The following is a 72,089-nucleotide window of genomic DNA, read 5'->3' as shown; positions in this document are numbered from 1 at the left end:
CCAAAATTGCGCCAATTTCAGCATGTGCTTGATTTCTACCCTTCCTCCTAGTGTTCCTCATTCTGCTCATCCTTCTCGCTGTGCCCCTCCTCTCTTAAGTGACTGAGCATTTTCAATCCTTGCTGGCCCCAATGCCTCAAAATGACCTCCCACCACATTTCTCTGTGGTGCTAGCTCTCTCCCTTCAAACCCCACACGTCCCACATTTGGCTTACCCCAGAGGTAGACCAGGTGGTACCCACTGGATGTTGCTGGACTCCGACTCCCATCATCCTCAGCCAGCATGACAGATTTAGAGTTTAGAGGTCCTAAGGAAGTCAGATTATCCTCCACCAGGGTCAGGGCCTTCTCAGTGGTGGCTCCGGCCTGGTGGGATGCTGCGTCCCATGAGACTAGGGCCCTGCAGGATTTAACCTCCTTCTGCAGGGCCTGTAAGACAGAACTATTCTGCTTGGCTTTCAATTTGAACTTAGCCTGATCTTTTATCCCCCTTCCTTCCCTCCCCTTTTTGTGAAGATTGCCCGCTCTGGGATCCCACAGCTAATTCCCTCCTGGTCTCCTTGCTGGCCCAAATAGGACTAATTTAACCAGCTAGCCCTGGTGATCATCTAATGTTTATTGGATGGATTTCCCACCTAAATTGATTTTTGAATTCTGAATTTATCGTTATTCACATTTTATATTGTATTGTATGCTGTTTTTTGTTGCATCAAATAAGTGTTTTAAATTTGTTGTTAGCCACCCTGAGTCTGGTTTTCTGAACCAGGAAGGGTGGGGTATAAATAAAAAATTATTATTATTTATTAGATTATCAGCATTGATGGGAGATGGAGCCCAGCAGCATCAACTTCCATAAATTCTACACACGTATATCTGCATTGACCCACTTGCACATACTGTATTGGCCCGAATACAAGCCGCACCCGCAAATAAGCCGCACCTTTAAAATTCAAGGGGGGAGGGAGAGAAAAAAAGACAATACCCGAATATAAGCTGCTCCCTTAAAATTGAGTTACAGGCTAAAAATCTCTGCGGTTGGTAGAATTGTAAGTCTGAGCCCGCAAAATCATACCATACAATTGCTAAAATTGCAAATCCCTTTAATTGCTGCAGTTGCGCAGGCACTGATTTTTGCAAATCGGCAATAAAACCTTTTTGTTGTTCAGTTTTACTGTACGTCTGTTTCAGCAGCAATATCGTAAAAGCCAGTTTTTGTAAGGTTGTGAATTTAAGCCGCACTTTAACTTTTCACGGTCAGAATTTGGGGAAAACTGTGGCTTATATTCGGGCCAATATGGTAGCATTACTGTTCACTACCCCCCCCTTTCTTTTTCCCCTGGGTGCTAGAATTCATATTGTATGTTCCTTGAAGAATTGACCTTTTTATTTAAAATTGGTTTGCTTACGTGGGCAAGTTCAGGGAAGAAACGGTCCTCCATTTCATTTCATTCATTCATTCATTATATTTGAGGCAAAATATACGGCTGGCATGGCTATTTATTTTATGACAAAAAAGAACAACATAAAAAAATTACAAATCACATAGTAAGAAAGGCTCTATTGGATGTCTGGGAAAGAACAAAAGGAAAAATTATTGAGAAAACTCCCCAATGGGTTTCACCAGTAGAGGCAACCACAACATTAAAGAGTAATGCAAAAGAGACTTGGCCAACATATAGGGAAATATTAGAAGATGCAGACAGAAATATTAAATTAAAAACTTACGAACAATTACAAACATTTGGAATAAATTGATTACAATATTATCAATTAAAAGCAACATATGAAAAAGACATAAAAAGGGGGAATTTTAAAACTTCAAAATTAGAAAAGGAAATATTGCAAAGCGATCAAAAAATACTTGCAAAAATGTATAGATTATTAATGAAAAGCACCTTAGACCAAGAGATGAAAGGGAAAAACATGTTAAAGTGGGAGCACGATTTGGGATATAAGATAGATCTGGAAAGATGGAAAACTTTTTGGGAGAAAAACATAAATTTTACTGTGTGTGATTTATTAAGGGAGAATTTCAGAAAAATTCACCATAGATGGTACCTAACCCCTGACAGATTGTCAAAAATAAATAAAAGGAACAACGACAAATGTTGGAAATGTAACAGAACAAAAGGCACGTTATATCACATGTGGTGGACTTGCCCAAAGATTAAAACCTTTTGGGACATGATCCACCATGAGAAATAAAAACATTGATAAGGACATCACACACAAAAAAGGCAGAGGCATATCTATTAGGAATTTTAGATAATTATATCCCAAAAGATAAAACTAACTTATTTCTATACGCGACAACAGTGGCAAGAATTTTGATTGCTAGCTACTGGAAAGAAGACAGCATCCCAACAAAAAGAGAATGGTTGGGGGAACTTTTCGAGTACCTGGAACTAGCAAAACTGACGGCTATAATAAGGAGAAAATCCAAAACTATGGTTATGAAGCAATGGGAGTTCTTAAATGATTATTTACAAGACCAGGGCTCGACCACAAAAATCTGGTTGTGTTTAGAATAATCTTGTGTGTAATATAAAAAATACAAAGTGGGACATCAAGGAAATCCAAAGGGGAAATATGAGGAACAGAGGATCTGACGAACGGATTATTAAAAACACGTGAGGCAAACGGTGGAAGTCTTTAAAAAAAAACCAACACTTTTTAAGGTAGATAAGGACAAGATAAAATTATACAAATGAATATAAATATAGATGGGAAACGGCTATGTATAGTGAATACTTATCTACTTTAAAAATTTCACCTATGATCTTTTTCTTTTACTTCTTTATTTATTCTTTGTTCTTTTTTTCTGATACCTTATCTTTCATTTCACTCCTTTATTGTGAATAGCATTTTATAGAGGTATAAATAACTGTAAATATGAAAAGAGGTAGAGTATTCTCTAATTTGTTTCCTTGGTTATATGTATTTTCTCTTTCTTCTGTATTTTCTTTTCTTGTAAATATGTACCGTATTTTTCGCCCTATAGGACGCACCGTCCCATAAGACGCACCTAGTTTTTTGGGGGGGAAATAAAGGGGAAAAAATTATTTCCCCCCCCCAGGCGCGGGGCTGGGGCAGCCTGAGCTTCCCCCGACCCCAGCCCCCAAACAGGCAGCTCTCTGCAAGCCGTGGGAGCCCAGCGGTGGCTCCCACTGCTTGCCGAGAGGTCCGCGAAGCCTGGACGCGCTGAAATCAGCGCGCGCAGGCTTCCGGATGCCGGCAACTCTCCCCAAGCAGCGGGAGCGTTCCCGCTGCTTGAGGAGAGATCCGCGAAGCCTGCACGTGCTGATCTCAGCGCGCGCAGGCTTCAGCATGGAGGCAACTCTCCCCAAGCAGCGGGAGCGTTCCCGCTGCTTGAGGAGAGATCCGCGAAGCCTGCACGCGCTGATCTCAGCGCGCGCAGGCTTCGGGATGCCGGCATCTCTCCCCAAGCAGCGGGAGCGTTCCCGCTGCTTCAGGAGAGATCCGCGAAGCCTGGAGAGCGAGAGGGGTCGGTGCGCACCTACCGCTCTCGCTCTCCAGGCTTCAGCAAAAGCCTGCATTCGCCCCATAGGACGCACCCACGTTTCCCCTTCATTTTTGGAGGGGAAAAAGTGCGTCCTATAGGGCGAAAAATACGGTATGTTTTCTAATTTGTACTTAATAATTTTTTTAAAAATAAATTATATATTTGAGGCCCGCCTTTCTCTCCAAGGCACTCGAGGTGGTGTGCATACTTCTCCTGTCTCCATTTTATCCTCACAACAATCCTGAAAGGTTCGCTAGGCTGGGAGATAGTGACAGGCCCAAAGTCATCCAGTGAGCCTTCAAGACTGAATGCGGATTTGAACCCTGGTCTCCCAGGTCCTAGTCTAGCGCTCTAACCACTACACACTACATTTCTGAATTCAAGATGTATATACTGCACTGAAGCTGCAAATCCTATCCTCATTAACCTGGGAGTAAGTCTCTTTGAACACTGTTTGGCTTACTTATGAGTAAGCCTAGGAATGCATAATAATAATAATAATAATAATAATAATAATAATAATAATAATAATAGTACTGTAGTAGGAGTAGTAGTAATGGCTTTAGTATCATACAGCAGGTGGCGCTGTTGTCTAGAAGCATTTTGTAGTTTTCACATGGTACGGCAGCTTTAGAGAATACAGTGGTGCCCCGCAAGACGAACGCCTCGCGAGACGAAAAACTCGCAAGACGAAAGGTTTTTTCGTTTTCGAGTTGCTTCGCAAGACAAATTTCCCTATGGGCTTGCTTCGTAAAACGAAGCTTGCCCCTGCACCCCGGACCTCTTTTGAAGCAAGGGGTGGCGGGGAGAAGATCGCTTCTCCCCGTTGCCAGCCCCGCACTCTCCGGGGACAGAGGGGAAGGCGTGCGCGCGCCTTCCCCTCTGTCCCCGGACCCCTTTTGAACCAAGGGGCGGCAACGGGGAGAAGCGATTCTCCCCACTGCCCCTTCCCTTGCTTTAAAACAGGTCCGGGGACAGAGGGGAAGGCCCGCGGCGCTTCCCCTCTGTCCCCGGACGGTCTCCATAGGAACGCATTGATTGATTTTCAATGCATTCCTATGGGAAACCGTGCTTCGCAAGACGAAAAACTCGCAAGAAGAAAAAACTTGTGGAACGAATTAATTTCGTCTTGCGAGGCACCACTGTAAAATCAAACTCCAGGACAGAGTTCTGTAGCATATTTAAAAGCACCATTTAGTGCTGTATAAATATTATTTGGTCACCTTACTGGTTATGTTTTAGCTGCTGGTTTTTGTTGTTCTAGAGATTTTGTCTGACTCTTTTTTTGTTTTTGTTTTAAAACGCCTTGAATGTTAGCTGTTGTGTGAAAACGTGAGCTGAAGGTTTGTGGGATAATATATTTAACAATCAATAAATAAATTTATATGTTGTTCCACTGCTGGTATAGCAATTGTGAAGCGACGAGGTTCGGGCTCCTATGCTTCAATGGCATGCCACCTAGGAGTAAGTTCCACCGCCGTCAATGAGATTTTTTTCTGCATAGGTATTTTTATATGAACTCTTTGTGCCACAGCATATTTCGTTTGTGCAGGGGGAGGTAAAATACTTAAGTACTTAATTCGTTCTGGAGGTCTGTTCTTAACCTGAAACTGTTCTTAACCTGAAGCACCACTTTAGCTAATGGGGCCTCCCGCTGCTGCCGCACCGCTGGAGCACGATTTCTGTTCTTATCCTGAAGCAAAGTTCTTAACCTGAAGCACTATTTCTGGGTTAGCGGAGTGTGTAACCTGAAGCGTCTGTAACCAGAGGCACCACTGTAGTTGTATGTCAGCTTGTAGGAAACAGAAACTTCTTCCTGCGTTGATTTCTTGGTATTTTATACGTTCTGACAGACAGCTTGCTGCGGTTGCCTTCAAAACCCATAACACCAGGGCCGGCTCACCCATGGGACAGGGCGAAGCAGCTGCCTCGGGCAGAGGAAATCCCTGAAGTGTTGCCCCCACAGGTGCCCATCTAGTCCGGCATCCTGTTCTTACAATGGCCGGCCAGATCATAATAACTACTGTATTTTTCCGTGTATAAGACAATGGTTTATTATTATTAAAAAATGTTAAAAACTGGGTCGTCTTATACACGGATAGTGCAGAGGGGGGACAGGCGATTGGTGGCAGCCATGAGCAGAAGATCGTCAGCAGTGATTGGGTGTGCGGTTGGTGGCTGCGGCAAAGCCTGCTGACGATTGGCTGCTGCTGCGGCAATTGGGCGGGCGATTGGCGGCTGCTGGCAGTGAGCGAGCAGACGATTGTTGGCTTCGGTGAGACGTGCGATTGGCAGCGGTCCCCCCCCCAAAAAGCTGAACAACTCTGGGCAATCTCCCCCCATTTTCTTAATTTGGGGTCCCCCAAAATAGGGGTCATCTTATACATGTGGAGGGACGCGGGTGGCGCTGCGGGTTAAACCGCAGAGCCTAGGACTTGCCGATCAGAAGGTCAGCGGTTCGAATCCCCGTGACGGGGTGAGCTCCCGTTGCTCGGTCCCTGCTCCTGCCAACCTAGCAGTTCGAAAGCATGTCAAAGTGCAAGTAGATAAATAGGTACGGCTCCAGCGGGAAGGTAAACGGCGTTTCCATGCGCTGTTCTGGTTTGCCAGAAGCAGCTTAGTGATGCTGGCCACATGACCCGGAAGTTGTACGCTGGCTCCCTCGGCCAATAAAGCGAGATGAGCGCCGCAACCCCGGAGTCGGTCACGACTGGACCTAATGGTCAGGGGTACCTTTACCTTTACTATACACGTGGACGTGTTATACACGGAAAAATACGCTAGGTCTAATTGTGTGACTCAACACATACACTGCAAAACTTTGTGGACTTTGCTGTTTCCTGCCTCCTCATGTGGGACACAGAAAATCTGAAGGCAGGCATATTGCCACCCTGAATCCTGTCTCCCTTCCTCCTTCATGTGCCACTCCTGTGCCCTCCAAACTCACCTTGCAGCATCAACGAAGGAAATATCTCCACACCCTCTTTGAATGGCTGGTTTCATTCGTAGGCTGGGCTGAAACTAGGCGCAAGTAGAGGACGTGGCACGTGGAAAAGATTAGAGCCGAAGTGAGCTGCTCTCTTTAACTGCTGATCTAATTTTCATCTTGGAGGAAGCCATTTATTTTTTAGTCACATGCATTTATGTGCCCAGGCCTAGCGATGATGGCATCATTAAAAAATGTGAAACATTAACATAGGAGTTTACAATTCACTTCTAGACCAGCTACAGTCATAACAGACCAGATTCCAATATAAATCTTTATGTGTTATTCTTTTTTCAAAAGGTCTAACAGGTTCTTTGTAAGAGTCGGATGATTGCTCACACTTTCTACACAAGGAACTTCTTTTTTGGGCAGGGCCTGGGTTAAAAGGCTTACTTTGCCATATTGGGTCACCTTGGGTGATCTCTCAGCCTAAGCTTCCTCATAGGGTAGTTGTGGGGGGGGGATGGGAATTGGGGGAGACAGGAATGGACATAATCTTGAGCTCTTTAGAGCAAAGGTAGGATAGAGATGTAATCAACAAAATTAAAAATAAATACATGCCTGTATGGTGTTGTAGAGCCAATTCAGAATGAGGGCAGGAAGTGATCCTGCCATTCTGAATGGCCGAATACTCTGCTAAGCTCAAGGTTATTTTACTGCAGTGCGTTATAAAAATGGCTGATGGTTTGGAAACTTCAGCTAGTGCAGAATTCACCTGAGCAAGATGGTTTGAGCATATTACACTGATCCTGGTCCAACTGCATTGGCTGCCAATTAGTTTCCAGGCCCAAAACCAGGCTGGTTTTGACCTATAAAGCCTTAAACGGCTCAGGACAGCAATACACCAAGGACCACCTCTTTCCAAATGAACCTACCTGGACCCTGAGGTCATCTTCTGAGGCCTTCCTTCATGTGCCGCCGCCTCCTCAAAAGGTCTGGAGGGTGGCAACATGAGAACGGGGCCTTCTCTGCAGTGGCTCCCCGTCTGTGGAATGCTCTCCCCAAGGAAGTTCACCTGGTGCCTTCATTATACGCCTTTAGGCGCCAGGCAAAAATGTTCCTTTTAAATCAAGCCTTTGGTTTATCTGTTTGACATCCTATGCCCTTTTAAAATGTGGGTCTTTTCGGGGGGGGGCGTGTTATTGGGTTGTTGTTTTTATTCTGATTATATATGTTGTGAACTTTTCTGTGAACCACCCTGAGACCTCTGGGTATAGGGTGGGATATAAATAATAATAATAATAATAATAATAATAATAATAATAATAATAAGCTGTTAAAAATGATATCTGGAGGGAGCCACCCTGAAGTTCAGTTAGAGACTGTAATTTTATTTTGACAAAATATATGTGCACTGATTCAAAAATAACAGGTGGCTTCCCCCCCCCCCTGCACAGCAAGACAAAGAAAAAGGGTCCTATCTTTTTTTCAGATACTGTGGCAAAAAGTGGCAGCCACCAATGCCAGCCGTGTTTTCACAACAAGAATCCAGATGTGTTTTCAGTTTTCATGCCCTCATGGTAGAGGTCTGCCAAAACGAGTACTTCTTGTCTGTCCCCACGTCAGCAGAAAATTCCTGGATGCTGTCCCAGGAAGCCCTTGGAACGGGATTTGGCAAAGCAGCTTGCGGGCAACCCTCAGCTTGCAACGATTTTCCTTAAAAAACATCTATAGGCATTTAAAGGCTCCCCCAAATGCCGGATAAGGTCATGCGCACATGTAACAAATAGCTAGATGTAAATAGCCGACATACCAAGCAGGAAAGAAAATGGAAAAACATGACCCAGGGGTTTGATGCTTGGCAGAGCAGTGGAAATTTGCCTGTCCATTCATCACAATAGCATCCGAGAAAGGAAGCAGGGAGGCGAGGCGAGAAGCAAGGACACACACAAGCCACAATGAGAGGGATAATTCACTGCTGAGACTGGATTAGGTGAGCACAATTTAACATTTCTCAGCCAACCGGAGGAAGGACTTTGCAATGTCATTCTCTGGCCATTGTCACTCACACCTTGGTGACGTCCAGATTTGGTTGCAGTAACTTTCTATATGTGGAGGAGCTATCTCTGAACCGCATACCAAAACTACAACTGCTTCAGATGCCTTTTGTCAGAGTTTGAATGGAACGCAGTGTCCTGAACACATAACTTTTGTGTGTTCCCAGTTGGGCTCTGGAGCCGATTCAGAACGCTGGTTGTCAGAAGTCTAAACTGTCTAGGTACCAGGGACTTCATGCCATTCTATCAATATTTTGGACTTGCCGTAAGAAGGTTTATCCACCTGGGCCCATATTATCCAGTCAGAAGCTTGCCAGGGTCTTCTGGCAGAGGTCTTTATTTATTTCTCCTTGATCTAGCACAGTGTTTCCCAACCGGTGTTCCGCGGCACACTAGTGTGCCGCGAGACGTTGCCTGGTGTGCCGCGGGAAAAATTAAAAAATTCGAAAGATAGCTTCATATCCGGAGAGGCGGCCTTCAGGCGAGTTTTAATTTTAATTTTCCTTCTCCCACTTAATGCCTCACGCTCGCCCGAGCAGCTTGCAGTCCTCGTTAACCACGGCGACCCGAGGGAGGGGAGGGAACAGGGAAGTTGAGGGCGGCGGCGAGCCGCGATGACGTCAGTGGGCCGCGCCGCCGCGCCCTGGCACGGTGTGAGAGCCCCGGCTAGTGGCACGAGCTTCGGAATAAGTGGGATCCGCGTGCGCGAGACCGAGATCGTGGGTAAGGAGCTCAGCCCTGGGCAGGAGGAAGCGGGGCCGCGCGTGCGGGCCACATCCCCACAAAGAGCGAGCCTCCCCCGGCCCACCACTCCGGGCAGGTCCACTCGCATGAGGGGGCGGCGATGGCGACGGCCGGCAGCTTGCCTGCAATGCCATCCCTCGAGCAGGCGAGGAGCCCGGAGGCTACCAGATGCGAGTCCTCTTTCCCACCCTGCTCGGGAGTCCAGAGCACTTGGTCGCATTCAGGATCTAGAGTGGGGAAGCGGGGCTTGTGTCTGGGCTGGACACATTGGGCTGCCTGTGCCGCTCGACCTGCGGGGAGAAATCAGGGTGGGAGTCACGACCGTGAGGCAGGGCTGCCAAGTGTGGCAGAAGAGGACACGGCCGTCGCACCTGTCCTTAGGTAGGAGCTTCTTCCGTGTCGACCTGCTGCCCTAAAGTCTTGGCTTTTTTCTTGGCTTTTTGGCGGTTGGCACAGAAGGAAGGCAAGGGGGAGGGGGAAAAATTGAAACTTACACTTTCGTGCGTCCCTCCCGGCGTGATGCTGCGCGCTGACGTCACGGGGCTGTAATGGTGGTGTGCCTCGAGATTTTTTTCATGAAACAAGTGTGCCTTTGCCCAAAAAAGGTTGGGAAACACTGACTAGCAGAAATTGCATCCTGCTTAATCATAAAAACCTCTAAGCAGTTTACATAAAGGTAAAGGGACCCCTGACCATTAGGTCCAGTCGCGGACGACTCTGGGGTTGCGGCGCTCATCTCGCTCTATAGGCTGAGGGAGCCGGCATTTGTCCGCAGACAGCTTCCGGGTCATGTGGCCAGCATGACTAAGCCGCTTCTGGTGAACCAGAGCAGTGCACGGAAATGCCCTTTACCTTCCCGCCGGAGCGGTACCTATTTATCTACTTGCAGTTTTTGCGGTGCTTTGGAACTGCTAGGTTGAAAGGAGCAGGGACCGAGTAAAAGGAGCTCACCCCGTCGCGGGGATTCGAACCGCCGACCTTCTGATCGGCAAGCCCTAGGCTCTGTGGTTTAACCCACAGCGCCACCCGCGTCCCTAGTTTACATAAAGCATGCATGAAAAGCATGGGCAAAAATCAGAAGTTGCAAACAAGGTGACTTAAACATTCCAAAATATAAATAAAACCAGCAGTTAAAAATATACATTAGAAAATAAAATTCCATATTAAAATTGGTCAACTTTATCTATGTGGGCTTGCCTAAAAAAAAGTAGGTCCTGAAAACAGTGTAGTGAAGGTGCTTGCCTAACATCAATGGGCAGGGAGTTCCAAAGGGGATGTCCTGCCGTGCTGATCTTTCCCATCTCCTGCTGCCTGATCCTTTTTAAGTGGAAATGTCAGAGATTGAATTTAAGACTTTCTGCAAGCAGATAATGTCCTCTCTCACTATGCCATGTTCCATTCCTATCTAGTCCGCCTTCTTTTACTGTTTCTGTCCTTTCATTATACATGTCTTGAAGGGAATCAGGACTGAAAGTGGCCCAAATTGAGATAAAATGTCTGTATCTTACCAGAGATGACAGCAAGCTTATCAGCAGCAGCGTATTTCTGTTATTACCAACCCTCCTTAGTCGAATGCTCACTTTGGTTATTTTACATACATTTAAGCTTTAATAGTTTCTGATTTTCATTTCCTTCTGACTTCTCTGCTTGCTGTGCTGAAGGAAAGGTGTTAAAACATTGCTAACTCTCTCTCCTGCATCCGAGGATGTTGCAAGAGGTGACGCATTCATTATCGTTGGTCCTGGGATAAACTGGGTCAAGGTGTCTGTTAATCCAGTTTGCTGCTAAAACTGCAGTGCTTCCATGCTGAGAAGATAGCAACGTTCAATATTGTATCTGGGAACATTGTGTTGTTGTATTCCTCTTGTTTTTTTGTGGGGTTTTTTTGCAGAACACACAAGATCTCTGATCCCTTTGGGTCTTCTTCTAAGTTCCACCGTCACAAGATATAGGGACAAAGGACACAACTAGGGCTTATGCTGACACATTTGTAACGAGGACTTAAAGTTTTGTGTGTGTGTGTGTGTGTGTGTGTGTGTGTGTGTGTGTTAAGCAGTCCAAGTCAATACAGTGGTACCTTGGGTTACATACGCTTCAGGTTACAGACTCCGCTAACCCAGAAATAGTACCTCAGGTTAAGAACTTTGCTTCAGGATGAGAACAGAAATTGTGCTCTGGCAGTGTGGCGGCAGCGGGAGGCCCAATTAGCTAAAGTGGTGCTTTAGGTTAAGAACAGTTTCAGGTTAAGAATGGACCTCCGGAACGAATTAAGTACTTAACCTGAGGTACCACTGTAGATGTTGCAATGTGGCGTCATTTTATGTTGGAAGTGGGGAAGCTTTGGCCCATGGGCTAAATTTGACTCACCGGGCCTCCTCATTTGGCCCACCAGCCCATTCCCCCCAAACAACGCTCACCTGTCTCACACCTGACATCTTCTTGCACCAGACGGGGCAGACAGATATGGCAGGACTGAACATGCCGCGCATCAGCTGTTGAATGGGGACCTCAATCTTGCTAGGTTTGGGCGCATAAGAGAATCCCCCTTTTGCAGGACTGAGTCAAGAGTTCAGTCTCAGAACCCTGTCCCCGAACCCTGAAGAAAGCAGAATCTATCCCCCTGGGCATCCCCTTGATGCCCGGGGAGCTCAGCCCTGCTAGGTGACTATCCCCCCACAGGCCAACTTTGACAGGTAGGCGGGACCTGGCATCTAAAAGAAAATGGTGGTGGTGGGACCCTGACAGTTGTTCAAGGATGCCATTTTGTAGGCTGGGCTCACATGAACACTTTTACCACAGCAGTCAACACAGCGTGAGATTCCCACACACGTCAATGCTGGATGAATTCTTATAGCACCCCTGTTCATTTCCAGATGGGGATGTGGACATACTGAGCCTGACGATTCTGCAAACAACATACAAAAAATGTGTGTGTGTGTGTGTGTGTGTGTGTGAGAGAGAGAGAGAGAGAGAGAGAGAGAGAGAGAGAGAGAGAGAGAGAAAGAGAGAGAGAATTATCTCATGTTGTTTTCAATTAAGGTTGTTCAAACTACACATGTGATGTTATTCATGGGGGTTTCCCTTGAGTTCAGTACAGTGGACGCTCGGGTTGCGAACGTGATCCGTGCGGGACGCATGTTCGCAACCCGCAGCGTTCGCAACCCACGTCTGCGAACATGTGGGTTGCAATTCGGCGCTTCTGTGCATGTGCAAAAGCGATTTAGCGCTCCTGCGCATGCGCAACCGCTGCAACCCATTCCTGTACTTCCAGGTTTCAGCGGTCCGCAACTCTAAAAAAAACACAACCTGAAGTGTCTGTAACCCAAGGTATGACTATTTTCAGTTCACAGATAGCTTGTATGGGTACAGGAAGGCCTAGCTAGATTGTGACCATGGCAGGGCCGGTCCTCCCATGGGGGCGGTGAGACAGTTGCCTCAGGCGGCAAGCTGCAGACAGCTGGGAGGGGCAGTAGCAGATCAGGGCCTCAAGGAGACACCACTTACCACCTCCTGCACTTGTCACTCACCTCCTCCTCTGCCTCCTCCGCCATTACCCCATCTGCTCCTCTCTGACTTCCATCTTATGCCGCCCCCACGCCTTCTGTGTACTTCCCCAGGCTGTCTCAAGTCACCTCAGGCGGCAGCGGTGGTGGAGGTGGCAGGCAAGGGGGATGCCATTGTCTGATTTGCCTCAGGCGGCAAAATGTCCTGGGCTGGCCCTGAACCATGGCGTGGAAAGGGGGCTTTTTAGAACTCATATCTCATTGCCAATATGGCGGGGTCAGGACACTGCAAGGAGGAAAGACTTAAAGCACTACCTCCCAAAATGTTTCAGAGGTCCAGACTATGGGGAGCCCGGAAAAATTAATAATTACAATTTGGACTACAATTTGGTTGTTTTTTTATTTTAGTTTATTGTTTTTAATTAGATTTTGATGCGGATATGTTGATTGGCTGTTTTTATTGGAAAATCAATAAAAATTATTTAAATAAAATAAAGCACTACCTCCCACCCGATCCAGTTTGATACTCTCCCCCACCTGCTGATTCATTGCGCAAGAAAAACCTTGCACACCACTGCAACCCACATGGATAATGTCCCGTGCAGTTTGGCCTTGTGATAACACCATTGCGTGAATCAATGCTGCGCTCTTGACAGCACTGGTCCCTGCTCCCACATTCTGCTCTGTGAGTGGCCTGAACTCCCAATTCCCAAACAGCTGAGTGGAAAAAAGTGACCGAGAGCATGTATGACTCATTGACAGCGGGACGGACACGCTTCTCAGGGACTCTTTCTGTTTTCAGGCATAGCTAAGGCTGCTGCCACTGCTTTCCAAGCAGGGACAGCCAGCTGCTATAGAGCTGAAACATGCATTTGTTTTTTAAATGCACCGGCCCATTAACTCGCCCTGCAAGCTACGCTGCTCTTGCTCTCCACCAACCTTTGCCAGGACCTTGCCCTTGCCTCGCGTCTGTGGCAAATACTGAATCATCCCTCCTGCCTGTTGAATTTTGTCCCACAGCTGTTAATATTTAACACAGGACCGTTGGCTTGAGGGAAATGAAGGTCTTTGGGGGGGGGAACAGCTGTTTTATACGCCCCGTGGTTTCAAAAACAACAAAGCTCGTAGCTTGGGGTGATCCAGTAGACGTTATTGTTTGTTATTGCTTTTGGGGTTTGGGTTCAATGAACCATGAGCAGAAGGAAAATGGTCCCTGGCAAATGCTGGCACAACAGCAACATAAAAATGTAAGATAAAATACAGTGGTACCTCAAGTTAGGTACTTAATTCGTTCCGGAGGTCCGTTCTTAACCTGAAACTGTTCTTAACCTGAAGCACCACTTTAGCTAATGGGGCCTCCTGCTGCCGCTGCGCCGCCAGAGCACAATTTCTGTTCTCATCCTGAAGCAAAGTTCTTAACCCAAGGTACTATTTCTGGGTTAGCGGAGTCTGTAACCTGAAGCGTATGTAACCTGAAGCATATGTAACCCGAGGTACCACTGTAGAGAGCTGGCTGAATCACACTGGCTCTTCTTGTTGTGGGGCAGCAATCCACCGGGGCCACCGCCGATGCCCGTGCTGATGCTGCTGGTGCAGGTGTTAAAAGTGCTGGAAATGCAACAGCTGCTAAGCCTGTCGAGGTTTTTAGTTTGCACACAGATCAACACCATGTAGCCTGATCTTATCCACTGGCACCCACCCACCTCTGGTTAAATGGAACAAGGTAACTTAGAAACTGATATTTTGAGGTATCACCTGTATGGAAGGTAGAGGAACGTCAATTGTAATGACAATAGTAATTGTAGTGTTATTACAACCTCAGCACATATATAACTTTTCAACAATTCCCAACTTTACTGGATTCAAATAACCTTATTCAAGGGCATAAATGTCATTTCTGTCCTTAATCGTTTAATCTTTTGTTTTGCCTGGCTGTAAATCTTGATTTTTTTATGTGAGTTCACTCTTTCCATTAAGCAGGGCAGCAAATCATTAGACTTTCGCCCCCACGGCAAAATTTGTAGCTCTGGCACTGAGTGCCTGAGTAGATTCTCCTCCTCTTCAAAGTCTTTAAAGCGGCCTCTTTTAAATCGAGCCCGTTTTATCATCGGGCATCAACTCCAGTTCTTTGCCAATCGGCTAATTAAGGATTTGTGCTTAATTTAGCAAGTAAAACTTAGCTGGCCCTAGCAAGATACTTCCAAGTGCTGCCATGCCCTTTGACCCGTCACCTGAGGTGCGCAGGCCCTCTGGCAGCAGCAAGAGCTGAGAATATTCTGGGCAGCAACTGCTCTTGTCACATCAGAAGAGTCAGTCCCTTTGTGGGCGCAGCTTCAGTCAGAGGCCCGTGGTATACGCTTCACCTGATTAAAAATCAAGGCCCAAAATCCCACAAGCAGCTCTCCTACACTAAAGAAAGTTACAGTAAACAGGCAACAATTTGCTGCTGTTTAAAAACCTGCCCAAATCAGTCTGTTTCACTCTGCCTCTTTCTGGAGCCAGCCCTGGGTGACATTTGCCGAATGGCTGGCTGTGGGGCTGCCGTTCAGCTTTTGCCTAAGTGGTGGCTATTTAAAAACATGACCGGCCCAGGATCTTCAGTTGACATCTCTAAAGGGGAGTTAAAGCTTAGGAGAGGCTCCAGTGATTTCTCTGGCAGTGGCGTAGCGTGGGGGGTGCAGGGGGGGCTGGCTGCACCGGGCGCAACATCTGGGGGTTAGGGTTAGGGGGCGCAAATCCACGGGTTAGGGGGCGCAAATCCACGGGCTAGGGGGCGCAAATTACTTGCCTTGCCCCGGGTGCTGACAACCCACGCTACACCACTGTTCTCTGGAATCTCAAGAGGAGGTTGATAGAGCTTCCTGGGCCAGAACAAGGCAATGGTGTGGCAAAGCAGAATTGGTAAAAGAGCCAGAAATGAAATAGGAGAGCTATAAGGGGGAAAGATAAACAGTGATTATATTCGGATCTTGGCCATTATGAACAGCAGTTCCACAGGATGAACTGCTGAACAAGCACATCCTGAAGCACACCTGTGGAGGTGAAATTTTGCTTTGGGATAATTACTGTATTTTTCCGTGCATAAGACGATTTTTTTAAAATTATAAATAAATGCTAAAAATTGGGGGTCATCTTATACACGGATAGTGCAGGGGGGGCGGACGGGTGATTGTGGCAGCCACAAGCAGGATATTGTCAGTGGCGATTGGGTGGGTGATTGGTGGCTGCGGCAAGGCCTGCTGCTGATTGGCTGCTGCTGCAGCAATTGGTCATGTGATTGGCGGCTGCTGGCGGCAAGCGTGCAGACGATTGGTTTCTTTTGTGAGGCGTGCGATTGGCAGCAGTGGTCAGGAGGGGGAGCGATTGTCGGCAATCCCCACCCCAAAAAAGCTCAAAAAGCTCAACAACTCTGGGCAATCTCCCCTCATTTCCTTAATTTGGGGTCCCAAAAAATTGGGGTCCTCTTATACGTGTTATACACAGAAAAATACGGTAATTTGGCACATCCTTATGTCATTGGGGGCTTGTTTTCATTCAAGGTACTGGGCTTACCAAATCATATCCCAAGAAAGGATTCCATGTAGGTTGTGCTAGGCAGTTGCAAGCCATGCAATTTATAATTTTGATTTATTATGATCATAACTGCATATATAAAACTGCTTTGAACTTTACGTTGTATAGATATCACATTACATGTTGACTTTTGGGTTCCGCGTTGCAAACTACCCTGCATTCTTTTGATTGGGGTGGTATATATATTTAGCAAATTAATAATGAACAGATAAAATGGGATTAAATGGTGTGGGATGCAGCTGTTGCGGTTTGGGTATAGAACACTCACACACCAAATGTGCAAAGTAATAATTGGCAATAATAAAGGTAAAGGTAAAGGTACCCCTGCCTGTACGGGCCAGTCTTGACAGACTCTAGGGTTGTGCGCTCATCTCACTCTATAGGCCGGGAGCCAGCGCTTTCCGCAGACACTTCCGGGTCACGTGGCCAGCGTGACAAGCTGCATCTGGCGAGCCAGCGCAGCACACGGAAACGCCGTTTACCTTCCCGCTGGTAAGCGGTCCCTATTTATCTACTTGCACCCGGGGGTGCTTTCGAACTGCTAGGTTGGCAGGCGCTGGGACCGAATGACGGGAGCACACCCCGCCGCGGGGATTCAAACCGCCGACCATGCGATCGGCAAGTCCCAGGTGCTAAGGTTTTACCCACAGCGCCACCCGCATCCCGGCAATAATAATTGAAGGTATTTTTGTTGTTTGTTTTTTTACTAAACAGTGTTTTGTTTCTCTAGGGTGGTCAGTATAAACTAGATGCTGAATCTGCAAATACACTATTGTTGCAAGATCAGTACTGGAGACCCCTCCGCTGCCCCCATTCCCACCGTTAAAGGAATCATGATCAAAGACCAAACATGTTGATGAAGCGATGTCATTGAACAGATTTGTAAGGCTCTCTGAAGGTGAAATGGTGCTCTGGTGCTTTTAAGAATTGCTAGCTGCCCTTTGCGATTTTGTGGAAAACAGACATTGATGTGAATTTTAATAGGGGCTTCACTTTGTATTGCAAATAAGTACTTTCAGTCATCTGAAGCACCTCTGTATTTTCATTGTTGATGTTTTTAGAATGCCTGAGTTATTTTTAAATCCAGAAGTCATATCTGCCCTCTGACCTAATTGAGGACAGATAGATAACCCATCTTGTCAAAATGCCAAACAGTGCCACAGTTATGAGGTTAGAACAAAAACTTCTGCCTTGCATTTAATAAAAAAATATTTAGGCAGCTTGCAATGCAATTTTCCAAAGTAAGGGCGAGGGACCTTTGGCTTTCCAGATGTTACTGAAACTACAACTCCCATCATCCTTCACCATTGGCCCTGCTGGCCGAGGCTGATGGGAGTTGTGGTTCAGCAAACAACTGGAGGGCAAAAGGATCCTCACCCCATCCTGAAGAATCGAAGATGACAGGATGGCAATTCATGAGCAGTAAAACTGCTATCCGTTGATGTAACATGTAATTTAACTTGTCTCTGTCAAAGTGGTGACAATCTGTGAGATGACTGTCGTGTGGAGAATCTGTATGAGTGCTTATATGGGTGGCTGTTCACCCAGAGAATATGCTGTTCGTGAACATGGGTGGAATGCATCAGCTTTCTTCCAAAACTTGCCTAGAGGGATTCATGCATGATAAAAACAGGAACAATGTCTAGGTAAAAGAAAGAATGGGACCAAATGGTGGAGCTTGGGTCAAGGCAGGGCCGGCCCACCCATGAGGCAAGGTGAGGCAACTGCCTCAGGCGGCAGGATACACAGGGGCAGCAGATTCTGAAATCACTCTTTATTTCCTCCTTGTTCCTGATGCAGATCTTCACTCATCCCTTCCCTGGCAACGTGTGTGTGTGCGTGTGTGTGTGTGCCTGTGTGCATTTTGGGGTTTCCCTCAGGCGCCTAAATATCTTGGGCTGGCCCTGGCCCAATTCAGAAAGAATAAAATGATAGTAGCATCAAGCGTTTGAACAAGGAGTATAATATAATAATAATAATAATAATAATAATAATAATAATAATAATAATAATAATAATAATATAATATAATATAATATAATATAATATAATATAATATAATATAATATAATATAATATAATATAATATAATATAAATAATAATAATAATAATAATTTATGCCCCGCCCATCTGGCTGGGCTTCCCCAGCCAATCTGGGCGGCTTCCAGAAAATATATTAAAATACCGTAATACATCAAACATTAAAAGCTTCCCTAAACAGGGCTGCCTTCAGATGTCTTCTAAAAGTCTGGTAGTTGTTGTTCTCTTTGACATCTGGTGGGAGGGCGTTCCACAGGGAAGGCGCCACTACCGAGAAGGCCCTCTGCCTGGTTCCCTGTAACTTGGCTTCTCGCAGTGAGGGAACCGCCAGAAGGCCCTCGGTGCTGGACCTCAGTGTCCGGGTAGAACGATGGGGCTGGAGACGCAACTTCAGATATACTGGACCGAGGCCGTTTAGGGCTTTAAAGGTCAGCACCAACACTTTGAATTGTGCTCGGAAAGGTACTGGGAGCCAATGTAGGTCTTTCAAGGTCAGTGTTATGTGGTCTCGGCGGCTGCTCCCAGTCACCAGTCTAGCTGCCACATTCTGGATTAGTTGTAGTTTTCAGGTCACCTTCAAAGGTAGCCCCACACAGAGCACATTGCAGTAGTCCAAGCAAGAGATAACCAGAGCATGCACCACTCTGGTGAGACACAGAATTGACCTGCGCCTCCATGGACAGCTGTGAGTCCAGAATGACTCCCAGGCTGCGTACCAGGTCCTTCAGGGGCACAGTTACCCCATTCAGGACCAGGGAGTCCCCCACACCCGCCCGCCCCCTGTCCCCCCAAAACAGTACTTCTGTCTTGTCAGGATTCAACCTCAATCTGTTAGCCGCCATCCATCCTCCAGCCGCCTCCAGACAGGAGAATCGTCTCTGTTATGTACATTGGACAGAGGCATAGATTCACACTGGAGACCACTTCAGATGGCCAGCGGCAGTAGGCAGGCAATGAGCTGGATTGGTAGTGGAGGAATTTTGGAGTGTGGTTTTGAATTAAGGGAACCGATGGGCCTCCAGGTGTTGCTGGACTAGTTGTCACCAGGACTGGCTCAGGATGTTTTGCTGCTTCAGGCAAAACAGAAAATGCCACCCCCCACTCTTCCTGCCTTCATCTGCTGCTGCCCACTGCTGTGGCCTCCTCTTCTGTGTCTACCTATGGCTTCAGCTGCCTTCTTTACCTGAAGCCACCAGGCACAGAGAAGGTGGCTGCAGTGGCGAAGGATGAGATGGTGAGATCTGCCACCTGAGGCAACTCCCTCACCTTGCCTCATGGGAGGGCTGGCCCTGGTTTCCACCATCCCTGATCATTGGCCTTGCCAGCTGGGTCTGGTGAAGGTTTGTTTATTTTCTTATATTTCTGTCCTGCCTTTCTTTCACCATGGAACCAAAGTTGGAGTCTAACAACATCTGTAAGGTAAAAGCTTCTCCTCCCACCCTGGATATTGTGTGTGTGTGTGTGTGTGTGTGTGTGCGTTGTGTGTCACCCTTTCCCCCATATAGGCTGGTCATGATAAAGAGCAGCAACATAAAGTTGGAAATGATATATTTTGGAGAAAGTTGCTTAAATTAGAAACGCCTACATGAATAAATTGGAAATCTCTCTCTTTTTAAGAAGTGCAGCCCTGTGTCTTCTAAAAGTGACATTTAAGCTGCAATGATAAATCAATGCCTTATTATTCACTATGTTATTCTTAGGCCTGAGCGCCCTAGTTGCTATGGAGTACTCAATGTAAGTGTCAATGAATCAATCTGGTCCCTGATGAATGGCCTGAGGCCTTTAGAACTGAGCTATTCAGATTATATTTCACTGTGCTGGGTTATACTCAAAGCCACACAGGGGGAGTCACAGAGCAGATTCAAGCCCCGTATTTAAAGCACATTCAACAAACATTTAAAGCATATAACTTGTCCCAGAGAATCCTGGGAACTGTAGTTTGTGAAGAATGCTGGGAATTGTAACTCAGTGAGGAGGAAACCAGGATTTCCCAGGATTCTTTGGGGGGAAGTCATGTGTTTTACATGTGCATCAAATGTGTTTTTAATGGATGTGTATGTGTTCCAAGGGATGTGTTCTAAACTCTGCTATTCTACCCCTGCTAAACACTATTTTAATTTTTCATCTGCAACACCTAGCATCTTTTCCCACTCACCTGCGGCAGGAGGAGAGCTCGCTCAGCCAGCAGATCCGCAAATGCTGAAAGCTTGCTGTGACTAAGGAAATATATTTAGCAACTTCTAAGGATGACTCAGCCTGTGGATGTGACACTTGGAACAGCCACCTGAGACTCCTGGTAAAGGTCAGCCTCTAGAAGGGCAGTGACCTATTTCACTCTCGCCGTATAGGGACAGGGAAGCTCCCAAGGTTTCACTTTAGAATAGGGGTGGGGAGGGGAACATGTGGCCCTCCAGATAGGATCATAGAATCATAGAACCATAGAGTTGGAAGAGACCACAAGGGCCATCGAGTCCAACCCCCTGCCAAGCAGGAAACACCATCAGAGCACTCCTGACATATGGTTGTCAAGCCTCTGCTTAAAGACCTCCAAAGTAGGAGACTCCACCACACTCCTTGGCAGCAAATTCCACTGTCGAACAGCTCTTACTGTCAGGAAGTTCTTCCTAATGTTTAGGTGGAATCTTCTTTCTTGTAGTTTGGATCCATTGCTCCGTGTCTGCTTCTCTGGAGCAGCAGAAAACAACCTTTCTCCCTCCTCTATGTGACATCCTTTTATATATTTGAACATGGCTATCATATCACCCCTTAACCTCCTCTTCTCCAGGCTAAACATGCCCAGCTCCCTTAGCCGTTCCTCATAAGGCATCGTTTCCAGGCCTTTGACCATTTTGGTTGCTCAAGAATAAGACTGGGCCCAAGACAGAACCCTGTGGCACCCCACTAGTCACTCTTCTCCAGGATGAAGAGGAACCATTGATGGGCACCCTTTGGGTTCGGTCAGTCAGCCAGTTACAAATCCACTGAGTGGTAGCATAGTCAAGACCGCATTTTACCAACTTCTTTACAAGATGTTGTGGGATAGCAACTCCCATCGGCCTCAGCCAGCCTCTCCTCCTTAAAAGACAATGGTGGTTGTGCGCTTGGTATAATTCTATCCTGCAGTTGTCCCTGACCCCGTTTTGAATCTTGAGACACTGGTTATAGGCCAATGCCCCCCAAGGCTGTTATCTTTCAGCTCTCCGCTGCAGGCAGCTTCAGGCTACTCTCTCGTCATTCGCTTTTCAAGATCGGCTGCTCTTCCACATGCAACAGGTTTCATCACGGCATGATCTCCTGATTCCCTGTGGTCTTAGCCAAGTAATGGAAGTGAACCAGAGTTCAGGACTGATGAGCAGATTATGAACTCACCTACACTGCAGCTCAAGGCTATCTGGAACCAATGTCCTTTGAGCCAGCATCCCTCTCCTCCAGCAGCCCTAATTTGAGCCCTGCAAGAGCTGACTACAGTGACTCAGTGGCAGGGTAACACATACAGTCCAAACATACAAGTGAGCCTTGTAAAAAAACAAAACTCAGCCTTGAAGCTCAGCTGTACCACAAAATGCCCAGGTTTACCACACACATATCAACATATCACTCATTATAGTGTACGTCTGTGTGGACTTTAACCATTAGATCAGGAGTTGCGGGACCTCAGGCCTAGGGGCCCAACACAGCCCTCCAGGTAGCTTCAGGAAGTATGGGCCCCAAAATTGTGGATCGCCTCCAAACCAGTGCTAAAACCTCCGTAGGGCTTTGTAGCACAAACCCCACATTTTTAGCGCCTTCAAACTGGGTAGCTGATATTCAAAACAGGTGGTTTAACACAGAAAAATTAAGCAACTGAGGCAAGCAAATATAGCATGTTTGATTGGAACAGTCGGCTTGGAAGGGATCCAAAATTTTGAGGTTCTCAGTTAATGAAGCTCCTCCAGGCTTCTCTTTTTGGGCCTTTGGAATTTCCCTCAGGTCACAAACCTCCCAAGCCACATTCTCCACCAGCCATGATTTGCACCCCCTTTGAGCATTTTTTGCCTGAACTCTGATAGTGCTTTTTAATAACCTGGATGGGAGATAGAGGGGTGTGTGAGAGAGTGTGGAGAAACTAGTCTACTGTACAAAGGTAAAATTTACATACATTGCTCCACCCACTTTTGCCCCTGACTCCACCCACCACTGGCATTTCAGAAGGGAATGGGGCCCTCTGGGTAAAGTAGGTTCCTCGCCCCATATTAAGTGCTTTGGGAGCTAATGTGGGGAGAGAAGATGGGTTTTAAACATAATAAAGACCCCCAAACCCCTTGTTGACACAGTGGAGACATTTCCTCCTAGATTTGAGCCTGCCTACCAGCTCATTCCCTTCCATCCACTCAGCCTCCTTCTCTCCCTTGGGTGGTTGACCAAAATGCAAATTCCACAGAAGACTTTTGCCTCATTTTGATCTTTTGGCAAACAGCAGAGAGGAAATCAGGACGCAATAAATAAGACGCCCTGAAATCCACTCAAACCGTCACTGAATGAGAGCGACAGACCGCCAGCAAAACTTAAGCAAACAAACCCATCTGCTTCCAAATCATTTCCGAAAATGCTGCCGTACCAGTTTGCAAAAGCACACCCTGCGTAAATCTTTGCTTAAATCAACACGTGAGTCATAATAAATCTGTTAGTCTTTTCGTATGATTTTGGTCACACCAAAACTATAATTAGTGAAGTGCAAAGGAAAACACAGTTGAAGCAATTCTTTGGTGCTGTCAAGCACATGGCAGGCATTTTTCAGACTAGTTCATATTGGAAGAGGCTTTTTTATTTTTTTAAAAAAGATAGCTGCCTTTAGAGATTAGTGTGTTGCTGTTTTTAATTTTTTAAAAATTATTATAATGCGTTTTATGTTTCTACTGGATTTGCATCCTGTTTTTTGAATGAAGCCCTGAAAACAGCTCACCCCACATTCCCAGGCATCTTATCATTTATTGCTTGGTCCCTTTTGCCCCTTTGTCCTTTATTCTTAATTCCAGTCCCCTTAGGGCTCAACCAATCTTTATCCCATCTCTCCCCCATCCCAAGTTCCTCTTCTGCTTTCAAGTGTTATCAGCTCCCTCTATCTTGGGATGATCAATTCTTTCCCTTGGCTGCTGCCCTCTCTTTCTTACCCAATATCTTTGATTCTTTCCCTCCACTACTTATAACCATCCACTGAAAAAACAAACAAACCCAGAACTGGGGCACTCAGATCATTGCACCCAAGCCTCCCACCTAATTCCTTCTGATTCTTAACCAAAAGCTTTCCTATAGCTTCATAAAAACCAGCGTTTTCCTTCTGATATCCCCTCCAGCCAGATCTCCTGCTTTTCTCCATTTAACAAACATCCACTCCAACTTCTTGTCCCAATTTTTACTGCATGCATCCTAGTTTTAATGTGTGCTCTTAAGAATATAATTAGTTTTTAACTCTATGAAAATTAGCAGTTGTTCTGCTGCTTACTGGTTCTATTTAATTAATATCCCAATTCTGTTTTGCTACATGAAAATTTGTGTTTATGTTTGATGCCCTTGTTAACTCTTGGGCTACCAAATTGTGCACATTCGGGTCTCGATGTCAGAAGATCCGAAAAGGGGTGTGAGGATTATGTGTGAGAACTGCAAGTTTGTGGGCAAACCGCACACTTCATGGCACACTGTAGGTGGCTTTTACCATTACTGTACTGGTCTTGTTTCTAAAACAAAGAAAAAAATAAGGATTTCTTAGTAGGAGCCATACTGATTGCATGGCATTCATTGCATCAAGATTATGTTTCCATGGACATTTAAGTAGGTTAGCTACTTTGTTCTAAAGTTCCTTCTCTCAACAGCTCCAAGAAAGGTCAGTATCTGTTTTGTAATGGATACATTCCGTTACGTAAGTTCTAAGAGTAGCCCTGCTCTAAATGATTCTCAACTTTATCTTTTACTTTGGGGAGGGGGGGGGGTTATACAAAGGCTGTTATCATTACACCAGAGCGAAGATCTGGCAAACACACAATCAACCTTTCAGAAATGGTGCAACATTAAAGTTGCTTTAAAGGTTTGTATAAAGGACTGTTACCACTTTTTCCTCTGATCAGCGGAAAGGGAGACTGGTGGAAACATCAGTCATCTTTTGCAAGCAAAATGTAAGTCTTAGTAAGTTAGAATGGAGAAAGTGACCATGCTATGCTGGTACGGGAATAATGTTGAAAAGAAGTTATTGCTAGGGGTGCAATACACAGGGTATTTAGCTCATTTGCCACAGGAAGTCAGCCAAACCAGTAGTTTTCTGGCCACGCCCTTGGGATGGATTTTGGTTTACCAGGGTACTTAAAGCGTATCTTGTGTTCGATGTGGCATGCTGTCTCCCCAAACAGCATTATGACAAAGGTCCAACTAACGTTGCTTCATAAAAATGAACTCTTCAGTGACCAGAAGAGGAACTGTGTGAAATGGCTAAAAGCCTACTGTTCCTAACCTTGCTGAAGAATATTCTCACACATTCTTCTCATGCTCAGAATTATTAAAATGTAAGCTTCTGGTCAGATGCCAAGCAGAACTGGGAAACAGACTCCAGTGGTTTCTGATTACTACTTATGTCGAGGACCAGGAAACTGCACACTTCACACACCAAAGCCAATAATGTATCACATGCATTCTCATGGCATGGGCCAAGCACTTTAGCATTAACTGGAACGAATCAGTAAATACAGTATTAGCATGGACCCCGCAAAAATAAAAAATCGTCTGCTTTTACTAACGTCTTGATCAGACACAAACTAGAAAGGAAAATTACATAAATACCTTAGGGAACTGTTAACAAGTTTTACAACACTGCACCTTCAATCAATCTGTTTCAATTTAGCTGTAAAAGGAGGACACCCACTCCCTGCACTGATGCTTTGGAGCAAAATCCATGCAACTTCACAAGCATGTTGAATATAAAAGATGAAATAATGGCAAGATGGATAACTTTTTACTTGTATGAAACAAGTTTCCAGTTATTTTGCTTTTGCAATGCAGGGGGCTATGCATTACATAGCTATCCCAATTTTGAATACACCATCATTTTTTTGGTTTAAGATTAGAAAGGTCAGACCGTTCTCCTCCTTCAGACAATGCTGGAAATGGCATGCTTTGCCTGAAATGCTTTGTATGAAAAACAGTACACACAAGGGGAAAATGTTTCCATTTTAATTCCTTACACCGCTACAATTGTCAGTTCCTAGACCTGGGAACAAGCTTGAAACTGATTAATGCTCATGTCTTGCAATTACTCAAGGCTATCTGAAGCACTCCCATGTCAAGACAAAAGAATAATTTTTGCTGGCCATGTTTTTATTTGTTTCTCTTTAAAACAGGGGTGCCAATGATACATAGTTTCCCAAAAACAAAAACAACAAAAACCCAGAAGGCAAAACAAACTGTCAGAAGACCGAGATGCTACATGCTACATTTAACCTAATTATACTCATGCTTGCTTTGGGGATGAGACAAAGGGCATCATTCAGTAAAAACATACAGTAAAAACAAAATGTCTGGCCATATAGAACTTTCAACCTACAGTAATGTTGTACCTTAATTGCTTCCATGCACACAACTAACATTACAAAAATTGTTCTTAAAAAATTAACACAATTAAGACTTCTAGGAGCATTTTATAATAAAACAATTCCTAATTTCTTTGTAGAGAGAGATCAAGCACCTCCAAATTGCAAATTCCTATACACAGTGAGTGCCTTACTTGAAGTGAAATCTCTTTAAAAACTCATATGGATCACCTCAGAATAAGGGGATGTTATTTCATCTCTATTTCAGCTATGTAGGCAATAAACCACAGTGCTAACAAGAACTTTATCTGTAAAGCAAGTTCAATTTTTTTTTTACTTTCTATCATGACAGAAAATATAATTTGCTAAAATAAATAAAACGCTGCATATTAACATTTCCACTATAAAGAAGGCATACCAGAATATTTATAAATATTGAATGATTTCTCCATACCACCTACTACAATAATGCTGGCTAAATAGATGTGCATTATGAAAAGCACTATGGGTGGTTAATGTTTTGCCACATACTGCTGTTACCTTGAGGTAGATAACACATGCGTACCAAATTCTGCATTTATTTTTCAGTTGCTGCTGGTATCATGTGTCTAAGAAATGTGTACAGTATGAAAAATTCTAAAATACATATGAATGAAAATGTTTCAGGGAAAAATAGATATTTTCATGCAAATATGTATAGTCTCACTGTGTAATTTTCAAGGCAAGATTCTTATTTTTTCCTCTGCAAAGCATAAACTGTTTAAACTGAAGAGTGTTTCTACTTCGTTTAGTGCATTTTCTTCTTGTTTCCTCCTGCAATGTGCATTGTTTTGCTCTGTTCTTTACTTTTGTGTGCAAATGACATGCCAGTTTTTTAAAAAAAGGAATTGTCATGTAAATAAAGTAATTCTGGATTGTAAAAACAATGGTAAACAGAAAACTAAGGAAATTCATACCAAAGTTAACATTATCTGATTTCAAGTAAAAAAATTACTTACAATAAAAAAGAACACACATTTCATGAATACAAAAAGAAATGTCTGCCGTTTAGTTTAGGTGTTTCAGAATGCTGCTGTATGTTTTGTGGGGAATCTGAGGAGATGATTTCATAGCAGACGGCGTTAGCGTGGCCTGTATGGATTTAAGTGGTGACCCAACGGGGCTGTGAAACTGAGGAATACCTATCGCTTCAAGGTGCTTGTTAAAGAGAAATTCCCCACTATTGCTTAAAAAGCTCCCCTCTCTTTCTTTCTCCCCAAGCTTCCCATCTTCTACTGGCTCAGTTTCTAGCATCTCAGCACCTTCCTTCTTGCTAAAAAACCTGTCCAGGTAACTGGTGTATGGATTCTCCTTCTCAATCTGCTCATCCTTTCTGACTTCGCAACAAAACTGGTCTATGAGGAAACATTCCTCCCCACCATTTACGAGCTGCCCATCCCATGAATTTTGGTAAAGAGCTTCCAATTGGGCCAAGTTGGCCATTCCTTTCTCCTGCTTCTCTCTGCTTACTGACTTGGATATGCCTTTCGACTCTAGGTGGGACACTGAGCTATTCAAGTCATTTAATTTGTCAATATCAGTTGACTCGTGCTGCAAACTAAGCTGAATAGTTCCCGCAATAAACGAATCAAAATCAAACCCTTGATTATTCTCCTTCTCTTTTTCTGCAAGCTGTGAGGCTTCCTCAAGAGCTATCTGAGCTTTCACCAATCCATTCCTTTCACATTTTGACTTGCCTTTTTTATCTGACTTCTCTTTGCTCTGCTCCTTCCAGTTGGAAAGATCTATGATAAGCTTGGGCTCATAGTAATGGTTCACTTCACTCTCTCTCCAGACCAGATTATCTAGGTATGAAGAGGACCTCATTTTGTAATTACAAGTGTGGCTACATTCCAGATCACAGTACTTGTTTTCATGATGATCTGGATATTGCCAGCAAGGCTCAGTAGAAAAGTGGGTATCAAACGCTGGATCCTCTAGGTACTTTTCACGATCGCCATCCAAGTATTTGCGAGGGTCTACTTGTACTTCTTCCTCATCAGTCCCATCAGAAAGAGCCTTTGGATCACGCTGAACTTCATCAGCTTCAAAATTGCTATGACTAGGCCAGTCATGGTCTGAAAATTGACTGTCATGATATCTGTAATATTAACGGCTTATGTTAGTAAATTACAGGCATCCACTTGCTTACATAGTGCAGAAGAGTCAAGACAGATAACAGCAATGAAAACTAGGAATAGCCACTCATTTTAGACTCAATGGTATGGCAAGTCAACTGGCAACTTCCCACACTCTTCAGAGAGCTTTAATTTTGAAGCTTTTCTCAGTGACAGCAGAACTCATTCCTTAGCATACAATTTGCGAAAGGACTGCATCTTCATTTAAGGTGATGTTAACATTTCAGTGTCCTATTTCAGTTGCAGATTTCTTAGCAGAAGGGAGAAGAGGAACCTTGACTCCCAACAATCATCTCAAAAAAAAAAATGGTTTGTTTTTTTTAACTGCTGCATTTAGCCTTAACCTGAAACAGCAACAGTTCGAGAACTGTTTCAAAATTACATTTAGATAATGCTCCCAAATATTGGCTGGTGTCATCAATCAGAGTTATAAAGTGCAAACTCTTATGATAACGAATTTGTGACGCTTCAGTGACTACAATGTTAATTTTAATAAATGCTCACAGCAAGGTTTCCTCCTCATTGGGGTATTCACATCTTGGTTATAAAATGGAAGTCAACATATTTGGGGAAGTACATTAACAAAGATGCCACTATTCTGGAAAGTCACATTATTTTCCCAATACATATTTTGCATTGGAATGTACAAGATGCTGCTCATCATTCTGTTCCAGAACTAGCTACAGAACACCCAGTGCACATGGACTTTTATCCCCTTAGCTGGTCAGCTGAAGCTAATGGGGTAGGTGGTTTGGGACACCATGCAAATGGTAGCAATTAATTATAATAATTAGAATGGAGAAAATTCTAATCTAATTTATGGGGGCGGGGGGAAAATAAGAAGAATTTATGCTCCAAGATCCATTTCCTCCTCATCATGGAAATGCTTCTCCCACCTCACAACATTCCATCACTGTTAAAAGAAGAAATCAGCTGGTGTTTCAGGCACAGTTGCAACGTACAAACAGAATGATTTTGAAGCTGTTTACCTTTCCCAATTATAGATGTGGCTGTGACTTTCGTCCATGAGCAGAATATCGTCCACCTCGTCCTCAATGTGGAAAGGATGGCTTGAAATGGGCTCATCAGTTGGAAAGGAGTAAATACTCATATAAGGATGGGACAAAGCTTCTTCTGCTGTCAATCGATCCATGGGACTAAACGTCAGTATTTGTTCCAGGAAGTCCAGTGCTAAAGAGGGCAAAATAAATAGCTGTTTGTTTATCATTCTCTAGTAAGATAAAGTATGAAATGCAAAAACAATGCTTACATTCTTTGTGGACAGGTCTTAATTATTTCTATTTTCTGAGCACTAGAACCAAATATTTAGTAGTCAGAAAAAATGATTAAAGTGCCAGTACTATGCAGAAGCAAGGATTTTTTCTTATTTTTTTCTGCCTTTCCCTCATTGTGGAACCTCACTGGCTCCACTTCATTGCTTGTAGAAGACTATATGATTTGTATGATTGCAAAAAGAAAGCACTGTAGTGTTTTTAGCTCACTTCTACAAGCAGCAATGACTCTGATAGAGACAACAGAAATAAGTGGGGTGGGTGTAAATATGCCAGGCTTGTAAATACTGTAGTTACTTGCACCTGGTTCAGTATGAGAACACAGAGTTACATCCTAGCAGCTACATAGGTAAACTTTATGAAGGACAGCTCTTTTGTCTCTTTTAGGGCACAAATCACTAGTACTTCCCCATGAGGGAATGCAAGAAAAGCTTCCTAAGATTATACACTTTTGTGGACTTGTTTGGACAAAATACATAGTGTCCGCAGTAACAGCCATCAACGGTTTCTACTACCCACCATGATTATACATTTTTTCCCAACCAGCGCAATTCACTAGGGGACTAAGCTCTCAGCCTTGAACTGCCTGGTCTGATTCTCCACGGAGTTTCTGTTTAACTCAGCAAATCAGACAGCTCAAGGGGAAAAATGATATTCCCACAGAACACAACCCTTTCCCAAGAGGACTCAGGAACTGGTATAATACAACACACACAAAAACAATTCAATCCACAATTCACTGGAGATTGTCTTGCCCCCAACATGTGTGGAAGGCAGTGTTCATGGCATGCACTAACAGCCTGAGATGTAGATGCCGCTCTTGCCAAACCAGCTCTCTGATGACAAAAAGGAGGAGGGAGGAAAGAAGAAGCCAAATTACCTTCAGGGCTAATGCCTGGGAGGAGCTGAGTTAAAGGTTTGTGTGGCTCAGTCATATCATTTTTAATGTAAACTGGGATTACGCTAAGAAGTTCCTGACGATCTTCCTCATGTACAACAGGAATTGATTCTAAAATCAGCTGCATCTGTTCAAGTTCATGGGCACCTAAATGTGAAGGCAAAAAGCACATCAGCCATGTTCCAGACACCCATTTATTCATCAACACAGCTAAGAAATTCCTTATACTGCCATAATCGGTCCCTCTATGTACAGTGGTGCCCCGCAAGACGAATGCCTCGCAAGACAGAAAACCTGCTAGACGAAAGCGTTTTCCGTTTTTGAGCTGCTTTGCAAGACGATTTTCTCTATGGGCTTGCTTTGCAAGACGAAAACGTCTTGCGAGTGTTCTGATTTTTCCCCGCTTCCCCCCTTTTTTCTAAGCCGCTAATAGCCTTTTAGCCGCTAATCCGCTAAGCCTTTAATAGCCGCTAAACTGCTAATAGCGCTAATCTGCTAATAGGGTTGCTTCGCAAGACGAAAAAACCGCTAGACGAAGAGACTCGCGGAACGGATTAATTTCGTCTTGCGAGGCACCACTGTACTAAATCCAGGCTTTAGGGGGAGAGTGTAGTTAGTTAGGTAGTCAAAGTAGCAGTACCCACACACATCACAGGCATAGAAGAATACCAAGTATAGAAGTAGTACAACAAACATTGGGGGAAGGGGTTTAAGTGTGTGGGCAAGATCCCCAGAAACAGCCCACTGGGGGCTGAACATGCTCAGTTGCCACAGAACTATAGTTGATTGACTTGGGGGCAAGAAGCAGTGGAATGCCTGGAATCCTGAACAGCAACACCCCAAACTGGAACATTTTGTTGCAGCCTCTACTCACAGGACTCTCATTTACTACCCTTAGAAAGAGTTAATAGACGTTTCCCATGCAAACTCCAGAAAAAGCTATCACAGTTACCTCTTCCTGCCATTAATTAGTTACAGACTCTAGTTGGCCATTAGGTTTAACTCTTGACTTAAAAACAGGTTCCTCTACCTTAGTGGCGAGTTATCATTTTCCAAATTAAAATGCCCCCAAAGCAAACAGAAACACCACCCTGTAACACCCCATTCCTTTCCAACATTTCCTTGTCAGTCATTAGTTCAAACAATACATGAAATCATGAAAAAGATCTGCATCATTTTCTGTACATTTCTCAATCTGTAGTATCAAACAGGTACCAACTAACCTATTGGTCATCTTGATATATAATTATTTGCTATTAAAATGTTCCAAGACGGAATTGCTAAGGATTTCAAAACAGCTGTTAATATGTCACACCTCTAGGCACGAACATTCATGAATGGATTAAAAGCATTGGCCACTTTCATTCCAATAAGCTCTTTGGTTTTCCAAACTGAAGTTTTACTGGCTACATCAATATAACGCACAGAGGTCTTATACTTAAGATGACAGGTTTGCACCCATCCTTCTCCACCAACCTGCAAAGAGAGTTTTTCCTGTGAGCATTTCAGCAAAGATGCAACCTGCAGACCACATATCAATGGCTTTAGTATAGTTGTTGGGCGATAGCAAGAGGCGAGGTGATCTGTACCATTTAGTAACCAATCCTTCGGAAAGATGGCCCTACAGAAAGAGGAAATTTTACTTGCATTTGATTTATCACATTTGTAGCCTGCCCTTCCTCCAAGGAGCTCAGGGCAACATATTTGGGGTGATTTCATTTTCACCTCTCAACTCTGGAAGGTTGAGCAGCATGGAGAGGTTTGAAAGCCCTTTGTAAACATCTCCAAGCAGCTCCTTTGTAGGAAATTTGTAGATCTTTGGCACCACCAAAGTCTTGCTGGCTTTTACTTTGGTTTTATTCTGATGGATCTTTTGTTTCTTATTTTATGCCTGTATTGTATTGCCCATCTTTACGTACCTTGTGAGAATAATGAGGATCCATGATCCGTGCAAGGCCAAAGTCACCAATTTTCAGCACCAAATCTTCAGTATTAATGAACAGGTTAGCTGGCTTGAGATCTCTGTGCAGAACGTTTGCAGAGTGAATATATTTGAGCCCACGTAGCAGCTGGTACATGAAGAGTCTGGCATGTTCTTCCAGTAATGGCCCCTGCTCTAGCAGGTTAGCCAGATCTGTCTCCATGTATTCTTGAACAATGTAAACACAGTTCAGTTCTGTAAGAGAGCCTACATCATCTGTCAGTTGACTTCCGTTGGGACCAAGGATTTCAAACACCTTGACAATGTTATCATGGTCAAGTCTTCTAATAATTTTGATCTCACGCAGAGCATGTTTAACGCTCTGAGGATCTGTCAGGACAATTTTCTTGACAGCCACTCGTTTGTCACAGTCATTATCGACAGCAGAAAAAACTAAGCCATTGCCACCACAGCCCAAAGGTTTCAAGTCCATATACCGAGAACCTACATCGAAACCATGAATGTTCATTAGGCTTTCAAACTTCTCTGCCATTATGTTGAAATTCTTTTGTGTTGTTGTTTTTTTTCCTTTTAAAACTACTGAGTTTCTGCAAACATGTACAGATGCTTCCACTGGTATATGAAGGGTCTTGCAGAAAAAGAGAAGAAAAACTTCAGGTTGAATGCACGATAGTTTTCTGACACTCTCATTGCATTGCCAGTCAGGCCCGTTGTATCCCCGCTATAATTAGAACTTGAGCAAAGATAGAGAGGTTGCAGCATTCATAGTTCAAGGAAGGTGCAGCATATCCGCAGACATTAAAAGGAAATACAAGGAAATCAAACGGAATGAAGTGACATACTATAGACTCCACTCTACTGTGCTAAACTGCATTTAACGAAAATGTGAATAAATATGCACGTAATAGGCTTCTATTAACATCCTCCTCACAGTGCAGATACATTCAGTGTTGGACTGGTCCTGAGCAGCTTCATTCTATGGTGTTAAATAAGCACTTTTCTCTCCTCTTCCTTTCTTCTTTTCTTTTCTTTAGTTTGTCAAGGAAGAGGCAGCTTACAAAAGAGGCTGTTAGTTAATGATCAGGTGGCTCCAGCTCACCACAATCACAATCAAAGCTACCATCCATCTTGTTCTGTGAAAACCTGAAGAAAAAAAGAAAAAGAAAAGCCATATATCAGCACTCCCAAACCATACATACTTTTCAAACAAAGAGTGTTTAACAGTGCACTCTTTCATAATTGCTTGCTGTGCACCAGAATGTAAAATACAGGGGCAGAACTAGGCATTACGAAGCTTTTGATCTACTGGAGAAACCAGAACTAAGGCTCATCTCCTTATGAACATGTTGCTTCTGGTTCATCAAGAATTCTCCACCCCACACACAGTAAAGAGAGGCTCTTAGTTGGTAAAGTTCTCAAATTTCTTCTTTACAAGCAAGTTGATATTCAACTACAGTGGTATCTCTACTTATGCGCACCTCTCGTTATGTATCCTTTGGGATACGCACGCGACAAACCCGGAAGTATTTTTCTGGGTTTCGTCATGCGCGCATGCACAGAAGCGCTCTACTGCACCGCGCGCATGCGCAGAACAAGCACCTCTGGTTGTGAAAACCTCGGGATCCAACCGGAGCTCCAGAACGGCTCCCGTCCACAACCGGAGGTACCACTGTATCTGGTAGGAGCTTAGAGTTGAGGCTTCAGCTCACTGGTGTGTGTTTTTGAAAGGGAAGTTTAAGAAAAGCTATTGAACTACCAAAGTGGTGCATGTACTTAAAGGAAACTTAAAAGGAAACTTGCGCCTCTATGGAGGAGCATTTCATACTTGAAGATAAAGTCTGGAAATAAATCTGAAAAACTAAACATGGGGTACAAGAAGCAAAAAAATTCAAATTCTTCAATTTGCTGTTGATTCATTAAGTTATGTATCCATATGCTTTATGAATGTATCCAACATAAAATATAGAATCTTGGTTAAAACATCTATGTGGTCTCACCCTAGAATGGAGCAAATTTTACACTGTTTATGATATTTATAGTGCTGCTATATGGTGGCAGAAGCTTGCAGGAAATATGAACATTGAGATAAAGTACAGTAACTATAAGCTATGTTATGTGAAGAGGCCATATTACTTGGAAATATTGCTGTGGCTAGAAAGAACTTTTATTTATTTTACTAAATTTCAAACTAAGTGGGTTATGCTTGAGTGAAATATTAACCCCTCCCCCCACTATTCTCTTACACAAATAAATTCACTCTTTAAGCCAGGGGTGACTAAATGTCCTTGAGCTGAGGACCAGAATGACCCATGGTCAACCCTCTGTGTATGTTGAAGTGTGCATGGCCAAAGTGTAAAAATGGTCATATTTTGGAAGTTGAGGTGGGGGGAGGCCACACAAAAATTAACACCACAGCATCACAGCTGGGAACCTATGGGGATAGCCGTAAAAAAACCAAAAATATTTTTCAAAGCTAACATATTTTTTAAAAAAATATGGGGCCACAAAGGTGTTTTTTTTTTTTTTTGGAATTGTGACATCACAGTGGGACACCAAAAGTACCAGTTTTAAACATCTTTTTTTTTTTAGTCATAAATTTGAGGGGCCACAGCAACCTCTTGGGGGCAGTAAGGCTGCCCCTACTTTAAGGTATATCAACCTTTCAGGTTAGACACACAGCTTCTCACAGCCTAGCTGTGAGAAATGATATGATATTATTTTGGAAATCTTTAAATTGTGTTTCAGTATTATCAAGTAGGTGCCTATTTCTCTTTATGTCCAGAGTTTTTGCATCCAGCTACAGTCCTCAAAGTACATATTTTGAAATGCTCTCACTGACGTCCATTTGAGGCCTACAAAATTACAGTGGTACCCCTGGATGCGAACGGGATCCGTTCCGGAGCCCCATTCGCATTCTGAATAGAACACAACCCGCGACTGCACGTCTGCATGTGCGCGGCTTGCGATTCGCCGCTTCCGCGCATGCATGTGACATCATTTTGAGTGTCTGCACATGCGGCGAAACCCGGAAGTAACGCGTTCCATTACTTCCTTGTTGCCGCGCAGCATAACTTGAAAACGCTCAAACTGAAGCATATTTAACCCGAGGTATGACTGCACTTTGAAGAAATACATCTGAGGATAGCAGACTTAAAGAAATGTTTAATTATCTCAAGAGTGAAATGCTGAAACTGTTTTTGGCAACAGAAGAGAAACCGTCTCTCAACAGTTTGTAGCTTCTAGCACGAGAATTTGTTCAAACTATCACCGAGAGCAAAACTGATCACTCAGTGTTGGAAGGAAAGGTAGTATTTGCTACAATTTTTTCATAATAAAGATGAAACATGTCCTTAGCTTACAAACAACTTGATTCCTGTTTCAATTGCTAAGCAGATAATCCAGCAGAAAAACCAAAGGAGCCCAGCAAGATATTGGCTTGTAGTTCTGTAGAACTACCCATGATTCATTTGGGTTAGGCTTGTGACAACTTAAGGCTTCAGCTCTCAGCTTTTCACCCAGCTTCCCATAGCAGTTAAGCAATTATGGCTACAATATTAGAGCTCGTCATCTTTCAAGTCGTGGCTGAAATTTAAACTATTAAATACAGAATGGTGCTTTGTCAGAAGACCACAGGGCAGAAAATCAAAATGGCACTTCTGAGTCACAGTTGCATGCTTCAAACGGAAAAGGATGCTATTAAAATTAACTCATTAAGCACACTTTTCTGCCCATTCATATTATTAGCACCAATAATAATAATAATGAAATATTCAAAGTAGCTTTCTGGATCTTCCACATGCAAATATTCAAAATGGCCAAGAGCTTCTTATGACACATCAATATCAGCCCTAAGTTTTAGGATCAGTCACAGCTGCCTTCCTTGAAATGACAGGGGAGGGGAGAGTACTCTACAGGAAGTAAGAGTATTAATCATTTCTGTAGGGCTTTACCATTTTCACCTCATTTACACCTACAATAACCTTTAGAGGCACAATAGGCTGAAAAACGAACTTAAGGGCCACCCAGAAAGTTTTACCACCAAGCCAAGAATTAGAAGCTGAATTAGAATCTTCTATTCCACATCTAGCTGGCCCTCAACAAAACATCTGTAGTGCAACAAGTGCTGAAGGAAAAATAATTTTACACGATGTCATGATTGAAACAGAAAGAAAAGGCAAGTGAGTCTTTTCCCCCGGGTCACTGTAATCGTACCTTATTGTATTCAAGGAGCAAAAATTACTTAGCTGGGCTTTTTTAGAATAATAGGAATATTATGCAGAACCCAACTACCAGCCCCACAACAGTGTTCCTGGTTTACCAGAGAACTACGAGTTACATAGAAAATAATGTACAGTTATTTAGGTTCTGAATATAGATTTTCTGTTAGTGGCAACACATGCACGGAGACTGCTACCTCAATACTGTTGGCAACATAACTCTTTCAAACAGATGCCCATTAAAAAAGAATATACTAGCCTACCTTTACAAGGAATATTGTATTCCACTGATCACCAATGTGCATTACCCTATTTTTTTGTCAATTTCACAATAGGAGCTCCTAGTAAGGCTAGCATTTTGTAATGACAGTTACACAACTCACTGATGATCAGGTCATAATAGCAACTCCTATTTTTATTACAAGTATGAATCTGCAAGTGTTAAAAGAAAGCTGTTATACAAGGGGATAGAAGTCCAATGTCCATATATGTAACTATACAAGTGCTTATGTGGATTCTTTTTTATCTCAGCCACGTTGCACACTGTAGGGAGTGAGTCATCATAAGAACTCATGAAACTGCAGCTCTTTTTCCTCAAACCTCCCACCAAGTCTCCACACATTCCGAAAGCCAGGATATTGTTAACTTACATATGCTCAAAATGAATATATGAAGACACAGCACTTTCTCACCAGAAACAAGGGATCAGTAATTCACATCATTAAATAAACCACTCCTTTAAAAATTGTATACTGTTTAATCCTTGTCTTGATTTGCTTCCCAAAGTTATTGTTTTTAAAAGAATGAACTGCTGAGGGGAAAGACCCCCACCAACCAGCAAATAAGAGGCGTTCACAAAAAGTAGATGGCAGCACATAATAGAAACTACCACTTCTTGCTTGAATGTTTATATAACCCACTACCTTTTCATTTTCTATGCTAGAAAATAATGAAGTAATTAACCTGGATTAAAGGCAAGTGATTTTAGCCACCCCAAACTGCCTACAGCACGATCACCATGAAGTTTCAATAGTTAATCTGAGATTAAGGGCCCCTCTGGTATGGCCCAATGAGGGCTCATTTTCTTTCATTTAGCCTACAATCCTTTGCGCGTGCTTCTAAGTTCCATTGCTGGGACATACTTCTGAGTAAAAATGCATAACAGTATCCTGCAGTTACTTGTAAATTAAAGGAGAATATAATTTTCTTCAAAAAGAGACTTCCAATAGAGCTTAGTAGGACCTACTCTCATGCCTCTATGTGCTTTCTAGAGAAAAGCTATATAAAGGGCTTCTTCTGACTGAACCACACAAACTGGAAAGTGATCCTGGGCCCTCCCAATAAGAGACAGGGAACCAGAACAGCTCCTGCATGTAGCAATCCTGGAAAACCACTGGCAAAAAAAGTTCACTTGCCTGCAATTATTTTGTCTCCTAACAATCCTTCTGCCACAGCCTCTTTGCCACAATGGATATTTTCCTCCTCCATGTCACTGTTACACACAACTATTATCAAACCCTCTACTAGTTGGGTGGGCCTGATACTTTAAACAAGGTCTTGGATGCCACTGTCACAGAAAAATCTACCTTCAGATGCCTTTCAGTTGCCACAAAGGGAAAGGGGTGATGGGGGGGAACGAGAGAAAGAGAAAAGGTTCTGGGGGAAAATCCACAGTTCCATTCAACCGCAGGGCCCCCCTTAAAACCTCTGCCGTTATCATACCGCAACTGCTTTTCACACCACAAGTTGCTGCTTTCCTAGGGCAGTTTTTAAATAGAGGAGGCAAGTGCCCATAAGATAAAAGGGAAAGGGGGCAGTCGGGTTCTCTAGTTCCTCTGGATGAAAAGAAACACTGCAGCAGTTGCTTTTAAAGGCGCAGGGCAGGAGAATGGAGGCCGGGAAATGAATGAAGAGTGTCCTAAGGGCGAGAGGGAAGCCGCAAGTGCCGCAGTGCCTGGTGGCCACATGGGGGGAAGGAGGAAAAGAGCAGACGGGGACAGGCCCCTTTTGGGCAGAAAATTTTGTTTCGCAACGGAGACTTCCACGTCAGGCGACACCCGCCTAACGCATCCTTCCCACTCCAGAGATGAAGAAATCCGCGAACGCGTCACTGATCCGCCCTCGTGGTGATCAGAAAACCCCTTTTCTGTCCACTTTAAAAACAAACAAAAAAGGTCGGCCAGGCAGCTCTCTGCGTGTTTACTCGGAAGTAAGCCTCGCCCATTCCCAAGCAAAGCATGCCCAGGGTCGCCAGCTTTCACAACGCAACCCTATGCGGCTTTTTTTTACACGGAAGTAAGCTCCGTTCGCGCGTTAAACCCACGCTGGAGGGTTATGATCACGGATCCAAGGAGAAGAGAGAGGCCCCTTTGCGGGGGTCTACTCGGAGACGGGTGCGAAAGGGCCCCTGGCTAAATGCCACCCGCCCACCGCCTCCTCACGGGGGAGAAAGTCCCGCCGAACTCGGTGGGGCTTCCCCGCGAGTAACAAAAACCAACGCGTGCCTGGGATCGGGGTGCTGCGAGAGGCCTCGTGGGGGCGGCGTGAATGGCCGCCACGCGGGACCGCCCGCCGCCCCCGAAGCACGTCTCCCCTCGCCGGCCTCCATTGTCCGGGCTTGGGGCGAGGAAACGGGAGACGGCGGGGCTTTTGCCCTTTCCCCGAAGCCTCCTCCTCCTCCTCCACCTCGCTTCTCAGAGGCGGGAAGGGCCGCCACGAAGCGGCCTCAGGGTTTCTCTTCTCGCTTTCCCACCCTCCACTCCTCAACCCTCCGGTCCTCCTCGGGCACGGAGCGCCGGCCGCCGGGGAGGCTCCGCCGCACTGCGGAAGGCCTGGCCGGGCTTCCCCCGCCGGGCAGAGGCCCCGGCAGGGCGCGCGGGAGGCGCCAGAACAAAGCGCCTTTGTGCAGTGGCGGCGGGAGCGAGACCGCTCGCACTGCGGCCCGAGCCTCGCCGCTGCTCTCGGCCCTCCGCCTCCGCCTCCCATGCCGGACCCACCGCCCGCCGCTTCCCCGCAACTCACGGCGCTGCCCAGGCTCATGGAGAAAGGAGAGAGAGGCCTCGGAGCTCCGCCGCCGGGCCTTGGCGGAAGGGTCTCGGCGCCACCGACAGAAGCCCTGCTCCCGCCGCGGCTCCTTGCCATGTAACCCGGCTAACGAGGACAAGAGAAAGCGGCGGGCGGGCGAAGCGGAGAAGCTCCGCCTTCGGGTGGAGCGGCGGGCGGGCCCGAGCTGAGGCGGCTCCGCCTCGCCAGGACGGGGAAACGTGGCGGTTGAGGTCAAGGCGGCGTCGGCGGCGCGCGGCCTTGTCCCCGCTGAGGGGAATCTGCGCCTGAGAGGCTCGCGCCGACCGCTCGCGGCACAAAACAGCAGAAGCGGACGACGACAGCCGGGTCATGGCATGACTGTCATACATAATAATAAAAATAACATGACGACGGCCGACAGAAGGGTGATGATATGTTAAAAGGCCACATGATAATGAAGCGCGAGAAGAAAAGAAATTGGGGGGGAAAGGATGCCTTTCTGTATTCTGGATGTGGATGAGGGGAGCTCACACGGAGCATAGTTGCCCTAAAACGGAATTAAGTGGAGAAATCAGGCATAGGCAAACTCGGCCCTCCAGATGTTTTGGGACTACAACTCCCATCATCCCTGACCACCGGTCCTGTTAGCTAGGGATGGTGGGAGTTGTAGTCCCAAAATATCTGAAGGGCTGAGTTTGCCTATGCCTGACCTAAATAATGTCTGGACAGATTAGGAAACATCCGCCTTCTCTGAAGGATCCTTCATCTCCAGGCCCACTTTTATCTGCAGTCCAGTCTCAGAAGTAAGAACCAACTGTATTCGCTAATGAGGCCTCCTTTCTTAGGGAGTTTAAGCCTAAATACATGAAAAATTGAAAAAAAAAATCATACAATTTTAACTACAGCCTTCATTTTCATCTCCTTCCTCTGTTCCCTAACCTGTATCAGTTTTTATTTGTAAGCTGCTAGGGGCAGGGACTTGTTCTCTGTTGAGACAGAGTACAGAGATAGATGGTGCTATACATAAATTGGGACTATTTCACAAAGCTTGGAACCCCTTATAGTCTGGATTATTTAATCTGAAGGAGGCTTGAACCAAGTCTAGGGATTTTATGGAGTTTAAAACCATTTACAGCAATCTCCATCTGGCACTCAAACCTTTGGAGCTTGATTTTAAAACCAGTACAGTATGCCATTTCTTGAATCAACACAGATAAATTTACTCCTTGAAAACAAGTTTGTTTTTTACTCCTCTTTCAATGCATGCTGTAGACACATCTTATTAGAAGTTAGGAGGAGGCTATTTAGTATTGCCCCCTTCAAATACCCCAAAACACTGTGCCAAGAGCAGAATGAATGATCTGCCATAACGGTGGAAAATCTGTTAGACCTAGAATAAAAGAGATGGGAAGAGGAAAATAAGTAAGAAGAAGAGTTGGTACCTGAATTTGCTTATTATCCTCTTCCCTCCTGACCCTTTTTCTTTTTGAATCCCATCTATTAGATTGTATGTCATTATTTGAATGACAGACCACCTGAAGGGCACCAGCAGAAAGACAGTAGGTTAAACAAGTAAAGTACAGTAAATAAATAAATGCGTAAATTGTTACATAATGGCCCCAGTGGCAAAGACAGTTCTGGGAAGGGAGGAGTCAAATGGCAGTTGGTCCCAGCCAGGCTGATGGAGAGAACTATGTATGGCACAATAACATGGCATCATAATGCAGAGTTCAAGGGTGTGATCTTATTATGCAGCAGTCAACCTGTATGGGGATCAATGGGCTAAAACTCCAATCTTTCTATCACCCTGATTGTGAGGTCAATAAAAAGGTATCTGGGTATGAGCCATAACCTTGATGAAAGGCGGTTAAATCTGGAGTAACTATGGCCATAACCAAAACATATGTGTAAAGTATTACTGTACCGGTTTAACAATCAAAAAGGTAAAGGTACCCCTGACCGTTAGGTCCAGTTGGGGACGGCTTTGGGGTTGCGGTGCTCATCTCGCTCTATAGGCCGAGGAGCCGGCATTTGTCCGCAGACAGGTCATGTGGCCAGCATGACTAAGCCGCTTCTGGCAAACCAGAGCAGCGCATGGAAACGCCATTTACCTTCCCACCAGAGTGGTACCTATTTATCTGCTTGCACTTTGATGTGCTTTCAAACTGTTAGGTTGGCAGGAGCAGGGACCGAGCAACAAGAGCTCACCCTGTCATGGGGATTCGAACCGCCAACCTTCTGATCAGAAAGCCCTAGGCTCTGTGGTTTAGACCACAGTGCCACCTGCGTCCCTTTAGTGCCACCCACGTCACAGCTTTACCCAAATAATTCTGGGAACTAGTTTTGTTAAGGGTGATGAGAGTTATTAGGAGACCCTATTTCCCTCACAGAGCTACAATTCCCAAAGTGGTTTAACAATCAACCCCACTTCCCAGGGGGACTCTGGGAATTGTACCTCTATTTTTTCCTAGCAGGACTCATTCATGACAGACTAAAAAGTAACAGGTGAAGTGCTCCCTGGCATGATGGAGAATTGCTTCACCTGTTGAAGCATTCTGTCTTCAGTGATTCATTCGATAGCTCCGTGATAGGGGAATGGGATGTGACCTTCTAGGCCAGATGCAGCCTTCCTTTGTTGGTCCTTCAGCTTTGCTCAGTTCAAAAAGGAACCTGCTAAAAGGAGTTGTTGGCCAGGGAGGTAGATTAATGACTTGACCATTCTTCATAGTGGGAAAGTGTGAACATTACGTTTTGAGGAGCTATGACACAAGATCAGAGCTTTGAGGGGACGGGATGGGGCAGGGCAGGCAGCTGGCTTGCTGGCTCATCAGACAGTGGACATTTCGGGAGGTCCTGCGATACACCTGTGAAAAGAGTGGCGGATCACCATGGGCATAGCCAGGATTTATTTTAGGGGGGCAGGACCGAGTTCTCTGTGAGGTAATTTGTCAGTTAAATATTTTTTTATTTTTTTACTTGATGGGGGGGCAGATTTCCCTCCCCATGCAGATTTCCATGAACCTGGTGATTATCGGCACCTTTTTTCCTAGCAAAAAGGCACTGCACAAGACCATGATTATGGTGAATGAATGAAAAAGGGGTGGGGGGGCAAGGACTCTGCACTTTAATAGTTGCGTACAAGAAAGCCTATCAGTAGGCATCGTGCACAATGCATTAAAGCAGTTCTGCCCTCTTTTTCACATGAATATCCTATTTCAGTGGTCCTCTCCCAAAGCCCCCTCCCCCCACTTGAAAATTGCTGATGGTCTTGCTGGACCACTAAGTGATTTTTCTGTTTGTTGTAGCAATTGTAATGTGTGATGCTGTCTGATTTTTATTGTCCTTTTATTGTTGCTTTTATTTCTTGTATTGTATTCACTATTTGCACTTCCATATAATTCGAATTGTTACTCAAGAACATGCAATATAAAAAAATAAATGAAGCAATAAAATGGAGTTAAACATCACAATGAATATTTAACGTGGGTATACTGCAAGCCACCTGCATGAAGTTTGTGGACCACCACAATTTAGGAACCCCAGCCTTATGCATCATCAGGAAATCGACATAGATGTGTGAACAGGGCTACAGTTATGATCTGTAAGATGAACCAAGTACTATCTTGCATCTATCACGCTTCTGCCAAGTTCAGACAATAAATCATATTCTCAGCAGCTGTCTCAGTGGGGAACTCCCTTCCCCCAGTGACTTGCCTGAACATGAGCCTCTGTATCTTTTGGAAGCACTGTAAAACCACTCCTCACAGATACCAGTAAGGAACTATACCTCACACTGGAGGCTGCCTATTTAAGCTAGTAGAATTAGTTGGCCCAGGTGAAAAAGAGGACAATGCTCTAATACCTTTGTTGTGTAAAAAAAAGCACATTTCAGCAGATGCAGCTCTGGGATATAGGAAAGACCTTGGGAAGGAGGGGTGAGACACAGAGAAGAACTCCAAAATTGTATGAAGCATCCGACTTTCAGAAAACTAGGTCAAAGAGAGGTCACATCCAAATGGTTACTTTTTAGAAAAAAAAAATTGTAAAAATTATTGTTGCTCCCACAGATCCCGTTAAAAAGTTCAAGACCCTCCAAATTTGTCCATTTAATTTTTACGTATTTCATTCATACACACACAGGCACACACTTATTGCTCTCACACCCCACTGTGATACCAAAAGTTGTCTTTTTCTTTGTCTCTCCCTCCAAAATTCATAATTTTTTAAACAGTAATGTATCCACTGCTAGTCTTACTCAAAGCAGACCCACTGAAAGTAATGGACATGGCTAATTTAGGTTCCTTACTTTTAATAGATCTTCTCTCAGTTAAACCTAGTTGAATACAACCCAAGAATTATTGAAACTGATCACTCCCATGGGTCTTCTATGATTTTGTGAAGCCAAAAGGTTATTTTTGTCATCCCCTGAACGTTTTCCTTGCTCTGAGAAAAAATATGAAATTGACCACAGCCACTTTTACACTTTGGTCACACCCATTTTGACATGAGTGGGTTCATTTTGGCCATTGTTGTCTTGTTTGAGGGCTGGAACAATTAAATGGATGATATTGCATAACTTTGATTATTCTTGGGACAGTGCTTGGGTTCTGGGAAAGGAAGGATAATAGCAGGTGCTCATAGCTGGTCTCTTATCATATGGCAGGTGTGAATTCCTTTTGTTGCATTGTAGCTGGCCTTCAGCATAGCAACAGAGACAAGGCCTGAGATTTCTAATCGTGAGTTTATTAGAAAATGGCAGGCAAATCTCCCCCTCATGTTCTCTGAATAGAGACATATCAACGAGAGGCTTTGAAAAATTAGTGGCAGAAATTGAGGCTGGGTGGTATTCAACTAAGTTTAATGCACAGTGGACCTATTGAAATTAATGGACCCAACTTCATTAATTTCAGTGGGTCTACTCTGAGTAAAAATGAGCTGACTACCACCATCTCTAACTCTACAGAAGGAAACAAGAGGGGCCTCCTTGGTTGATGTCAGAGAGTAGGCAAGTTTATGTCAAAGGATTTGATCCGTTTAAGGATTTTAAAGTCCTAAGCAGAACTTTGACTGGGCCCGGAAATGGACCATTAGACAATGAAGGTGATGTAAAAGGGGATATACATGCTCCCCAAAACTGACTGTGACCAAAGGTTTAGCTGCTGAGTTTTGAACCAGCTGAAGTTTCTGGATATTTTTCAAAGGAAGGTCCACAGAGTATAGTAATCCAGTTTTAATGTAACCTCCATGTGTGTCACCATGGTGAGATCTGCGTTTCCCTGAAACTGTTAACAGCTATTTTAACAGCCTAAGCTGGGCAAAAGCCCTCCTGGTGACCCAGCTGAACCAAGAAAGATGTGGACAGCTTTATAATAGTAAAGAAGACTCACTTTGCCACTGATGGATCGTCCACACCATCCCACTAGTCAGAATGGGGAAGCCTAAGAAAGGCCCACTGAATAGCACTGCAGGGATATGAATGGTGAGCATTGTTTCTTTGCTAACTGCCACTGCCACAGAGGAAGCAACTATACCCCACTATACCTTTAAAGCTTGTTTGAAGCACACACACCCCTCAAAGACTTCTGGGAACTGTAGTTTACTCGTAAGGGAGTTCCAATTCCCAGCATTCCTTTGCAAACTACACTGCCCATAATTCTTTGAGAGAGGCAAAGTTCTTTGGATGTGCTTTAAAGGTATACACAGAGTAAGCTCAGATATGGGCTCTTACTTGTGTTTGTTCAAATTCACCCCATGTTTTCTACCATTCAAGTCATGACCCTGTCTTCCTGGTTAATCAAGGAACTGAATGAGCTGTGCTCCTGGGGGTTATCATGTCAACCACCACACCTGGTAATGGCTTGAAGACAGAATTAATGGGATAAGAGATTGATATGGAGCAATAAATGTCAGGGTCAAGCTTGGTGGCATCAAACTGCAAATGACATGAGGAAGAGGTGGCATGAATGATAATTCATCCCCAAACTCACATTGACAGAGTGCAAAGGGGAGCGTTCTCATTTTCCCCCAGCATATATTGACACACAGTGGAGGCCTATAGGCTCTACCAGAGATTTGTAACTCATGGCACTCCAGATAGTGTTGAACACCACCTCCCACTAGCCTCTGACAGCATTTATTGATTTAGGAAAAGCTATAAACCGCTATAGACAGCATCTAAAAAAGCAGACATCACCTTGCCAACAAAGGTCCGTATAGTTAAAGCTATGGTTTTCCCCAGTAGTGATGTATGGAAGTGAGAGCTAGACCATAAAGAAGGCTGATCACCGAAGAGTTGATGCTTTTGAATTATGGTGCTGGAGGAGACTCTTGAGAGTCCCATGGACTGCAAGAAGATCAGACCTATCCATTCTGAAGGAAATCAGCCCTGAGTGCTCACTGGAAGGACAGATCCTGAAGCTGAGGCTCCAATACTTTGGCCACCTCATGACAAGAGAAGACTCCCTGGAAAAGAACCTGATCTTGGGAAAGATTGAGGGCACAAGGAGAAGGGGACGGCAGAGGACAAGATGGTTGGACAGTGTTCTCGAAGCTACCAGCATGAGTGTGACCAAACTGCGGGAGGCAGTGGAAGACAGGAGTGCCTGGCATGCTCTGGTCCATGGGGTCAAGAAGATTCGGACATGACTAAACGACTAAACAACAACAACAACATAAACCACTTAATATAAAAAAAACCTCTAAGTAGTGTACATAAACTACTACAAAGTAGTTATCAACAACACAGACATCAAATCAGCTAAATTCAAAAAAACAAGTATATATGCTGTCTCTGAAATAAACAAATTTTTAAGAGGCGTCTAAAACAGGCAAGGGTGCCTGGCCAATGTTGATACTGACACATTAAAATATTGACCCCCTCGGGTCGATAGAGCACACATAAAGTACAAGTTCCACAGATCTAAGTGGTCGAATAGGCATGTAGGGGACAAGATGATAGTTCAAGTAAACTAATCCCAAGATGTTAAGGGTTTTATATATTAACTATAAAACCTTGAACTTGGTCTGGTAGCAAATCAGCAGCCCCTGCACTTCTTTGAGCAAAGCTATAATACGCTGATAGGATCTCATTCCTGTCAACACTTGTGCTGCAGCATTCTGAACTACAGTAACTGTTGTTTCTAGACCAACAGTAAGAGAAGCTCCACACAAGAGTGCCTTGCAATAATCCAGGATTGGTCACCAATGCCTGGCCTATTGTGCTAAAGCTATCCCTGTCTATGAATGGTTGCAGCTGCCACACTTGCTAGAGCTGATAAAAGGCACTAGTAGAATAATGGCCAGGAGTTGTAGCCCAGGAATGAGCAGCAAGTCTTTCAATTTTGTTTCCCCTCAACTTCTCATTTGTCTAATCTTAAATTCAGTCCTCCACATTTCCACATAAATTTGAGGGTTTTTTTAAAATTGTAATGAAGATTCATCAGCATTTTTAGTGCTCATGTCTTCTAATAAACACATTTTTGAAAAGCAATCTTTCCTAATGTAATGCATTTTTAAAAGTTGCCTTCACTAATATATGCATTATTATGCACCCTCTACCCTAGTATATGCATTTTTGTACACATTATTTGCCTGGAGAACTGCACTGAAAAATCTGGAAAAGTGCAGATTTTGAAATATGTCTGCGTATTGTTTGTGTATTGTTTCAAAAAGTGCAAATGAGGTAGGTTTACCTTTAGATGTGAACAGAAGTAATTTTCTCCTTCATCTCTAATATTCTGTAGGGACACAGGTTCCCCACTCCTAGGCTATACATTTAACCACTTCACAACAATCAGTATGAACTAAGCTCAAGCTGACTGAAGAAACTGGCAGAAGTTACCGTATTTTTCGCTCCGTAAGACACACTTTTTTTCTTCCTAAAAAGTAAGGGGAAATGTCTGTGCGTCTTATGGAGCGAATGCGTGGACTCTGGAGCTGAATTGCCCAGGGACGAAAAGCAGATCATGGGAAGTGGGAGTTGAAAGGAAGCAGCTGATCGGCAAGTGATCGGGGAGGGAGATAAGGGACCCTAGAGATAAAGGAGGCTGCCTGGGAGGGGTGAGGTAAAAGCCCATGGATCCTCAGGATTTTTGCACTGGGTCAACCCAAATTCACCATCAGATCACATAGTATGTCCATGGCTACAGCCTGCACCACAAAAATCATACATCCACTGTTTTGTTCGGAATTTTTTTCTTTCTTGTTTTCCTCTTCTAAAAACTAGGTGCGTCTTATGGTCAGGTGCGCCTTATGGAGCGAAAAATACGGTAGTTGTTTGTACTTAGGGCTCATCCAGACTTCCACTTTCCCCGCTGCTTTCCCCAGGGAAAACCCAATCTTTACCACTGAATTGGAGCAAATGTCGATCTGGATTGACATTTTTTTCTGATTTAGCACTAAAGAGCAGGTTTTCTGGGGGAAAGGGGCAGGACAAAGGCACAACCGGTTGGACCCATACCTGGAAAGCACGGGACAAGCAGAAAACCACTCAAACCCATGCTTTTTAGGCACGGGACAAGCAAAAGTTTGGACAAGCCCCATGTCTGGTTAAAGGTGCATCTGCTTTAAAGAGACAACAAATTTAGTCCAAGACTCATTTGACCCAGAGTGGGGTGAGGGGGTTGATGTTAGGCGACACCCTGAGTGATTAAAAGACACTTAGAATGGAAACTGACATGTTTAAGGGTTTTCTTGTGCAACCAGAAGCTTCTTCAAACATAGTTTTTTTTCCATATGACTCACTTTTTCCATTTCTCCCATGGTGTGTGTCTGTCTGTTGACCCCGATGCCCCTTTCACCCCTTTCACCTCCTGTATCAACCAGCACCTTCCTTTGCACACTACTTTCTACATGAATCTCTCTTGAGCATGCAAATTCTCTTACGACATGGTTACTCAGACGTAAGACTCACTGTGTTCCATGTCACTTACTCAAAAGAAGTTGGCGCACACAAGATTGCAGTTTGAACCTGCCAATGTCCTCTCCAATGTTACCTCGGGTTAAGTACTTAATTCATTCCGGAGGTCTGTACTTAACCTGAAACTGTTCTTAACCTGAAGCACCACTTTAGCTAATGGGGCCTCCCGCTACCGCCGGAGCACGATTTCTGTTCTCATCCTGAAGCAAAGTTCTTAACCTGAAGCACTATTTCTGGGTTAGCGGAGTCTGTAACCTGAAGCATATGTAACCTGAAGTGTATGTAACCCGAGGTACCACTGTATTTAAAAACTAACAAAACAGTAAAGCAAAAAGATGTCTCAGCGTTAAAGAACTTAGAATACCTTTTCAAAAGTTTGACCAAAATAATCTATACCCAATGCAGTTGTAATCTGATATATTCTTACCTGATAGCTAGTTCCACTAAAATCAGTAGAGCTGACCACTGAGTATTTATTACCTAATTTTCCATGCTATTCTATAACACAGAGATTGGGAATCTGTGGGTATTCAGGGGTTTTTTGGACTCCAACTTCCATCATTCCTGACCTGGGCCAATGGCAGTTGGAATCAAAAATAATTGGAGAGCCACATGTTTCCCAACCTTATACAGCTAATGCTCTCATACGCATACTCAATAGAACATATCCAGCCATGTACATTTTGGATGCTGTCAAGTAGTATTACAGTTCCTTTTTCTCCGAAATTTGGTGAATTGCCAGCTCTTTTTTTTTACTATCCCCCCCCCTACGGGCTCACAGGCTGACAAGGACTAGACTTTTTTCCTTTGCTGGAAGGTTTTTATAGTGCTACCAGCAATATGTCATAACAACTCTTTGACATAGTCTGAATTTTCTTCAGTATCACCTGGGCCTTTTAAGCATTTTATGAATAAACCATTGACTGTGGATCTTTTTACAATGCCTCTTTTTGATGACGCATTTCCTCTTTTTTTGATGATGTACGCAAAAAGTCTCAGCACTACAGGTACCTATGAAAACGATGCCTCTTTCGTCATTTTTAACCTAATGACCCCGGATTCTTGCATAAAACTTAAGCAATTGTATATTTCTTAAGCAGTTTGTTGTGAGGAAAGCAATATCAGTCACTTCTGACCTAAAGGTACGAGAGCTTTGCCTTCCTTCGTACCTGGTTGCTTATTTTGCATGTTCCATCTCATTTACGAAAACTGACATGGAGTTGTACTATAAAATAATACATAGTAGTGTAATCCATAAAGGGATGCGGGTGGTGCTGTGGGTAAAACCTCAGCGCCTAGGACTTGCCGATCGTATGGTCGGCGGTTCGAATCCCTGCGGCGGGGTGAGCTCCCGTCTTTCAGTCCCAGCTCCTGCCCACCTAGCAGTTCGAAAGCACCCCTAAGTGCAAGTAGATAAATAGGGACCGCTTTATAGCGGGAAGGTAAACGGCGTTTCCGTGTGCTGCGCTGGTGCCGGCTCGCCAGAGCAGCTTCGTCACGCTGGCCACGTGACCTGGAAGTGTCTCCGGACAGCGCTGGCTCCCGGCCTCTTAAGTGAGATGAGCGCGCAACCCTAGAGTCGGACACGACTGGCCCGTACGGGCAGGGGTACCTTTACCTTTAGTGTAATCCATAGAAGCAGGGAATTTAACTGCTGATTAATTTGTGCAAGGCTCAACTTTGGCATAAACCGTGTGTTAAATATCTGCCTTTAACTCCACCCAAATCCTTCAGCATTCAGTAACCAAGAGCTAATGAAAATATTTAAGTTGTAAAGTTTGCCAAGAAGGACTGGTGTTTTGCTAACGTTCTCCAACTGAACAAATCATTAGAATTTGACTGGATACACTCTCTAAAGCCAGCAACCTTCCCCAACCTGTTGCCCTCCAGATGTTCTGAACTATAACTCTCCATGCTAGCTTGGGCCAATGGGAGTTGTAGTCTTAAAACATTTGGCAGGCAGCAGGGTGGGGAAGGCTAATTTAATCATCTTGGCATTTGGGCAGTGATTAGATCTTTAAAATTATGCTCTTCTAGGAAACTAAGGTCAGCCTGCGTGGTCCCCAATTCTATTTTATCCTCACAACAACCTTGTAAGGTGGGGAAGCCTGACGCAGACTGCTCCAGACTATCCAGAAGCTTAATGACTGAGTGAGGACCATCTCCCAGGCTTCATACCAACTACAGTGGTACCTCGGGTTACATACGCTTCAGGTTACGCACGCTTCAGGTTACAGCCTCCGCTAACCCAGAAATAGTGCTTCAGGTTAAGAACTTTGCTTCAGGATGAGAACAGAAATTGTGCTCTGGCAGCACGGCAGCAGCAGGAGGCCCCATTAGCTAAAGTGGTGCTTCAGGTTAAGAACAGTTTCAGGTAAAGTACAGCCCTCCGCAACGAATTAAGTACTTAACCTGAGGTACCACTGTACTAGACCGCTGTTTCATGAGAACTAAAACCTCTCTTTCATTTACAAAAATGAAATTTGCCATGCTACAATTTGTGTCCCAGTAATCTGTCCAAGAAGTTACTCAGTTATTAAAATCCATAATATTTACATTGATTGTAAAGGTGACTGGACTGTGATTGCACTAGTTGCATGACATCACTGTACAGAGATAATTACTAAAATGGAGAGAGAGATTACTGCTAGTGATAAACATACTGAACTGCAGCTATTTATCAACTTTGCTGTAATTTTATAGATGCAATATCTAGTATCTAGTATCCTGGAAGAATGAACATACCTCCTTCTGCTGAACATATACAGTGGTACCTCGGTTTTTGAACGTCTCCGTTGATGAACATTTCGGTTTTTAAACGCCGTAAACCTGGAAGTAAATGCTTCGGTTTTGAACATGACTTGGAAGTCGAACATGCCACGTGACTTCCAGGGAGTGCAAGATTTTTCACTCCATAAGGCGCACCTGACCATAGGGCGCACCTAGTTTTCAGAGGGAGAAATCAAGGGGGGAAATATTATTTCCCCCCCCCCAGCTCAGGGAGCAGTGGACTGGCTGTGTGCAGCCTGTCTGCTTTTCCAAGAGCTTCTTGGGGCTGCCAGGTGAAACCCGGTTTCCTTCCCCCCCCCCAGCCCCAAAGAGCAGCTCAGGGAGCACGGCTCCTGCGGCCTTTTTTATGAGGAGAGAGAAGGGACTGACTGGCTGCATCAGTCCCTTCTCCCTCCTGGGGAAAAGCCCGCAAGAGCCGCGGGGGCTTTTCCTGCCTGCCTCCCCCTTGCATTCGCTCCATAAGATGCACACACATTTCCCCTTACATTTTAGGAGGGGAAAAGTGCGTCTTATGGAGCGAAAAATACGGTAGTTACTGAAGAAATTCAGGCAGCGGTTACACTTTCAAACATTTCTTCCTGAAGTTATTGCATGAGCTTAAGCCCTGGAGGAAATTCTGGGTTTGTATCTGAAACAGAAATAAATTACCTCTACTTGCTACTACCCAGACAAACAATGAAATCAGAAAGTGCAAGCCAAAATGGTCTCAGGCAGTGGCGTAGCGTGGGGGGAGCAGGGGGGGGCCGGCCGCACCGGGCGCAACATCTGGGGGTTAGGGTTAGGGGGCGCAAATTACTTGCCTTGCCCCGGGTGCTGACAACCCACGCTACGCCACTGGTCTCCGGCCTTATATTTGTGCTCTGAGCATCATAATACATTGCCCAAAGCAGTGATGGGGGTGGAGACGCTCTTTCAGGTATACTGGGCCAAGGCTGTTTATGGCTTTAAAGGTCAGCACCAACACTTTGAATTGTGCTCGGAAACGTACTGGGAGCCAATGTAGGTCTTTCTATGACTCCCTATAGCAGAATTAGGTAGCAAAACGGACTGTACCACTTCAGATTGTAGGTGTAGGCTTTAGAATTTTGATTCTCCCCTAGCAACTGACCATGCCTCCCCGAAAACTTCACCTCCCCTTGTGCTTTGTAAACCCTTGCTTTAGAGATGCCATCCAGTCCATTTGTCATCATAGTTTTTGGACCTGCCTTATCTTGCGCTATGCTGCTATAAGCCGTCAGTAAAACAATCTCCTCTGCCCGTGTGCCTTGAGTGAGAGAAATTTCCATTCCCCTTTTTGCTATCATATCTCACATTACAGCGCTTACTACAGCTTCTTAATTTAAATTACCCTGCATGACGAGGCATTTCTCAAACACTATCCCTGATTTACAACTTGGCATTCGAATTATATTGCACTGGCAAATGATAATTTCTAAAAAAGCAAAGTGTGGACTTTGTTCTGAAATGGTTATGGGCCCATTCCTGGAATTGGTTTACAAGAAGCAAAGTTATAAACGTTTGCTCTTTTAAAAAAAAGTTATTAAAATATTACTAGGTAGAGTTTACTCTAAACAGTCTTTGCCACTATGGAAGTAAAAGCCCTGCCTATAAAATGCTTTATTCCGGGCAAGTTTTGTTGCACATTCGGAGGGATGAAAGCAATTCCTGCATCGCCTTGCCCTCACTCTGACTTAGCTTAATTGGTCCTCAGTGATATTGTCACTGAGACTTCCCTCCCACCACACACACACACTGTAAACGGCTCTAGAAATATTTATTGGAGGGATGTATGAAAATCTGTAAAAAAAAGTTCACCTGTGTAATGTTACTGATGACAGCAAAAAGAAATCAGGGTGAAGTAACAAAAAAAAAAAAAAATGGAGATGAAGTAATAGTCAGTCAGTAAATCACCCCAGTTAAATAAGCTGCAAAGAAGGACTGAAGTTGGAAATGTAGGTCTGGGGAAAGAGTTTGGACCCCACAAGAGTATGTTCTTCAGATGAACATTTAGCACAATACCTAACTGATGCTCCAGAGCCAACCGTGGGACAGGTTTGGGGTTTTGGAGATAAGGCAGAGTGCTTTAGCTGGTACCTGGATCCCTTCAGGAGAAGGCTGGACCTCCTAGAACAGGCACCCCCAACCTGTGGCCTTCCAGATGTTTTGGCCTACAACTCCCATGATCCCTAGCTAACAGGACCAATGGTCAGGGATGATGGGAATTGTAGTCCAAAACATTTGGAGGGCCGAAGGTTGGGGGTGCCTGTCCTAGAAGTTGATGCGGCTGTTCTCCACTGGCATTCCTGCAAACTGATGCTCAGCTGATAAAACCACACTTTCCATAGTAGGAGTTCCCACAAAATCACTCCTCTTGCTTTGACTCTTTTTTCCCTTAACCATACTGAATACCCAGAAGGCGACTCATTCCCATCTGTGGATTACTTTCCTGCAAATGCACTGATGTCATCAATCTCTCTCAAAGTACTTTCCTAGCCTGGCACATGATTCCAACCATTTGAATCTTTGATGGTTGGTGGCTGCTGGAATTATGTCACACCCGTCAGCCAGAAGGGGGGCGGACAGAGGGGATACAAAGTTTTGAGACTGGAGCAGATTGGAGAAGTTTAAGAGGGCTTTGGCTGGCAAAAGTAAACTTCTGGGACATGCAATACTGTTCTGAGAATTGTGCTTCTTTCACACTATTTCCTTGGTGCCACAGCATTGCTTAGTGGGAAGTAGAATAAAACTGTGACGCCACAGAGCACTAAACATAGTACAGTGGTACCTTGGGTTACATACACTTCAGGTTACATACGCTTCAGGTTACAGACTCCGCTAACCCAGAAATAGTACCTCAGGTGAAGAACTTTGCTTCAGGATGAGAACAGAAATCGTGTGGTGGCAGCGCAGCGGCAGCAGGAGGCTCCATTAGCTAAAGTGGTACCTCAGGTTAAGAACAGTTTCAGGTTAAGAACGGACCTTCAGAACGAATTAAGTTCTTAACCCGAGGTACCACTGTACTATGCTCTGTGGCATCCCAGAAGAACGGTATCAACCTAGCATATCGAAGAAGACCAAAGACCCATCTAGTTAAGAACATAGAAAGATCCTGGCCTATCTAGTTCAGCATCTTCTTCCATACCCTCCAGCACGTTGAGGCAAAAAACCCAGGATGCACGTCTTCCAGGGCCACTTTCCCACGCGAGTCATGTGACCTGTGCGAGATTGTGGCCCCGAAAGATATGCTTTCCCCATGAGAATGGTGCCCAAAAGAGTGCTGTCCCCCCAAAAGCACTATTTTTGGGGGGTGAGATCGTGGCGCTGTGCTCTCGTGCGAGAAACTGGGATGTCTTGGTTTTATTGGGACAGTTAAGGGGGTTATCGTTCTCTCAGTGGCCAACCAGTTTCCCATGAGGAGCCTGGACATGAGCACAGCAGCACCCTCTCCGAAGCTGACATTCAGGGTCACATTGCCTCCAATGATGGAGACAGAACATCGCCATCATGGCTAGTAGGCTTATCCAGTGGCTGACACACATTTTTGTGGCCCTGAAGCTTGAACAGTTATGGGGGCCCCTTCACAACCAGCAAGGAGATCTGGGTAACCACTGTTACCTTCTTCAATGGGGTTGTTCCACGACAGATCACCATATTTAAAACAAAAAACTATTGCATCTCAGATTTGGCTTAAAATTGTTGTACTGGATTATCCCACATGTCAAAGTCACTGGTGTGAATAAAAATTTCCTATGCCAGATAGATAGATAGATAGATAGATAGATAATTTATTACGGTTGGAGACCAGTTTATAAAACACACTTGGGGGTACATTCCCATAAAGAAAACAAACAGTTAAAAAATGTACAACAAAAAAATTAAAATTTATAAATGCAATAAACATTTGTTGTTGTTGTTTAGTCGTTTAGTCGTGTCCGACTCTTCGTGACCCCATGGACCAGAGCACGCCAGGCACTTCTGTCCTCCACTGCCTCCCGCAGTTTGATCAAACTCAGCAATAAACATATAGACACTTAAAACTTTAAGATATGCCTTATAGTTTTTGAGTTGTGTGACTCAAACTGGGTCTCCTAGATCCCACATTTTTGAGCAATAAAGTCACTTCTGGGGCCCCTCTGGGACTAGGAACCCTGAAGCTTAAACTTTATTAGTTTCATGGTAGATCCACTTTATCCTCCAATAATTTGTCTAATTTTGTCTATTTCTCTTTTAAAGTCATAAAGGTTTGTTAAAAAGTTTGTTTACTTTTGTAGATATTATCAAAGTCATGGCAAAATGAACCTCATGTATGGATTTTCATCTCTTTCTGCAGATCAAGCCGAGCCTTTGTGAAGAATGGCAAGTTCAAAGCAAGTCTAAAATAAAAATAAAAATCCACCAGCCTTGTTCACTTAAGAAGCTTTTGTTGTTTGTGGCCACTTGTCTTTTCTGGAGATCTATCTGTTAAGTGTTCCTGACCCTGGAGAAGGTATTTCATCAAATGTGTTAAGTAGAGCAATCCGCTTAGCAGCAGCAGAACATTTTGTGAGAGCTTTAAAATGGGTTACATAAATTTATTTGTAGTTCTAAGTGCAAACTTCTCTTCTGATCACCAGAAAAGATACTGCAGGTTTCTTGTTACAAGGCTGATTTGCAATTTCAGCAGATAATCACCTGACCCGATTTGGGAGTTCAACTTTGAGGATACGCATGCTGAAACACTGACGTCTGTGCTTTCCAAAGTAAAGGGTTTTTTTTTTTTTTTAAAGTACATTGATTTTCATCTGGTGCACTGCTGGAACTAAACTTTATTTTCAGTTAAAAAAAAGGAGCAGCAAGTTTCAGAACATGCTCCAGGGTCCTTTGCGGCACTAGCAATGCACAGAGAATGTGCACTGCTTTGACTACCAGCAGTGGGGTTTTGTAGGCAGTTCCTGCATGCACTGATCATGCTCAGACTGTAAAGGTAAAGGGACCCCTGAACATTAGGTCCAGTCGTGGCCGACTCTGGGGTTGCGGTGCTCATCTTGCTTTATTGGCCGAGGGAGCCGGCGTACAGCTTCCGGGACATGCGGCCAGCATGACTAAGCCGCTTCTGGCGAACCAGAGCAGCGCACGGAAACACCGTTTACCTTCCCGCTGGAGCGGTACCTATTTATCTACTTGCACTTTGACGTGCTTTCGAACTGCTAGGTTGGCAGGAGCAGGGACCGAGCAACGGGAGCTCACCCCTTTGCGGGGATTCGAACCGCTGACCTTCTGATTGGCAAGTCCTAGGCTCTGTGGTTTAACCTACAGCGCCACCCGCATCCCACTCACACTGTAGTTCCCTCTAATAATGAACTTGGGTGTCGAGGGTCAACTGAAATAGAGTCAAAGTGGGGCCAACTGAGAAACAAGAGGGAAGCTATCCACAGACTCAGCGTAACTTTGAGGTTTTCAAAGCTACGAAAACACTTTAAAAACAAAACCCCAAACCCTAATAGGGCATCAAACTGAAGAAAAACCCAGCCCAAATGAGTCACAGAATGTCAAGTACTAGTTGGAAAACTGTGGTGTGTGGGTTTGTATGGAAGGATGGAAGGAAGTACTCTAGACCAGTGTTTCCCAACCTTTTTTGGGCAAAGGCACACTTGTTTGATGAAAAAAATCTCGAGGCACACCACCATTACAGCCCCGTGACGTCAGCGTGCAGCGTCATGCCGGGAGGGACGCACGAAAGTGTAAGTTTCAATTTTTTTCCCTCCCCCTTGCCGGGGAACCTCCAAGCTTTGGGGGTGGGGGGGGGAGGAGGCAGCAAAGCGAGGCAGGAAGGAGAGCGCGGCTTGGCTGGGTGAGCTTTGGCAGGGGCAGGGAATGAGAGCCGCGAGGCGGGCGCTGCGGACAGAGGCGCTGCCCGCCAAGCTCGCAGGCAGCCAGGCAGGCAGACGGCGAGAGCCCCGCGCTGGGCGGCCTCTCCTCGCCGCCGCCGCCCCGCCTCTCGCCGCCCAACTCGCCCGCCTCCCTCCAGGCAACATCTTGCGGCACACTAGTGTGCCGCGGAACAGTGGTTGAAAAACACTGCTCTAGACTGGCCAGAACCTTGAACCACAGCGCTCTTATTAAACAGGGAGGACACATTTCAGCGTTGTACCACAGGTCCCATTTGTTATCCTGAAGATAAAAGAAATGTCAGTAGAGGAAGGGCAAAAAGAAAAGATTACACCCAACAGGAAGACACAACCGGCACGGGAATGTGTAACATCAGTAGGTACAGCTATGCCAGAAGGAATGAGAAGATGACCCACACTTGTATCAAGCAGGTAATTTCAGGAGGAGTGGAAGGGTTCTCCTCTTTTGCATCTAAACAATGTCTGAACTTTACACTGCAGCCGGCCCTACCATTAGCAGGAGTGCAGCAGCCACCTTAGGCAGCAGATGTTGAAAGGTTGAGAGTGGGTAGAGCTGTGTGAGCTGCATGGTATGTGCTGCACACACCCACCCAAGCTAGCATGCTGTCCTCGGGTGCAGGGAAGGTCTGTTTCATGGATGGGAAGTGGGGGCCACCATCTTCTCCTTTGCCTCAGGCAGCAAAATGTCTTGGTCTGGCCCTTATCTAACCAGAGTCCTAAATAAATGATTCTGAAAACAGGTGCATGACCCAGGAGTTCCACAGTTGGATGTTTATCCATATGTATTGTCTATTTTTGCTTTTATATCCCACCTGTCAGGGAGCTCAATATGGCATTCGTGGCACTCCCCCTCTTCATGCTATCCCTGAAACAACCTGTGAGGGAGGTTAGGCTGAGAGATAATGTCTGGCCCAAGGTCACCCAATGAGTTTCTTGGCTGACTGGGAATTTGAACCTTGGTCTTCCAGGTCTTAGACCAACACCCTAACCATTGCACCACACTGCACCTAATTTAAAACAGCAACATTAAAGCAGCCAGCGAGGGCTCCCATCATGACTGAATCAATGGCACCAGGGAAAGGGAGAATTTCCCTGCAGTTTTCCCAATCAAAACCACCCACTTAATGCAGCTATTGATTAACTCTGCTTTGGGAAGAGGGAGGGAAGAGGTCAAAGTCAGGTGGAATACAGGTGGAATGAGTTGCAGGGTCAGACTCCCTATAATTTATGGAGTTACAATAAGGTAGAATTAATCAAGGTGGAAATTGTGGGTGGCCATTAACACCAATGCAACACCTGGGATTTTCAATGAGGAATAGAATCAACAGATGAAGCAAAAGGGTTAAACACGCACAGAGCTCCCCCCGCCCCCATTGGCTGTTTAAAAAGAGAGAGATCCAAACAGAGATCTCTTGCATCATATGTTTTGACCTTAAGATCCAACCCCGGAAGAGAGATTATACCGCGGAAGAGAGATTATACCGCGTTACTACTTGCATTAAGTACATCTTGATGATGTAAGCTCAGTTTAAGTGGGGAACTTTCAACAGAATGTAATAGCCACATTGTGGTGGGGGCGAGATTAAGAGACACATTAAAACGAAGGCATGCAAATAAAAATAACTTGGGCTGCAATCCTATATGTGCTTACCTGGGAGTAATTCTCAATGGGTTCAGTGGGGGTTGCATATGTATATATCTCAGAACAATGCACAGGACAGGATTCTGCCCAGAAATCTTTTTTAAAAACTTTTTTTCAATGTGTTGAAATAATAATAATTTTTATTATTTCCCACCCTTCACCATAAGATCCTAGAGCAGGTTTCAGCAATTTATAAATACAATATTAAAATCGGTTTAAAACATGATAATGCTAGATAACATGATATCCCTTTGCATATTGTCTCAGATAAGCAAACTAATTTGGAATAATATGGGATCCTCTCAAGTTTTGCAGGTTCCAGTGCCACGAACAGTGAGTGGGCTAATTGCCATAGGAGTGACGAGAGTAATATCAGATTATATGTCATATGTAATCATATGTAGTAGCTTCCAAACACATCATGCACATTTTAACATACAGTTTTCCTTCATACTTTGACAGGTGTTGGCAATAAAATGCCACTGGCTTGATTTCAGACCCCCCCCCCATTTTATTTCATGAATAAAAACCCTCAAATAATTAAGCAGTATATCCTTTCCCATTGATATCATGCTAAAGAGACACTGGTGAACTAACTGCCAATTCCCACATGCCAGAAAATGAGTCTTAGAGCTATTTCAGCACGCTGGTACATTTGACACATTTCCACAATTTCCTATATACTGTAAGTTTAATTTTAGCTGATTTAAGCTTTGCAAGTCATAACAACTACGAACCTCCCACCCAGACAGTTCTTCTTTTGGCTTTTGAAAGAAAAGAGCAAGCATGCCTCCTTACCATTATTGCGATTTTCCTGCAGGCTCTTGGATTGCATTTCGACTTCCTAGAGTTAAAAAAGAAATGATTTGAACTGGAAGTGAATTTTTAAAGCCGGCACCCTGAGCAAGTGAAATCTTCAACCAAAAGATTGCTGGTCAAAAATAGAAGTGATCTGGAAGAGGAGAGGAAAGTTATATTGCTGTGATATGAGCCCTGCTAGTCTACAGCTGTTATACTAGCAGTCATTCATCGTAATATTTAAATGAGAGAGGAGGGACGGGCATTTGACTGTTCAGGTCCCTCCCAGATCTTACACAGAGCAAACTCAAACCAATCCTAAAAAGTGCGTAGAAATCAATCTGAGCAAATCAAAGCTGCAGTTTTCAGAACAGAGTCACAAATAAACAACACGATTTTGCATTTCTGTTCAGGGATCCATCCTACTGCGCGCCAGCCACAGTGGGCTAAATTAATCCACAGTTATTCATTTCCTCAAACCTTAATTAAATTGCATCTAGAATGAATAGGGTTCTGATTGTTGGTCAGTTGCTGTTGGTTTCTTAATTTTGAAGGTTTCTCTGCCACAGGTAATGAAAGAATAAAACCAGCAATTCTTTAAACGCACAAATACACACATACAGTACATGCGCAGCAGTCAAATCAAAGCCATACATTTAATGGAAGATTAAAAACCATAATCCAGGCAAATTAGATCCAGTGTTGAAATTTTTCTAGGCAAACAGAAGAAGTCTTTGGCTGGCACCCAAATGACATGAGTGACATGCCCTCCATGATGCAACCTGAGGGTTTTGGCCAACTAAGTTGTACTCAGAGTAGACTCATTGAAATTACTCAGTGCTTATTTTCTAAAAAAATGTTTAGGGGTACTATTCTCATTTTCCTACTCATATTGAAATACTGCCCCTCAATGAGGCCAAACTTAGATTCACAAAATCTTTAGGGGTATGCGTCCCCCTGCGTCCCCCCAGAAAAAATGCACTGAAATTAATAGCCAACCCTTTGCCTATTCATGCTTACTACAAAATCTCCTATAGAATTCAACAAGACATACTTCCAAGTACCATGTCTAGCAGAATGGGGCAGTGGGAATAAGATGGCAGAATGCTAAGGTGGTAAAAGCGGCTCTTCCACTTCAGATTGCAGCGGGAAGGGAGGCTCTTTTGAACACTCCCCCTGGATGACAGATTTGTTGCGAAACAGAAATGAACACAGTAGGGCTAAATTAGAAAATTTCCCCTAATATGCTTACTTATTTAATTATTGCATTTATACCCCACTTCCCCTCAAGAAAATGGTGTACGTAGGTCTCCCACTCCCCATTTTATCCTCACAACAAACCTGTGAGGTACAGTGGTACCTCTAGTTACGAAGTTAATTCGTTTTGGAGGTCCGTTCTTAACCTGAAACTGTTCTTAACCTGAGGTGAGCTTTTGTTAATGGGGCCTCCTGCTGCCGCTGTGCCACCGACACACAATTTCTGTTCTCATCCTGGGGCAAAGTTCTCAACTCAAGGTAACTTTTCCAGGTTAGCGGCGTTTGTAACCTGAAGCGTTTGTAACCTGAGGCGTTTGTAACTCGAGGTACCACTGCACTGTAGGTTAGGCTGAGAGTGAGTGACTGGCTCAAGGTCACACTGTTAAGTTCTGGGTGAACATATCAAACGACACAGCGATTCTTCAAACAGCTCTTGTTTATTCAGAGGCCAGAACAGAACTGAACTGAGGGGTTCAGTCAGCCTGCTTATATAGAGCTCCAGTACCACGTTACTGTTACAACTTTCTAAAACTATCCAATCACTGAACGTCACTTTCGATCCTTCATTTGCATAACTATCTACAGTATCCCCCTGCTGGCCCAGGGTGAGAACTTCAGTACAGTGGTGCCTCGCAAGACGAAAATAATTCGTTCTGCGAGTCTTTTTGTCTTGCGATGTTTTTCGTCTTGCGAAGCACGGTCCTTCGCATCTGCGCCTCTTCAAGCGGCTTTAAAAAAAAAGCGCAACACGTTTTCGTCTTGCGAAGCAAGCCCATAGGGAAATTCGTCTAGCAAAGCAACGCAAAACCGAAAAACCCTTTCGTCTAGCGAGTTTTTCGTCTTGCGAGGCATTCGTCTTGCGGGGCACCACTGTACATAACACACACGGTGAGCTTCATTGCCAAGTGGGCATTTGAACTCTGGTCCCCCGGGGTCATAGTCCAACACTCTAACCACTGCGCCACACTTTTACTTGTGGTAAGTCTTTATTTGGGATATCAGTGATTGTGACAGACTCCCACCCAAAAACACGATGACCGTGCTTCTTGCTTGAAAGGAAGGATCTTAGAATCATAGAATCATAGAATCATAGAAGAGTTGGAAGAGACCACAAGGGCCATCGAGTCCAACCCCCTGCCAAGCAGGAAATGGCGAATTAGCAATACAGGCTCAGCAGCAATTGCATGGGCCAGAAGCCAAGGTTCTGAGATACGTGAGCAAAGCAAGAAGTTCAGAGTCAAGAGGGAAATAGTGGAATGTCATAACAGGTGATACGTCCCTCCAGCCAAGCTTTTAAAGACTCTCTCCCTCTACAGTCCTGCTGCGCTCATGCATGTGTGTGGGGGTGTATCTCAGGGGTGCCCAATCTTTTTTCAAAGAGGGCTAGATTTGATGAAGTAAATAATAATAATAATAATAATAATAATAATAATAATAATAATAATTTATTTATTGTTTATACCCCACCCATCTGGCTGGGTTTCCTCAGCCACTCTGGGCAGATACCAACAAAACTCTAAAATACAATAACCTATTAAACATTAAAAGCTTCCCTAAACAGGGCTGCCTTCAGGTGTCTTCTAAAAGTTTGGTAATTATTTTTCTCTTTGACATCTGGTGGGAGGGCGTTCCACTGGGCGGGTGCCACTACCACGAAGGCCCTCTGCCTGGTTCCCTGTAACTTGGCTTCTCACAGTGAGGGAACCGCCAGAAGGCCCTTGGAGCTGGACCTCAGTGTCCGGGCAGAACGATGGAGGTGGAGACGCTCCTTCAGGTATACTGGACCAAGGCCCTTGAGGGCTTTAAAGGTCAGCACCAACTTTGAATTGTGCTCAGAAACGTACTGGAATGAACATGCATGAGGGCCGACCATTTTTTTTTACGATTTTACCCCAAGTTTTTTAGCTTTCTTTAGGATTGAAGTTTTGAGCTTTTTTTTTTTAGGATTTGACCCCAATAAATAAACTGCCACAGGGGCCAGATAAAACCATCCGGGGGACCGGATTACGCCCCCAAAATGGACTTTGGACATGCCTGGTATATCTGATCCCACCTACAAAGGTGGTCAGAGGCAGATTTAGGCCAGCGTGACCAGTTTCCCCTCACTGGTTGCCAAACCGAGGGGGGCAATGGAGGGCATCACAACTATGACATAGTACATGTGCAGAACAGAAGGCGAGAGGTGGGAGTGCCAAATTTGGGGCTCGCGCAGGGCGCTACTGAAATTTGGAAGATCGCCTCTTGGCTGGATCTTGGGGACAAGGCTGTCTCCTGTCCCTCTGCCTCCAGCTCCAAAGCCACCCACTCCTGTTCAGCCAGCCCATCCCTCTGTCTGATCAGAGTCACCCATCCTCTTTGGTGAGGCTCTGTGCTCCCATAGTAGGGGCAGGGGAGGGACACAGAGGGAGGACCTCCCCCCTCCAGCTCTAGCACAAGCCTTCCAGCCCCCATCTCCTCCTCCTCCTCCCTCCTCCTCCACCTTCTCTTCCATCTGTGACTGCCAAACCGTGCCAAGTCCTGATGGGGCCCACAGAAGAAAGAAAACCCTCTTCTCTGAGCTTGGGTGCTCAACAATTCCAGGGAGCGGTGTCGCAGGAACCCCCCCCCCCAATCATTCAGTTTGTACAAACTCCTCTCTCTCTCTCTCTCTCTCTCTCTCTCTCTCTCTCTCTCTCTCTCTCTCTCACACACACACACACACACACACACACACACACACAACATACACTACACTTCTGTTATAAATTCATAGAAAATCAACCATACATCGGATCTGCACCGTTCCACTTTTATTTTACTCCATGAAGGAAGGACTACAAAATGGGGAAGGTTTGATACAGGGCAGTCATAATCCCTTGAGCGTACCAGCACATACACAGGAGCCCTGCCCAGTTGCTATGCCAACCCTGGATGGTCCTAGACAGAAGACCATCAAGGTCACAAAGAACTTGCATATGGGAATGGATTCAACACGGACTGGAACAAAGGACAATGATCAGATCTTCCCTCTGGGGGCAGGAAACTGCCAACTCCCCTTTGTCTTCTGGAAATGACTCATGGGGAGGGGGAAGGGAGGAACCAGCCAGGTGACAAGATACTCAGGTTACCTCCACAACTCCTCCCTCAACCCCTCCTTTTTGTGATGTGTCAGTGATGTAGTCATGATGCAGTTGTGATCTAGGGGTGTAGCTTGGGGGATTAGTAACTAATAAAAGTTGGGGTCTTCTTTTTTTGGGGGGGGGCTTCCATTTTGTTTCACCTGGTGGCAGGTGGGAGTCCTGTTGCGACAGTCTTCAATAAAGACCAAGCCTACTGGCTGCTGTTTTGCTCTGGTATTCCTGGCTGGTGTCCTTGTTTTTTGTCCAAGGGAGCCCTCGGATTTCTCCGTTAACAGCGGAAAAATCAGCGCCGAGCCAGGGGGATAAATGATGCCAAAGGGAAGGAAACAAATATAGGTACTGTGCCTGTTTAAAGAAAGTAAACCTGACCATACTGAGCCGTTTATAGGATTGCATAATTTTATTCAGCTGCTCTGCCTAAATGGTACCGCCCACCACCGATTTTGTGTTGGTACAGATTCTTCTTGTTTTGCTCAAGAAAATGACGTTGCCAAGGCATCCCTAAGCAGAGGTGTAACAATATGTTGCTTTTCTTTAGCTTTAAAAGAGAAAAGGGAAGCATGTACCATTGCAGAGGTCTGATAAGTGCTCATAACCGCGGAACAACAACAGAACACGCCGTGCCAAACCTGTTTAAATCAACTTCACACAGGGGCTGCTGTGAACGCACTTTGGGTGGCCCTGCTGCAGAAAAGCAGACTGGCTTCCTGTGCCTCTAACATTTGGGAAAGGAGGGTTCTTTCTTCTCCCCTGGGGATGTGAAGATTCTCCTCTCTGTCGAACTGCAAACGGCACAGGCAAAGTGTCTGTGCAGGGCTGGAGTACACACCGTGCATTTAAAGCACATGACACCCCACCCCAAACCTGGGAACTGTAGTTTGGCCCCTCACAGAGCTATAATTCCAGGGGAAGACAGAATCCAGAGGGAATAAATTAGGAGCAACTGCTGGGAAGGGTTGCCAGTACAGACCTGGCCATACTGGGGAGGTGGTGGCAGGGCAGTGGTGAGGTTGGCGTGGTTCGAGGGCACCATCAGGAGGCCTGCCTTGGTTCCCCTGGTGCGTCCAAACTGCCCTGACCTCACTGCCACACCCTGCCCATTCTGCATGCCAGTAGGTGGGGATGAAGCAGCTGCAAGGAAGCCAAGCTTGTGGCACTACCCATGGCCGCCAGCTGCTGCTGGTGGAAGGAACAAGCTCCTATTTCCCATGTATATATATTTTCTTAATTTTGTGCAGTGGTGTAGCATGGTTTGCTGGTGTCTGTGGCGGGCACAACACAGCCCTTGGTGGGCAAATCCCCCCAACACCTGTGGATGGGGTGAGGAGGGCACAACAGCCACGCGCCCTTCAACCCCAGCCTCACAAAGCTCATTATTTCCTTCAAAGAATTCTGGGCACTGTAGTTCACCCATCGCAGATGAAATATACTCGGAGTCGAGAGTGGATTTCGTGCTCTTTATTCAGCTCATAGCGGTGAGGAGGAATGGAAGTCCCCCCAGAATGTCTGCCTTATATACATTATTTACACAATGGGCTCCACATGATTGGCTAATTCCAGGATTCTCCTGTAGGGCAATGAGGTTGTGGATTCCCTTCCATCTGGAGCTGGATTGGGTGGCTCCTGTGGACCAATCAGACTGCTGCATTCTGGATCCTATTGTTCTAGGACCAATCAGACTGCTGCATTCTGGATCCTATTGTTCTAGGACCAATCAGACTGCTGCATTCTGAATCCTATTGTTCTAGGACCAATCAGACTGCTGCATTCTGAATCCTATTGTTCTAGGACCAATCAGACTGCTGCATTCTGAATCCTATTGTTCTAGGACCAATCAGACCGCTGCATTCTGAATCCTATCCAATCCTAATCCAACCAGACTGCTGCATTTTGGATCCTATTCAACTCAGTACATAACAGCAGAGGTACAATTCCCAGCACCTGCCCACAAATTACAGTGCCCAGAAGAATGCACTTGGAATGTGCTTTAAAGGTGAAGTGTGTATGCAGCCCAACAAAACATTTTTTCTTAAAAAGAAGAAGACAGAATTGTGGAGGGCCACATACACACACACAAGATAAATAGGTACTTCTCCAGCGGGAAGGTAAACGGCATTTCTGTGTGCTGCTCTGGTTTCGCCAGAAGCGGCTTAGTCATGCTGGAACACATGACCCGGAAAAACTCTGCGGACAAACGTCCACTTCCTTGGCCAGTAAAGCGAGATGAGCACCGCAACACCAGAGTCGTCTGCAACTGGACTTGCGTAACTGTCAGAGGTCTTTTACCTTTATCTTTTTACACACTTGCCATTGGCGGGCCAAATGGCACAAGAAGCCTCAAATTTAATAGTAGTCACACAGGGGTTGGGAGAATCAGATTGAGACTGCAGTCCTGGGAAGATAGAGGAACTCATTTCCCCTATGCTGTTTCCCTATTTATTTATTTATTTATTTATTTATTTATTTATTTATTTATTTATTTTGGGGGGGAGCTCCCACTGAAATTGACATTTGCTTCAACGGAGACACACAGCCAGGGAATGCCATTTTGGATACATATGACATCATTTCCAGGTAAAGTGCTATTGTACTCATGTGGACTCCTCCTTTGTTGTAGGATCCCCATAGCTGGGAACAGGATGCTGGGCCTTTGGCCTGATCCTGCAAGGCTCTTCTTATGCTCTTATACCAGGCATAGGCAAACTCCAGATATTTTGGGACTACAACTCCCACCATCCCTAGCTAACAGGACCAATGGTCAGGGATGATGGGACTGTAGTCCCAAAACATCTGGAGGGCCGAGTTTGCCTATGCCTGTCTTATACCCATCAATTTCCAACTCTGCAGTTGTTAAGATGCTACCAAGGCGAGGTACCAATCCTTGCAAGCAAATCTGAGCTGCAGCATGGACAAGTTCCACATGCAGTCGTTTCCTTCCATCTCAGAAGTGCAGCATGCTATTCGGTTGATTTGATCTTGGATGTCAGCCTGACATCTTCACAACCATGAATTGAAGCCAACTCTTTGTTCTTCACCTCACATGCAAATCCCCACTCTCTCATTTCAGGCTTATGAATATGCTACAGAAGAGCCTTTCTTTGGAACATCTTAGCGTCCCACACAAGTGCTGACCTCCTTCCAGCTGGTCTTCACAATAGTAAGTTGTTGTAACAAGCAATTAAGAACCGTGCAGTGAATGCTAAGCCATTCTAGAAGGCTCTGAGAAAGGACACCAAGCAAATATGACCTCAAAGGACTGCTTTCTCCAAAAGAAGGACTGTGGGAAAGCAGTCGTCCCTCCTGCCATCTCATCTCTTTTTTTATTCCACAAGGCAGGTTTTATTATTGTGAAGCGCACCCTTGCAAAATGCTTTAGGGCCTTTCCAGCCAATAAAACCCCAGCAACGTTCTCTTAGCACTATGCTCATCTATTGCACATAATGAACCTGTAGCCAGTGTCCCGCCCTATGCAAAGGAAGGCCAATAAATTCTTGCGACCCAGGAGTTTGTGTGTCCGTGTGTGCTATATTTGCTGCAACAGTTTTGGATCATTTATAGGGATGTATTTTTGCTCTGCTGAATATCCAAGACCTGTATAGGTTCTGTTGCGCCTGTATGGGTCTTCAAGGAGTGGGTTTCATGGCTGATTGGATGTTTTGTGGCTCAGCATCATGACTGGGTTGGGATTCGAACTCTGATCTTCCAAGTCCGAGTCCCACACTGTAACCATCACCTCATACCACCACCTCATGATTTCACTAGACAAACGAGTTGTGAAGCTGGAGAAACAGTTAAATATGCCCTTGAGGAAATAATGTTTCAAGGAGACCAAAAATGCAAATAAAACATGTGATTGTGGTGTGGTGTGTATGTTAAAATAAAACTGTGATAATGGAAATTGTGTTTTTTGATGGGGGCAGGAGGTGAAGTGGTGCATTAATGCACATTGGGCTATTATCATCCTATAATTACAGGTGACAAATAATGCTTCGGTGACCCATTAGTAATGCTTCTTCCTGTACCAATAAAGTGGTTTGAACAGTAATGGCCCAGAGATTCTGCTATGTATAGCCCCTAAATGGAAATTAATAATAATGAATATATACTATTCAGCTCCTTCAACAACTATACCGTTGAAGGAAATAATGGGCTTTGACCTTATGCACTGGTGCGCTGGTGCGCACGTGTGCATTCAGTATTTTTTTTTAATTAAATAAACCTCACAAGTGAAATCAAACGACAGATACTTCCTTCACCGCTCCCAAATGCCCAGGGTTAAAAGTCAACAGGGAAAGGGAGGAAGGTGGAGAGGAAAAAAAATAGCCCAGCCAGTTCTGCTGGTTCTAAGACACTCCCACCAACTATGGTGATAATTCCATGACTTAGCAGAACATGAGAAGAAAGGCATAACTAAAATGCTACAAGTGGGAAAAGGGTCACAATAAAACTAGTCTTAGAAATCCTGGACTAAAAGGGTCCATTGCCAAAGGGTCCCTTGACTAAAGGGGTCCATTGCTGGAAACCCCAGGAAGTGGGGCTCCTATTGTGCTCAGATCTTGTGGGCTTCCCATGGGGATCTGGTTGGAGGCTGTGGGAACAGAATGTTGGACTAGATCCAGCAGCTGGCCTGATCCAACATCCAGACTCTTCCTATGACTTCCCCTTCTGGTTCTTTAAATATTTACTACTTCTGCTTAATTATTATCTTATTTTTATAATCTTACACCTTAATACTCTTATTTTTTTATCAGTTTTATACCAAATTTTCCTTCGTGATTACATCTAACAGTCAATTTCATTCCATGTTGTCCATGAACCGCTGATCTTATTTTCTTACTTGTAAATGTTTAATCAAACCCTGCTAGTGAGTCCATATCTTTATAGTATTTCTGTAAATACAACATAAAAGGTTCCCAGTCTTTTTAAAATTCTTCATTATCATTGTCTCTCGTTCTTTCCATCAGTTTCGTCATTTCTGCATATTCCATAAGCTTGACTTGCCATTCTTCTGTCGTTGGTTTCTTGTCGTCCTTCCATTTTTTAGTTAGTAGAATCTGAGCTGCCGTCGGAGCATACATGAACAACTACTTCCACTATTTTGGTAGTTCCTGTTCTATTATACCCAACAGAAAAGCTTCTGGTTTTTTAACAAAGGTTATTTTAAACATCTTCTTCAGTTCATTATATATCATTTCCCAATAACTTTTAATTACAATTCCACCACATGTAGTAAAACGTGCCTTCTTTCTCATTACACTTCCAGCACTTATTAGCACTTCTTCTGTACATTTTTGCCAGTTTGACAGGAGTTAAATACCACTGATACATCATTTTCATATAATTCTCTTTTAAAGTTGATCTTCTTAAATGATTGTGTTCAGATGTAGCAGTTCTAATACAAGTGTGTGTACTCACTACTTGCATTGTGAGTACAAATAGGGAACAAATTCTATTCAGTTCACGTTTCAAGGTGATGCTACCTCATTCTGACTTCCTGAAAGAGCAGGAAGCAACTGAAACCTAGCTAGCTCTTGAAATTTGCACTTTTCCAAATTTTGCAATGCAACTTTCCAGCCAAATAATGTGTGCAAATACTGCATAAACTACTGTATTTTTTGCTCTATAAGACACACCAGACCATTTCCCCTTACTTTTTAGGAGGGAAAAAGTGAGTCTTATAGAGCAAAAAATACGGTAAGTATGCATTGAAATGCATATATTAATGTTTAATAAGTTATTGTATTTTAATATTCTCTTGGAAGCCGCCCAGAGTGGCTGGAGAAACCCAGCCAGATGGGCGGGGTATAAATAATAAATTATTATTATTATTATTATTATTATTATTATTATTATTATTATTAGAGTGGTAACATGCAAAAAAATGCACTGTGTTAGGGGGAATTGCTTGTAAAAATGTCTGTCTTTGGCAAAAATGCATGCAGGAATGTGAATACTGTATTAGCAGTCATGGACTCTAAAATATGAATGAATTTTTATAAGGACTTCCCCCCCCCCAAACACCCCATTCCCCCACTAAGCCCTTGCATGTGGAAATGTGGAGAGCTGAGCCTAAAACTGGGGAAATGAGGAAATGAAACTGGTGGATTCATCCATCCCTCAATGTGATAAGGCAAGAAGCAGTAATGCCTGTAAAAGGAACCCAAACCCAAATGTGGATCCAAGCTGGGCTTTTTTCCTGTCCCTTCCAGCTCTGTAAAAAGAGGGTAGGTCAAACCAGTTTCTTTTGGGAGTCAATAGCCCTGACCAAGTCTGTTAAGTATCTCCTCTTGTAATCTAAGTTTGGGACAATAAATATCTGGAGACACTTCAGGGAGGTAATAATAGCCAATGTGACGAAAGAGGGCAAGCGTTTGTTCCCAGCTCCCATGGCTTCTGAGGATGTCACCAAGGGTAATCTGTGTGAAAGAGAACAATAGGCTGTGGTCCTGGAACTGTGTGGCTTCCAGACTGTCACTGTTTTCGCATGGGATTCAGTCACATACTGGCAAATCCAGGGGACACTGCCAAAGTTGATTTGGTGCTTTTCTGCCACAAACCCACTTTCCTTAAAAAAACACACAACTAGACTGTTTGCAATAAGGTTGGTGCTGACCTTTAAAGCCCTAAACGGCCTCGGTCCAGTATACCTGAAGGAGCGTCTCCACCCCCATCATTCTGCCCGGACGCTGAGGTCCAGCGCCGAGGGCCTTCTGGCGGTTCCCTCACTGCGAGAAGCAAAGCTACAGGGAACCAGGCAGAGGGCCTTCTCGGTAGTGGCGCCCGCCCTGTGGAACGCCCTTCCAGCAGATGTCAAAGCGATAAACAACTACCTGACATTCAGAAGACATCTTAAGGCAGCCCTGTTCAGGGAAGTTTTTAACGTGTGATATTTTACTGTATTTTTGGTTTCTATGGAAGCCGCCCAGAGTGGCTGGGGAGGCCCAGCCAGATGGGTGGGGTATAATTATTATTATTATTATTATTATTATTATTATTATTATTATTATGGAAAGTGACAAGGAAATGTAGGATAACAATTTCTGGATGTGACGTCGGCTAAGCCCTCTTGCAAACAAATGAATGCTCAAATTAACAGCCACCTCGCTGTCTCACCTCGCTGCAAACTTTGTGCAGACAAATCAGGATAACCGCTCCGTAAACAAGTCATCTGGAAGCGACCCGAGTCTAAGAAAAGCATAGAGGCCCGGATTGCTCTCTGTGATGAATTTAGTGCTGTCAGGGCTGGCGCAATGCATTTTGGTACCTGAGATGAACCACAAAATGGAGGAGATTTACCTCAGGCAGCAGGGTCACTGCCACTACAGCAGCAGCAGAAGCAGGCAGCGATGCATTCTGCTGCCCCTGTGAATCCTGTCACCTGGGGCGGTAGCTTCACCTTGTCTCATGGGTGGGCCTGACCTGAGTGCTGTGGCACAGGGGATCCCCTGGTAACTTAATGGGGCAGCAGGATCTCTTGGGGTCCTAATGCTGTGAAGTGATCCCTCATCTAATGCTCAGCCTATCATCTATCTATCTATCTATCTATCTATCTATCTATCTATCTATCTATCTATCTATCATCTATCTATCTATCAATCATCTATCTATCTATCTATCATCTATCTATCTATCTATCTATCTATCTATCTATCTATCTATCTATCTATCTATCATCTATCTATCAATCATCTATCTATCTATCTATCATCTATCTATCTATCTATCTATCTATCTATCTATCTATCTATCTATCATCTATCTCTCATCTATCTATCATCTATCTATCTATCTATCATCTATCTATCTATCTATCTATCTATCATCTATCTATCTATCTATCATCTATCTATCTATCTATCTATCTATCTATCTATCTATCTATCATCTATCTACAGTAATACCTCTGTGAACGTCCACCTTTTCTAGTGTCCATTTCAGCGAACGTCTGTGGCAAACCCAGAAGTACCAGAATGGGTTACTTCCAGGTTTCCTGCTCATGCATGCGCATAACTGCTAAATCGCGCTTTGCGCATGCGCAGAAACACAATCTGCCCCGTACACATGCGCAGCCGCAGCACTTTGCCCTGCGTCCTTTTCGGTACGACTCTATCTATCTATCTATCTATCTATCTATCTATCTATCTATCTATCTATCTGTCTGTCTGTCTGTCTGTCTACCTACCTACCTACCTACCTACCTACCTACCT

At 44.5% G+C, this 72,089-nt stretch overlaps 1 protein-coding gene across 6 annotated transcripts; it reads right to left on the bottom strand.

Annotated features, from left to right (window-relative positions):
• Positions 1–25,690: 25,690 nt before the first annotated feature.
• MAPK6 (mitogen-activated protein kinase 6) lies at positions 25,691–59,752 on the bottom strand. Of its 6 annotated transcripts, XM_083475760.1 has the most exons (7): positions 59,506–59,707; positions 40,913–41,005; positions 32,207–33,372; positions 31,764–31,908; positions 30,270–30,434; positions 29,087–29,288; positions 25,691–28,060 (listed from the first exon to the last, which is right to left on the bottom strand). In XM_083475760.1, the coding sequence occupies exons 3-7, from the start codon at positions 32,759–32,761 to the stop codon at positions 26,968–26,970; spliced, it is 2,160 nt and encodes a 719-aa protein (XP_083331886.1). In that variant the 5' UTR covers positions 32,762–33,372; positions 40,913–41,005; positions 59,506–59,707; the 3' UTR covers positions 25,691–26,967. The 6 variants fall into 6 exon arrangements, 5 of the variants coding, with proteins under 5 accessions (XP_083331886.1, XP_083331885.1, XP_083331887.1 ...); XR_014519211.1 differs by lacking the exons at positions 40,913–41,005; positions 59,506–59,707 and adding an exon at positions 39,468–39,783 and having other exon boundaries at positions 30,270–30,532; positions 30,864–31,908; XM_083475759.1 differs by lacking the exon at positions 40,913–41,005 and having other exon boundaries at positions 59,506–59,752.
• Between the last annotated feature and the right edge of the window lie 12,337 nt (positions 59,753–72,089).

The sequence above is a fragment of the Podarcis liolepis genome (assembly GCF_965112155.1).
Source record: "Podarcis liolepis genome assembly, chromosome: 14".
Lineage (NCBI taxonomy): Eukaryota > Metazoa > Chordata > Lepidosauria > Squamata > Lacertidae > Podarcis > Podarcis liolepis.
The sequence above is the reverse complement of the archived record's forward strand: the minus strand, read 5'-3'. Positions and strand labels throughout refer to the sequence as shown.

Bases quoted from the DNA above. Each gene is read 5' to 3' on its own strand.
- MAPK6 (XM_083475759.1), bottom strand. From the start codon at position 32,761: ATGGCAGAGAAGTTTGAAAGCCTAATGAACATTCATGGTTTCGATGTA. The intron at 31,909-32,206 runs GTACGTAAAGAT...CTCTTTCTGTAG, and splicing joins ATCCTCATTATTCTCACAAG to GGCCATCTTTCCGAAGGATT. The intron at 29,289-30,269 runs GTAATTTGGCTT...TGCCCTCTTTAG, and splicing joins CCCAGGCATTAGCCCTGAAG to CACTGGACTTCCTGGAACAA.